Raw genomic sequence first — 71,810 nt, 5'->3', positions numbered from 1 at the left:
AAATTTCAATTTTTTTAGGTTTTGGGTGGATTTTTCAATTTTTTGGGGGTGGTCACGAATTAAAGTCCTTTTCGCTCTAGGACGCATATTTAAGGAGATATGGGCAAAAGAAGTTTTTCATATAAAAATTTCAATTTTTTTTAGGTTTTGGGTGGATTTTTCAATTTTTTGGGGGTGGTCACGAATTAATGTCCTTTTCGCTCTAGGACGCATATTTAAGGAGATATGGGCAAAAGAAGTTTTTCATATAAAAATTTCAATTTTTTAGGTTTTGGGTGGATTTTTCAATTTTTTGGGGGTGGTCACGAATTAAAGTCCTTTTCGCTCTAGGACGCATATTTAAGGAGATATGGGCAAAAGAAGTTTTTCGTATAAAAATTTCAATTTTTTTAGGTTTTGGGTGGATTTTTCAATTGTTTGAGGGTGGTCACGAATTAAAGTCCTTTTCGCTCTAGGACGCATATTTAAGGAGATATGGGCAAAAGAAGGTGTTCATATAAAAATTTCAATTTTTTTAGGTTTTGGGTGGATTTTTCAATTTTTTGGGGGTGGTCACGAATTAAAGTCCTTTTCGCTCTAGGACGCATATTTAAGGAGATATGGGCAAAAGAAGTTTTTCATATAAAAATTTCATTTTTTTTAGGTTTTGGGTGGATTTTTCAATTTTTTGGGGGTGGTCACGAATTAAAGTCCTTTTCGCTCTAGGACGCATATTTAAGGAGATATGGCCAAAGAAATTTTTCATATAAAAATTTCAATTTTTTAGGTTTTGGGTGGATTTTTCAATTTTTTGGGGGTGGTCACGAATTAAAGTCCTTTTCGCTCTAGGACGCATATTTAAGGAGATATGGGCAAAAGAAGTTTTTCATATAAAAATTTAAATTTTTTTAGGTTTTGGGTGGATTTTTCAATTGTTTGAGGGTGGTCACGAATTATAGTCCTTTCCGCTCTTTAAGGAGATATGGGCAAAAGAAGTTTTTCGTATAAAAATTTCAATTTTTTTAGGTTTTGGGTGGATTTTTCAATTTTTTGGGGTGGTCACGAATTAAAGTCCTTTCCGCTCTTTAAGGAGATATGGGCAAAAGAAGTTTTTCGTATAAAAATTTCATTTTTTTTAGGTTTTGGGTGGATTTTTCAATTTTTTGGGGGTGGTCACGAATTAAAGTCCTTTTCGCTCTAGGACGCATATTTAAGGAGATATGGGCAAAAGAAGTTTTTCATATAAAAATTTCAATTTTTTTAGGTTTTGGGTGGATTTTTCAATTGTTTGAGGGTGGTCACGAATTATAGTCCTTTCCGCTCTTTAAGGAGATATGGGCAAAAGAAGTTTTTCGTATAAAAATTTCAATTTTTTTAGGTTTTGGGTGGATTTTTCAATTTTTTGGGGTGGTCACGAATTAAAGTCCTTTCCGCTCTTTAAGGAGATATGGGCAAAAGAAGTTTTTCGTATAAAAATTTCATTTTTTTTAGGTTTTGGGTGGATTTTTCAATTTTTTGGGGGTGGTCACGAATTAAAGTCCTTTTCGCTCTAGGACGCATATTTAAGGAGATATGGGCAAAAGAAGTTTTTCATATAAAAATTTCAATTTTTTTAGGTTTTGGGTGGATTTTTCAATTTTTTGGGGGTGGTCACGAATTAAAGTCCTTTTCGCTCTAGGACGCATATTTAAGGAGATATGGGCAAAAGAAGTTTTTCATATAAAAATTTCAATTTTTTTAGGTTTTGGGTGGATTTTTCAATTTTTTGGGGGTGGTCACGAATTAAAGTCCTTTTCGCTCTAGGACGCATATTTAAGGAGATATGGGCAAAAGAAGTTTTTCATATAAAAATTTCAATTTTTTTAGGTTTTGTGTGGATTTTTCAATTTTTTGGGGTGGTCACGAATTAAAGTCCTTTTCGCTCTAGGACGCATATTTAAGGAGATATGGGCAAAAGAAGGTTCTCATATAAAAATTTCAATTTTTTTAGGTTTTGGGTGGATTTTTCAATTTTTTGGGGGTGGTCACGAATTAAAGTCCTTTTCGCTCTAGGACGCATATTTAAGGAGATATGGGCAAAAGAAGGTTCTCATATAAAAATTTCAATTTTTTTAGGTTTTGGGAGGATTTTTCAATTTTTTGGGGTGGTCACGAATTAAAGTCCTTTTCGCTCTAGGACGCTTAGTTTAGGAGATATGGGCAAAAGAAGTTTTTCATATAAAAATTTCAATTTTTTTAGGTTTTGGGTGGATTTTTCAATTTTTTGGGGGTGGTCACGACTTAAAGTCCTTTTCGCTCTAGGACGCATATTTAAGGAGATATGGGCAAAAGAAGTTTTTCGTATAAAAATTTCAATTTTTTTAGGTTTTGGGTGGATTTTTCAATTTTTTGGGGGTGGTCACGAATTAAAGTCCTTTTCGCTCTAGGACGCATATTTAAGGAGATATGGGCAAAAGAAGGTTCTCATATAAAAATTTCAATTTTTTTAGGTTTTGGGTGGATTTTTCAATTTTTTGGGGGTGGTCACGAATTAAAGTCCTTTTCGCTCTAGGACGCATATTTAAGGAGATATGGGCAAAAGAAGTTTTTCATATAAAAATTTCAATTTTTTTAGGTTTTGGGTGGATTTTTCAATTTTTTGGGGGTGGTCACGAATTAAAGTCCTTTTCGCTCTAGGACGCTTAGTTTAGGAGATATGGGCAAAAGAAGTTTTTCATATAAAAATTTCAATTTTTTTAGGTTTTGGGTGGATTTTTCAATTTTTTGGGGGTGGTCACGAATTAAAGTCCTTTTCGCTCTAGGACGCATATTTAAGGAGATATGGGCAAAAGAAGTTTTTCATATAAAAATTTAAATTTTTTTAGGTTTTGGGTGGATTTTTCAATTGTTTGAGGGTGGTCACGAATTAAAGTCCTTTTCGCTATAAGACGCATATTTAAGGAGATATGGGCAAAAGAAGTTTTTCATATAAAAATTTCAATTTTTTTAGGTTTTGGGTGGATTTTTCAATTTTTTGGGGTGGTCACGAATTATAGTCCTTTTCGCTCTAGGACGCTTAGTTTAGGAGATATGGGCAAAAGAAATTTTTCATATAAAAATTTCATTTTTTTAGGTTTTGGGTGGATTTTTCATTTTTTTGGGGGTGGTCACGAATTAAAGTCCTTTTCGCTCTAGGACGCATATTTAAGGAGATATGGGCAAAAGAAGTTTTTCATATAAAAATTTCAATTTTTTTAGGTTTTGGGTGGATTTTTCAATTTTTTGGGGGTGGTCACGAATTAAAGTCCTTTTCGCTCTAGGACGCATATTTAAGGAGATATGGGCAAAAGAAGTTTTTCATATAAAAGCTTCAATTTTTTTAGGTTTTGGGTGGATTTTTCAATTTTTTGGGGTGGTCACGAATTATAGTCCTTTTCGCTCTAGGACGCTTAGTTTAGGAGATATGGGCAAAAGAAGTTTTTCATATAAAAATTTCAATTTTTTTAGGTTTTGGGTGGATTTTTCAATTTTTTGGGGGTGGTCACGAATTAAAGTCCTTTTCGCTCTAGGACGCATATTTAAGGAGATATGGGCAAAAGAAGGTTTTCATATAAAAATTTAAATTTTTTTAGGTTTTGGGTGGATTTTTCAATTTTTTGGGGGTGGTCACGAATTAAAGTCCTTTTCGCTCTAGGACGCTTGGTTTAGGAGATATGGGCAAAAGAAGTTTTTCATATAAAAATTTCAATTTTTTTAGGTTTTGGGTGAATTTTTCAATTTTTTGGGGGTGGTCACGAATTAAAGTCCTTTTCGCTCTAGGACGCATATTTAAGGAGATATGGCCAAATAAATTTTTCATATAAAAATTTCAATTTTTTAGGTTTTGGGTGGATTTTTCAATTTTTTGGGGGTGGTCACGAATTAAAGTCCTTTTCGCTCTAGGACGCATATTTAAGGAGATATGGGCAAAAGAAGTTTTTCATATAAAAATTTAAATTTTTTTAGGTTTTGGGTGGATTTTTCAATTGTTTGAGGGTGGTCACGAATTATAGTCCTTTCCGCTCTTTAAGGAGATATGGGCAAAAGAAGTTTTTCGTATAAAAATTTCAATTTTTTTTAGGTTTTGGGTGGATTTTTCAATTTTTTGGGGTGGTCACGAATTAAAGTCCTTTCCGCTCTTTAAGGAGATATGGGCAAAAGAAGTTTTTCGTATAAAAATTTCAATTTTTTTAGGTTTTGGGTGGATTTTTCAATTGTTTGAGGGTGGTCACGAATTAAAGTCCTTTTCGCTCTAGGACGCATATTTAAGGAGATATGGGCAAAAGAAGTTTTTCATATAAAAATTTCAATTTTTTTAGGTTTTGGGTGGATTTTTCAATTTTTTGGGGTGGTCACGAATTAAAGTCCTTTCCGCTCTTTAAGGAGATATGGGCAAAAGAAGTTTTTCGTATAAAAATTTCAATTTTTTTAGGTTTTGGGTGGATTTTTCAATTGTTTGAGGGTGGTCACGAATTAAAGTCCTTTTCGCTCTAGGACGCATATTTAAGGAGATATGGGCAAAAGAAGTTTTTCATATAAAAATTTCAATTTTTTTAGGTTTTGGGTGGATTTTTCAATTTTTTGGGGGTGGTCACGAATTAAAGTCCTTTTCGCTCTAGGACGCATATTTAAGGAGATATGGGCAAAAGAAGTTTTTCATATAAAAATTTCAATTTTTTTAGGTTTTGGGTGGATTTTTCAATTTTTTGGGGGTGGTCACGAATTAAAGTCCTTTTCGCTCTAGGACGCATATTTAAGGAGATATGGGCAAAAGAAGTTTTTCATATAAAAATTTCAATTTTTTTAGGTTTTGTGTGGATTTTTCAATTTTTTGGGGTGGTCACGAATTAAAGTCCTTTTCGCTCTAGGACGCATATTTAAGGAGATATGGGCAAAAGAAGTTTTTCATATAAAAACTTAAATTTTTTTAGGTTTTGGGTGGATTTTTCAATTTTTTGGGGGTGGTCACGAATTAAAGTCCTTTTCGCTCTAGGACGCATATTTAAGGAGATATGGGCAAAAGAAGGTTCTCATATAAAAATTTCAATTTTTTTAGGTTTTGGGTGGATTTTTCAATTTTTTGGGGGTGGTCACGAATTAAAGTCCTTTTCGCTCTAGGACGCATATTTAAGGAGATATGGGCAAAAGAAGGTTCTCATATAAAAATTTCAATTTTTTTAGGTTTTGGGAGGATTTTTCAATTTTTTGGGGGTGGTCACGAATTAAAGTCCTTTTCGCTCTAGGACGCTTAGTTTAGGAGATATGGGCAAAAGAAGTTTTTCATATAAAAATTTCAATTTTTTTAGGTTTTGGGTGGATTTTTCAATTTTTTGGGGGTGGTCACGAATTAAAGTCCTTTTCGCTCTAGGACGCATATTTAAGGAGATATGGGCAAAAGAAGTTTTTCGTATAAAAATTTCAATTTTTTTAGGTTTTGGGTGGATTTTTCAATTTTTTGGGGGTGGTCACGAATTAAAGTCCTTTTCGCTCTAGGACGCATATTTAAGGAGATATGGGCAAAAGAAGGTTCTCATATAAAAATTTCAATTTTTTTAGGTTTTGGGTGGATTTTTCAATTTTTTGGGGGTGGTCACGAATTAAAGTCCTTTTCGCTCTAGGACGCATATTTAAGGAGATATGGGCAAAAGAAGTTTTTCATATAAAAATTTCAATTTTTTTAGGTTTTGGGTGGATTTTTCAATTTTTTGGGGGTGGTCACGAATTAAAGTCCTTTTCGCTCTAGGACGCTTAGTTTAGGAGATATGGGCAAAAGAAGTTTTTCATATAAAAATTTCAATTTTTTTAGGTTTTGGGTGGATTTTTCAATTTTTTGGGGGTGGTCACGAATTAAAGTCCTTTTCGCTCTAGGACGCATATTTAAGGAGATATGGGCAAAAGAAGTTTTTCATATAAAAATTTCAATTTTTTTAGGTTTTGGGTGGATTTTTCAATTTTTTGGGGGTGGTCACGAATTAAAGTCCTTTTCGCTATAAGACGCATATTTAAGGAGATATGGGCAAAAGAAGTTTTTCATATAAAAATTTCAATTTTTTTAGGTTTTGGGTGGATTTTTCAATTTTTTGGGGTGGTCACGAATTATAGTCCTTTTCGCTCTAGGACGCTTAGTTTAGGAGATATGGGCAAAAGAAATTTTTCATATAAAAATTTCAATTTTTTTAGGTTTTGGGTGGATTTTTCATTTTTTTGGGGGTGGTCACGAATTAAAGTCCTTTTCGCTCTAGGACGCATATTTAAGGAGATATGGGCAAAAGAAGTTTTTCATATAAAAATTTCAATTTTTTTTAGGTTTTGGGTGGATTTTTCAATTTTTTGGGGGTGGTCACGAATTAAAGTCCTTTTCGCTCTAGGACGCATATTTAAGGAGATATGGGCAAAAGAAGTTTTTCATATAAAAACTTCAATTTTTTTAGGTTTTGGGTGGATTTTTCAATTTTTTGGGGTGGTCACGAATTATAGTCCTTTTCGCTCTAGGACGCTTAGTTTAGGAGATATGGGCAAAAGAAGTTTTTCATATAAAAATTTCAATTTTTTTAGGTTTTGGGTGGATTTTTCAATTTTTTGGGGGTGGTCACGAATTAAAGTCCTTTTCGCTCTAGGACGCATATTTAAGGAGATATGGGCAAAAGAAGGTTTTCATATAAAAATTTAAATTTTTTTAGGTTTTGGGTGGATTTTTCAATTTTTTGGGGGTGGTCACGAATTAAAGTCCTTTTCGCTCTAGGACGCTTAGTTTAGGAGATATGGGCAAAAGAAGTTTTTCATATAAAAATTTAAATTTTTTTAGGTTTTGGGTGGATTTTTCAATTTTTTGGGGGTGGTCACGAATTAAAGTCCTTTTCGCTCTAGGACGCATATTTAAGGAGATATGGGCAAAAGAAGTTTTTCATATAAAAATTTCAATTTTTTTAGGTTTTGGGTGGATTTTTCAATTTTTTGGGGGTGGTCACGAATTAAAGTCCTTTTCGCTCTAGGACGCTTAGTTTAGGAGATATGGGCAAAAGAAGTTTTTCATATAAAAATTTCAATTTTTTTAGGTTTTGGGTGGATTTTTCAATTTTTTGGGGTGGTCACGAATTAAAGTCCTTTTCGCTCTAGGACGCATATTTAAGGAGATATGGGCAAAAGAAGTTTTTCATATAAAAATTTCAATTTTTTTAGGTTTTGGGTGGATTTTTCAATTTTTTGGGGGTGGTCACGAATTAAAGTCCTTTTCGCTCTAGGACGCATATTTAAGGAGATATGGGCAAAAGAAGTTTTTCATATAAAAATTTCAATTTTTTTAGGTTTTGGGTGGATTTTTCAATTTTTTGGGGGAGGTCACGAATTAAAGTCCTTTTCGCTCTAGGACGCATATTTAAGGAGATATGGGCAAAAGAAGTTTTTCATATAAAAATTTCAATTTTTTTAGGTTTTGGGTGGATTTTTCAATTTTTTGGGGGTGGTCACGAATTAAAATCCTTTTCGCTCTAGGACGCTTAGTTTAGGAGATATGGGCAAAAGAAGTTTTTCATATAAAAAATTCAATTTTTTTAGGTTTTGGGTGGATTTTTCAATTCTTTGGGGGTGGTCACGACTTAAAGTCCTTTTCGCTCTAGGACGCATATTTAAGGAGATATGGGCAAAAGAAGTTTTTTATATAAAAATTTCAATTTTTTTAGGTTTTGGGTGGATTTTTCAATTTTTGGGGGTGGTCACGAATTAAAGTCCTTTTTGCTCTAGGACGCTTAGTTTAGGAGATATGGGCTAAAGAAGTTTTTCATATAAAAATTTCAATTTTTTTAGGTTTTGGGTGGATTTTTCAATTTTTTGGGGGTGGTCACGAATTAAAGTCCTTTTCGCTCTAGGACGCATATTTAAGGAGATATGGGCAAAAGAAGTTTTTCATATAAAAATTTCAATTTTTTTAGGTTTTGGGAGGATTTTTCAATTTTTTGGGGTGGTCACGAATTAAAGTCCTTTTCGCTCTAGGACGCTTAGTTTTAGAGATATGGGCAAAAGAAGTTTTTCGTATAAAAATTTCAATTTTTTTAGGTTTTGGGTGGATTTTTCAATTTTTTGGGGGTGGTCACGAATTAAAGTCCTTTTCGCTCTAGGACGCATATTTAAGGAGATATGGGCAAAAGAAGTTTTTCATATAAAAATTTCAATTTTTTTAGGTTTTGGGTGGATTTTTCAATTTTTTGGGGTGGTCACGAATTAAAGTCCTTTTCGCTCTAGGACGCATATTTAAGGAGATATGGGCAAAAGAAGTTTTTCATATAAAAACTTCAATTTTTTTAGATTTTGGGTGGATTTTTCAATTTTTTGGGGTGGCCACGAATTATAGTCCTTTGCGCTCTAGGACGCTTAGTTTAGGAGATATGGGCAAAAGAAGTTTTTCATATAAAAATTTCAATTTTTTTAGGTTTTGGGTGGATTTTTCAATTTTTTGGGGTGGTCACGAATTAAAGTCCTTTTCGCTCTAGTACGCATATTTAAGGAGATATGGGCAAAAGAAGTTTTTCATATAAAAATTTCAATTTTCGCTCTAGGACGCATATTTAAGGAGATATGGGCAAAAGAAGTTTTTCATATAAAAATTTCAATTTTTTTAGGTTTTGGGTGGATTTTTCAATTTTTTGGGGTGGTCACGAATTAAAGTCCTTTTCGCTCTAGGACGCATATTTAAGGAGATATGGGCAAAAGAAGTTTTTTATATAAAAATTTCAATTTTTTTAGGTTTTGGGTGGATTTTTCAATTTTTTGGGGGTGGTCACGAATTAAAGTCCTTTTCGCTCTAGGACGCATATTTAAGGAGATATGGGCAAAAGAAGTTTTTCATATAAAAATTTAAATTTTTTTAGGTTTTGGGTGGATTTTTCAATTTTTTGGGGGTGGTCACGAATTAAAGTCCTTTTCGCTCTAGGACGCATATTTAAGGAGATGTGGGCAAAAGAAGTTTTTCATATAAAAATTTCAATTTTTTTAGGTTTTGGGTGGATTTTTCAATTTTTTGGGGTGGTCACGAATTAAAGTCCTTTTCGCTCTAGGACGCATATTTAAGGAGATATGGGCAAAAGAAGTTTTTTATATAAAAATTTCAATTTTTTAGGTTTTGGGTGGATTTTTCAATTTTTTGGGGGTGGTCACGAATTAAAGTCCTTTTCGCTCTAGGACGCTTAGTTTAGGAGATATGGGCAAAAGAAGTTTTTCATATAAAAATTTCAATTTTTTTTAGGTTTTGGGTGGATTTTTCAATTTTTTGGGGGTGGTCACGAATTAAAGTCCTTTTCGCTCTAGGACGCATATTTAAGGAGATATGGGCAAAAGAAGTTTTTCATATAAAAATTTCAATTTTTTTAGGTTTTGGGTGGATTTTTCAATTTTTTGGGGGTGGTCACGAATTAAAGTCCTTTTCGCTCTAGGACGCTTAGTTTTAGAGATATGGGCAAAAGAAGTTTTTCGTATAAAAATTTCAATTTTTTTAGGTTTTGGGTGGATTTTTAAATTTTTTGGGGGTGGTCACGAATTAAAGTCCTTTTCGCTCTAGGACGCATATTTAAGGAGATATGGGCAAAAGAAGTTTTTCATATAAAAACTTCAATTTTTTTAGATTTTGGGTGGATTTTTCAATTTTTTGGGGTGGTCACGAAATATAGTCCTTTTCGCTCTAGGACGCTTAGTTTAGGAGATATGGGCAAAAGAAGTTTTTCATATAAAAATTTCAATTTTTTTAGGTTTTGGGTGGATTTTTCAATTTTTTGGGGTGGTCACGAATTAAAGTCCTTTTCGCTCTAGGACGCATATTTAAGGAGATATGGGCAAAAGAAGTTTTTCATATAAAAATTTCAATTTTTTTAGGTTTTGGGTGGATTTTTCAATTCTTTGGGGTGGTCACGAATTATAGTCCTTTTCGCTCCAGGACGCTTAGTTGAGGAGATATGGGCAAAAGAAGTTTTTCATATAAAAATTTCAATTTTTTTAGGTTTTGGGTGGATTTTTCAATTTTTTGGGGTGGTCACGAATTAAAGTCCTTTTCGCTCTAGGACGCATATTTAAGGAGATATGGGCAAAAGAAGTTTTTCATATAAAAATTTCAATTTTTTTAGGTTTTGGGTGGATTTTTCAATTTTTTGGGGTGGTCACGAATTAAAGTCCTTTTCGCTCTAGGACGCATATTTAAGGAGATATGGGCAAAAGAAGTTTTTCATATAAAAATTTCAATTTTTTTAGGTTTTGGGTGGATTTTTCAATTTTTTGGGGGTGGTCACGAATTAAAGTCCTTTTCGCTCTAGGACGCATATTTAAGGAGATATGGGCAAAAGAAGTTTTTCATATAAAAACTTCAATTTTTTTAGGTTTTGGGTGGATTTTTCAATTTTTTGAGGGTGGTCACGAATTAAAGTCCTTTTCGCTCTAGGACGCATATTTAAGGAGATATGGGCAAAAGAAGGTTCTCATATAAAAATTTCAATTTTTTTAGGTTTTGGGTGGATTTTTCAATTTTTTGGGGGTGGTCACGAATTAAAGTCCTTTTCGCTCTAGGACGCATATTTAAGGAGATATGGGCAAAAGAAGTTTTTCATATAAAAATTTCAATTTTTTTAGGTTTTGGGTGGATTTTTAAATTTTTTGGGGTGGTCACGAATTAAAGTCCTTTTCGCTCTAGGACGCATATTTAAGGAGATATGTGCAAAAGAAGGTTCTCATATAAAAACTTCAATTTTTTTAGGTTTTGGGTGGATTTTTCAATTTTTTGGGGGTGGTCACGAATTAAAGTCCTTTTCGCTCTAGGACGCATATTTAAGGAGATATGGGCAAAAGAAGGTTCTCATATAAAAACTTCAATTTTTTTAGGTTTTGGGTGGATTTTTCAATTTTTTGGGGGTGGTCACGAATTAAAGTCCTTTTCGCTCTAAGACGCTTAGTTTAGGAGATATGGGCAAAAGAAGTTTTTCATATAAAAATTTCAATTTTTTTAGGTTTTGGGTGGATTTTTCAATTTTTTGGGGGTGGTCACGAATTAAAGTCCTTTTCGCTCTAGGACGCATATTTAAGGAGATATGGGCAAAAGAAGTTTTTCATATAAAAATTTCAATTTTTTTAGGTTTTGGGTGGATTTTTCAATTTTTTGGGGGTGGTCACGAATTAAAGTTCTTTTCGCTCTAGGACGCTTAGTTTAGGAGATATGGGCAAAAGAAGTTTTTCGTATAAAAATTTCAATTTTTTTAGGTTTTGGGTGGATTTTTCAATTTTTTGGGGGTGGTCACGAATTAAAGTCCTTTTCGCTCTAGGACGCATATTTAAGGAGATATGGGCAAAAGAAGTTTTTCATATAAAAATTTCAATTTTTTTAGGTTTTGGGTGGATTTTTCAATTTTTTGGGGTGGTCACGAATTAAAGTCCTTTTCGCTCTAGGACGCATATTTAAGGAGATATGGGCAAAAGAAGTTTTTCATATAAAAATTTCAATTTTTTTAGGTTTCGGGTGGATTTTTCAATTTTTTGGGGGTGGTCACGAATTAAAGTCCTTTTCGCTATAAGACGCATATTTAAGGAGATATGGACAAAAGAAGTTTTTCGTATAAAAATTTCAATTTTTTTAGGTTTTGGGTGGATTTTTCAATTTTTTGAGGGTGGTCACGAATTAAAGTCCTTTTCGCTCTAGGACGCATATTTAAGGAGATATGGGCAAAAGAAGGTTCTCATATAAAAATTTCAATTTTTTTAGGTTTTGGGTGGATTTTTCAATTTTTTGGGGGTGGTCACGAATTAAAGTCCTTTTCGCTCTAGGACGCATATTTAAGGAGATATGGGCAAAAGAAGTTTTTCATATAAAAATTTCAATTTTTTTAGGTTTTGGGTGGATTTTTAAATTTTTTGGGGTGGTCACGAATTAAAGTCCTTTTCGCTCTAGGACGCATATTTAAGGAGATATGGGCAAAAGAAGGTTCTCATATAAAAACTTCATTTTTTTTAGGTTTTGGGTGGATTTTTCAATTTTTTGGGGGTGGTCACGAATTAAAGTCCTTTTCGCTCTAAGACGCTTAGTTTAGGAGATATGGGCAAAAGAAGTTTTTCATATAAAAATTTCAATTTTTTTAGGTTTTGGGTGGATTTTTCAATTTTTTGGGGGTGGTCACGAATTAAAGTCCTTTTCGCTCTAGGACGCATATTTAAGGAGATATGGGCAAAAGAAGTTTTTCATATAAAAATTTCAATTTTTTTAGGTTTTGGGTGGATTTTTCAATTTTTTGGGGGTGGTCACGAATTAAAGTCCTTTTCGCTCTAGGACGCTTAGTTTAGGAGATATGGGCAAAAGAAGTTTTTCGTATAAAAATTTCAATTTTTTTAGGTTTTGGGTGGATTTTTCAATTTTTTGGGGGTGGTCACGAATTAAAGTCCTTTTCGCTCTAGGACGCATATTTAAGGAGATATGGGCAAAAGAAGTTTTTCATATAAAAATTTCAATTTTTTTAGGTTTTGGGTGGATTTTTCAATTTTTTGGGGTGGTCACGAATTAAAGTCCTTTTCGCTCTAGGACGCATATTTAAGGAGATATGGGCAAAAGAAGTTTTTCATATAAAAATTTCAATTTTTTTAGGTTTTGGGTGGATTTTTCAATTTTTTGGGGGTGGTCACGAATTAAAGTCCTTTTCGCTATAAGACGCATATTTAAGGAGATATGGGCAAAAGAAGTTTTTCGTATAAAAATTTCAATTTTTTTAGGTTTTGGGTGGATTTTTCAATTTTTTGGGGATGGTCACGACTTAAAGTCCTTTTCGCTCTAGGACGCATATTTAAGGAGATATGGGCAAAAGAAGTTTTTCATATAAAAATTTCAATTTTTTTAGGTTTTGGGTGGATTTTTCAATTTTTTGGGGTGGTCACGAATTAAAGTCCTTTTCGCTCTAGGACGCATATTTAAGGAGATATGGGCAAAAGAAGTTTTTCATATAAAAATTTAAATTTTTTGAGGTTTTGGGTGGATTTTTAAATTTTTTGGGGGTGGTCACGAATTAAAGTCCTTTTCGCTCTAGGACGCATATTTAAGGAGATATGGGCAAAAGAAGTTTTTCATATAAAAATTTCAATTTTTTTAGGTTTTGGGTGGATTTTTCAATTTTTTGGGGTGGTCACGAATTAAAGTCCTTTTCGCTCTAGGACGCATATTTAAGGAGATATGGGCAAAAGAAGTTTTTCATATAAAAACTTCAATTTTTTAGGTTTTGGGTGGATTTTTCAATTTTTTGGGGTGGTCACGAATTAAAGTCCTTTTCGCTCTAGGACGCATATTTAAGGAGATATGGGCAAAAGAAGTTTTTCATATAAAAATTTCAATTTTTTAGGTTTTGGGTGGATTTTTCAATTTTTTGGGGGTGGTCACGTATTAAAGTCCTTTTCGCTCTAGGACGCATATTTAAGGAGATATGGGCAAAAGAAGTTTTTCAAATAAAAATTTCAATTTTTTTAGGTTTTGGGTGGATTTTTCAATTTTTTGGGGGTGGTCACGAATTAAAGTCCTTTTCGCTCTAGGACGCATATTTAAGGAGATATGGGCAAAAGAAGTTTTTCATATAAAAATTTCAATTTTTTTAGGTTTTGGGTGGATTTTTCAATTTTTTGGGGTGGTCACGAATTAAAGTCCTTTTCGCTCTAGGACGCATATTTAAGGAGATATGGGCAAAAGAAGTTTTTCATATAAAAATGTCAATTTTTTTAGGTTTTGGGTGGATTTTTCAATTTTTTGGGGTGGTCACGAATTAAAGTCCTTTTCGCTCTAGGACGCATATTTAAGGAGATATGGGCAAAAGAAGTTTTTCATATAAAAATTTCAATTTTTTTAGGTTTTGGATGGATTTTTCAATTTTTTGGGGGAGGTCACGAATTAAAGTCCTTTTCGCTCTAGGGCGCATATTTAAGGAGATATGGGCAAAAGAAGTTTTTCATATAAAAATTTCAATTTTTTTTAGGTTTTGGGTGGATTTTTCAATTTTTTGGGGGTGGTCACGAATTATAGTCCTTTTCGCTCTAGGACGCTTAGTTTAGGAGATATGGGCAAAAGAAGTTTTTCATATAAAAATTTCAATTTTTTTAGGTTTTGGGTGGATTTTTCAATTTTTTGGGGGTGGTCACGAATTAAAGTCCTTTTCGCTCTAGGACGCATATTTAAAGAGATATGGGCAAAAGAAGGTTTTCATATAAAAACTTCAATTTTTTTAGGTTTTGGGTGGATTTTTCAATTTTTTGGGGGTGGTCACGAATTAAAGTCCTTTTCGCTCTAGGACGCATATTTAAGGAGATATGGGCAAAAGAAGGTTCTCATATAAAAATTTCAATTTTTTTAGGTTTTGGGTGGATTTTTCAATTTTTTGGGGGTGGTCACGAATTAAAGTCCTTTTCGCTCTAGGACGCATATTTAAGGAGATATTGGCAAAAGAAGTTTTTCATATAAAAATTTCAATTTTTTTAGGTTTTGGGTGGATTTTTCAATTTTTTGGGGGTGGTCACGAATTAAAGTCCTTTTCGCTCTAGGACGCATATTTAAGGAGATATGGGCAAAAGAAGTTTTTCATATAAAAATTTCAATTTTTTTAGGTTTTGGGTGGATTTTTCAATTTTTTGGGGGTGGTCACGAATTATAGTCCTTTTCGCTCTAGGACGCTTAGTTTAGGAGATATGGGCAAAAGAAGTTTTTCATATAAAAATTTCAATTTTTTTAGGTTTTGGGTGGATTTTTCAATTTTTTGGGGGTGGTCACGAATTAAAGTCCTTTTCGCTCTAGGACGCATATTTAAAGAGATATGGGCAAAAGAAGGTTTTCATATAAAAACTTCAATTTTTTTAGGTTTTGGGTGGATTTTTCAATTTTTTGGGGGTGGTCACGAATTAAAGTCCTTTTCGCTCTAGGACGCATATTTAAGGAGATATGGGCAAAAGAAGGTTCTCATATAAAAATTTCAATTTTTTTAGCTTTTGGGTGGATTTTTCAATTTTTTGGGGGTGGTCACGAATTAAAGTCCTTTTCGCTCTAGGACGCATATTTAAGGAGATATTGGCAAAAGAAGTTTTTCATATAAAAATTTCAATTTTTTTAGGTTTTGGGTGGATTTTTCAATTTTTTGGGGGTGGTCACGAATTAAAGTCCTTTTCGCTCTAGGACGCATATTTAAGGAGATATGGGCAAAAGAAGTTTTTCATATAAAAATTTCATTTTTTTAGGTTTTGGGTGGATTTTTTTTTGGGGGTGGTCACGAATTAAAGTCCTTTTCGCTCTAGGACGCATATTTAAGGAGATATGGGCAAAAGAAGTTTTTCATATAAAAATTTCAATTTTTTTAGGTTTTGGGTGGATTTTTCAATTTTTTGGGGGTGGTCACGAATTAAAGTCCTTTTCGCTCTAGGGCGCATATTTAAGGAGATATGGGCAAAATAAGTTTTTCATATAAAAATTTCAATTTTTTTAGGTTTTGGGTGGATTTTTCAATTTTTTGGGGGTGGTCACGAATTAAAGTCCTTTTCGCTATAAGACGCATATTTAAGGAGATATGGGCAAAAGAAGTTTTTCGTATAAAAATTTCAATTTTTTTAGGTTTTGGGTGGATTTTTCAATTTTTTGGGGGTGGTCACGAATTAAAGTCCTTTTCGCTCTAGGACGCATATTTAAGGAGATATGGGCAAAAGAAGTTTTTCATATAAAAATTTCAATTTTTTTAGGTTTTGGGTGGATTTTTCAATTTTTTGGGGGTGGTCACGAATTAAAGTCCTTTTCGCTCTAGGGCGCATATTTAAGGAGATATGGGCAAAAGAAGTTTTTCATATAAAAATTTCAATTTTTTTAGGTTTTGGGTGGATTTTTCAATTTTTTGGGGGTGGTCACGAATTAAAGTCCTTTTCGCTCTAGGACGCATATTTAAGGAGATATGGGCAAAAGAAGGTTTTCATATAAAAATTTCAATTTTTTTAGGTTTTGGGTGGATTTTTCAATTTTTTGGGGGTGGTCACGAATTAAAGTCCTTTTCGCTCTAGGACGCTTAGTTTAGGAGATATGGGCAAAAGAAGTTTTTCATATAAAAATTTAAATTTTTTTAGGTTTTGGGTGGATTTTTCAATTTTTTAGGGGTGGTCCCGATTTAAAGTCCTTTTCGCTCTAGGACGCATATTTAAGGAGATATGGGCAAAAGAAGGTTTTCATATAAAAATTTCAATTTTTTTAGGTTTTGGGTTGATTTTTCAATTTTTTGGGGGTGGTCACGAATTAAAGTCCTTTTCGCTCTAGGACGCATATTTAAGGAGATATGGGCAAAAGAAGTTTTTCATATAAAAATTTCAATTTTTTTAGGTTTTGGGTGGATTTTCAATTTTTTGGGGGTGGTCACGAATTAAAGTCCTTTTCGCTCTAGGACGCATATTTAAGGAGATATGGGCAAAAGAAGTTTTTCATATAAAAATTTCAATTTTTTTAGGTTTTGGGTGGATTTTTCAATTTTTTGGGGTGGTCACGAATTAAAGTCCTTTTCGCTCTAGGACGCATATTTAAGGAGATATGGGCAAAAGAAGTTTTTCATATAAAAATTTCAATTTTTTTAGGTTTTGGGTGGATTTTTCAATTTTTTGGGGGTGGTCACGAATTAAAGTCCTTTTCGCTCTAGGACGCATATTTAAGGAGATATGGGCAAAAGAAGTTTTTCATATAAAAATTTCAATTTTTTTAGGTTTTGGGTGGATTTTTAAATTTTTTGGGGGTGGTCACGAATTAAAGTCCTTTTCGCTCTAGGACGCATATTTAAGGAGATATGGGCAAAAGAAGGTTCTCATATAAAAATTTCAATTTTTTTAGGTTTTGGGTGGATTTTTCAATTTTTTGGGGGTGGTCACGAATTAAAGTCCTTTTCGCTCTAGGACGCATATTTAAGGAGATATGGGCAAAAGAAGTTTTTCATATAAAAATTTCAATTTTTTTAGGTTTTGGGTGGATTTTTCAATTTTTTGGGGGTGGTCACGAATTAAAGTCCTTTTCGCTCTAGGACGCATATTTAAGGAGATATGGGCAAAAGAAGTTTTTCATATAAAAATTTCAATTTTTTTAGGTTTTGGGTGGATTTTTCAATTTTTTGGGGGTGGTCACGAATTAAAGTCCTTTTCGCTCTAGGACGCATATTTAAGGAGATATGGGCAAAAGAAGTTTTTCATATAAAAATTTCAATTTTTTTAGGTTTTGGGTGGATTTTTCAATTTTTTGGGGGTGGTCACGAATTAAAGTCCTTTTCGCTATAAGACGCATATTTAAGGAGATATGGGCAAAAGAAGTTTTTCGTATAAAAATTTAAATTTTTTTAGGTTTTGGGTGGATTTTTCAATTTTTTGGGGGTGGTCACGAATTAAAGTCCTTTTCGCTCTAGGACGCATATTTAAGGAGATATGGGCAAAAGAAGTTTTTCATATAAAAATTTCAATTTTTTTAGGTTTTGGGTGGATTTTTCAATTTTTTGGGGGTGGTCACGAATTAAAGTCCTTTTCGCTCTAGGACGCATATTTAAGGAGATATGGGCAAAAGAAGTTTTTCATATAAAAATTTCAATTTTTTAGGTTTTGGGTGGATTTTTCAATTTTTTGGGGGTGGTCACGAATTAAAGTCCCTTTCGCTCTAGGACGCATATTTAAGGAGATATGGGCAAAAGAAGTTTTTCATATAAAAATTTCAATTTTTTTAGGTTTTGGGTGGATTTTTCAATTTTTTGGGGGTGGTCACGAATTAAAGTCCTTTTCGCTCTAGGGCGCATATTTAAGGAGATATGGGCAAAATAAGTTTTTCATATAAAAATTTCAATTTTTTTAGGTTTTGGGTGGATTTTTCAATTTTTTGGGGGTGGTCACGAATTAAAGTCCTTTTCGCTATAAGACGCATATTTAAGGAGATATGGGCAAAAGAAGTTTTTCGTATAAAAATTTCAATTTTTTTAGGTTTTGGGTGGATTTTTCAATTTTTTGGGGGTGGTCACGAATTAAAGTCCTTTTCGCTCTAGGACGCATATTTAAGGAGATATGGGCAAAAGAAGTTTTTCATATAAAAATTTCAATTTTTTTAGGTTTTGGGTGGATTTTTCAATTTTTTGGGGGTGGTCACGAATTAAAGTCCTTTTCGCTCTAGGGCGCATATTTAAGGAGATATGGGCAAAAGAAGTTTTTCATATAAAAATTTCAATTTTTTTAGGTTTTGGGTGGATTTTTCAATTTTTTGGGGGTGGTCACGAATTAAAGTCCTTTTCGCTCTAGGACGCATATTTAAGGAGATATGGGCAAAAGAAGGTTTTCATATAAAAATTTCAATTTTTGTAGGTTTTGGGTGGATTTTTCAATTTTTTGGGGGTGGTCACGAATTAAAGTCCTTTTCGCTCTAGGACGCTTAGTTTAGGAGATATGGGCAAAAGAAGTTTTTCATATAAAAATTTAAATTTTTTTAGGTTTTGGGTGGATTTTTCAATTTTTTGGGGGTGGTCACGATTTAAAGTCCTTTTCGCTCTAGGACGCATATTTAAGGAGATATGGGCAAAAGAAGGTTTTCATATAAAAATTTCAATTTTTTTAGGTTTTGGGTTGATTTTTCAATTTTTTGGGGGTGGTCACGAATTAAAGTCCTTTTTGCTCTAGGACGCATATTTAAGGAGATATGGGCAAAAGAAGTTTTTCATATAAAAATTTCAATTTTTTTAGGTTTTGGGTGGATTTTCAATTTTTTGGGGGTGGTCACGAATTAAAGTCCTTTTCGCTCTAGGACGCATATTTAAGGAGATATGGGCAAAAGAAGTTTTTCATATAAAAATTTCAATTTTTTTAGGTTTTGGGTGGATTTTTCAATTTTTTGGGGTGGTCACGAATTAAAGTCCTTTTCGCTCTAGGACGCATATTTAAGGAGATATGGGCAAAAGAAGTTTTTCATATAAAAATTTCAATTTTTTTTAGGTTTTGGGTGGATTTTTCAATTTTTTGGGGGTGGTCACGAATTATAGTCCTTTTCGCTCTAGGACGCTTAGTTTAGGAGATATGGGCAAAAGAAGTTTTTCATATAAAAATTTCAATTTTTTTAGGTTTTGGGTGGATTTTTCAATTTTTTGGGGGTGGTCACGAATTAAAGTCCTTTTCGCTCTAGGACGCATATTTAAAGAGATATGGGCAAAAGAAGGTTTTCATATAAAAACTTCAATTTTTTTAGGTTTTGGGTGGATTTTTCAATTTTTTGGGGGTGGTCACGAATTAAAGTCCTTTTCGCTCTAGGACGCATATTTAAGGAGATATGGGCAAAAGAAGGTTCTCATATAAAAATTTCAATTTTTTTAGGTTTTGGGTGGATTTTTCAATTTTTTGGGGGTGGTCACGAATTAAAGTCCTTTTCGCTCTAGGACGCATATTTAAGGAGATATTGGCAAAAGAAGTTTTTCATATAAAAATTTCAATTTTTTTAGGTTTTGGGTGGATTTTTCAATTTTTTGGGGGTGGTCACGAATTAAAGTCCTTTTCGCTCTAGGACGCATATTTAAGGAGATATGGGCAAAAGAAGTTTTTCATATAAAAATTTCAATTTTTTTAGGTTTTGGGTGGATTTTTCAATTTTTTGGGGGTGGTCACGAATTATAGTCCTTTTCGCTCTAGGACGCTTAGTTTAGGAGATATGGGCAAAAGAAGTTTTTCATATAAAAATTTCAATTTTTTTAGGTTTTGGGTGGATTTTTCAATTTTTTGGGGGTGGTCACGAATTAAAGTCCTTTTCGCTCTAGGACGCATATTTAAAGAGATATGGGCAAAAGAAGGTTTTCATATAAAAACTTCAATTTTTTTAGGTTTTGGGTGGATTTTTCAATTTTTTGGGGGTGGTCACGAATTAAAGTCCTTTTCGCTCTAGGACGCATATTTAAGGAGATATGGGCAAAAGAAGGTTCTCATATAAAAATTTCAATTTTTTTAGCTTTTGGGTGGATTTTTCAATTTTTTGGGGGTGGTCACGAATTAAAGTCCTTTTCGCTCTAGGACGCATATTTAAGGAGATATTGGAAAAAGAAGTTTTTCATATAAAAATTTCAATTTTTTTAGGTTTTGGGTGGATTTTTCAATTTTTTGGGGGTGGTCACGAATTAAAGTCCTTTTCGCTCTAGGACGCATATTTAAGGAGATATGGGCAAAAGAAGTTTTTCATATAAAAATTTCATTTTTTTAGGTTTTGGGTGGATTTTTTTTTGGGGGTGGTCACGAATTAAAGTCCTTTTCGCTCTAGGACGCATATTTAAGGAGATATGGGCAAAAGAAGTTTTTCATATAAAAATTTCAATTTTTTTAGGTTTTGGGTGGATTTTTCAATTTTTTGGGGGTGGTCACGAATTAAAGTCCTTTTTGCTCTAGGGCGCATATTTAAGGAGATATGGGCAAAATAAGTTTTTCATATAAAAATTTCAATTTTTTTAGGTTTTGGGTGGATTTTTCAATTTTTTGGGGGTGGTCACGAATTAAAGTCCTTTTCGCTATAAGACGCATATTTAAGGAGATATGGGCAAAAGAAGTTTTTCGTATAAAAATTTCAATTTTTTTAGGTTTTGGGTGGATTTTTCAATTTTTTGGGGGTGGTCACGAATTAAAGTCCTTTTCGCTCTAGGACGCATATTTAAGGAGATATGGGCAAAAGAAGTTTTTCATATAAAAATTTCAATTTTTTTAGGTTTTGGGTGGATTTTTCAATTTTTTGGGGGTGGTCACGAATTAAAGTCCTTTTCGCTCTAGGGCGCATATTTAAGGAGATATGGGCAAAAGAAGTTTTTCATATAAAAATTTCAATTTTTTTAGGTTTTGGGTGGATTTTTCAATTTTTTGGGGGTGGTCACGAATTAAAGTCCTTTTCGCTCTAGGACGCATATTTAAGGAGATATGGGCAAAAGAAGGTTTTCATATAAAAATTTCAATTTTTTTAGGTTTTGGGTGGATTTTTCAATTTTTTGGGGGTGGTCACGAATTAAAGTCCTTTTCGCTCTAGGACGCTTAGTTTAGGAGATATGGGCAAAAGAAGTTTTTCATATAAAAATTTAAATTTTTTTAGGTTTTGGGTGGATTTTTCAATTTTTTAGGGGTGGTCCCGATTTAAAGTCCTTTTCGCTCTAGGACGCATATTTAAGGAGATATGGGCAAAAGAAGGTTTTCATATAAAAATTTCAATTTTTTTAGGTTTTGGGTTGATTTTTCAATTTTTTGGGGGTGGTCACGAATTAAAGTCCTTTTCGCTCTAGGACGCATATTTAAGGAGATATGGGCAAAAGAAGTTTTTCATATAAAAATTTCAATTTTTTTAGGTTTTGGGTGGATTTTCAATTTTTTGGGGGTGGTCACGAATTAAAGTCCTTTTCGCTCTAGGACGCATATTTAAGGAGATATGGGCAAAAGAAGTTTTTCATATAAAAATTTCAATTTTTTTAGGTTTTGGGTGGATTTTTCAATTTTTTGGGGTGGTCACGAATTAAAGTCCTTTTCGCTCTAGGACGCATATTTAAGGAGATATGGGCAAAAGAAGTTTTTCATATAAAAATTTCAATTTTTTTAGGTTTTGGGTGGATTTTTCAATTTTTTGGGGGTGGTCACGAATTAAAGTCCTTTTCGCTCTAGGACGCATATTTAAGGAGATATGGGCAAAAGAAGTTTTTCATATAAAAATTTCAATTTTTTTAGGTTTTGGGTGGATTTTTAAATTTTTTGGGGGTGGTCACGAATTAAAGTCCTTTTCGCTCTAGGACGCATATTTAAGGAGATATGGGCAAAAGAAAGTTCTCATATAAAAATTTCAATTTTTTTAGGTTTTGGGTGGATTTTTCAATTTTTTGGGGGTGGTCACGAATTAAAGTCCTTTTCGCTCTAGGACGCATATTTAAGGAGATATGGGCAAAAGAAGTTTTTCATATAAAAATTTCAATTTTTTTAGGTTTTGGGTGGATTTTTCAATTTTTTGGGGGTGGTCACGAATTAAAGTCCTTTTCGCTCTAGGACGCATATTTAAGGAGATATGGGCAAAAGAAGTTTTTCATATAAAAATTTCAATTTTTTTAGGTTTTGGGTGGATTTTTCAATTTTTTGGGGGTGGTCACGAATTAAAGTCCTTTTCGCTCTAGGACGCATATTTAAGGAGATATGGGCAAAAGAAGTTTTTCATATAAAAATTTCAATTTTTTTAGGTTTTGGGTGGATTTTTCAATTTTTTGGGGGTGGTCACGAATTAAAGTCCTTTTCGCTCTAGGACGCATATTTAAGGAGATATGGGCAAAAGAAGTTTTTCATATAAAAATTTCAATTTTTTTAGGTTTTGGGTGGATTTTTCAATTTTTTGGGGGTGGTCACGAATTAAAGTCCTTTTCGCTATAAGACGCATATTTAAGGAGATATGGGCAAAAGAAGTTTTTCGTATAAAAATTTAAATTTTTTTAGGTTTTGGGTGGATTTTTCAATTTTTTGGGGGTGGTCACGAATTAAAGTCCTTTTCGCTCTAGGACGCATATTTAAGGAGATATGGGCAAAAGAAGTTTTTCATATAAAAATTTCAATTTTTTTAGGTTTTGGGTGGATTTTTCAATTTTTTGGGGGTGGTCACGAATTAAAGTCCTTTTCGCTCTAGGACGCATATTTAAGGAGATATGGGCAAAAGAAGTTTTTCATATAAAAATTTCAATTTTTTAGGTTTTGGGTGGATTTTTCAATTTTTTGGGGGTGGTCACGAATTAAAGTCCTTTTCGCTCTAGGACGCATATTTAAGGAGATATGGGCAAAAGAAGTTTTTCATATAAAAATTTCAATTTTTTTAGGTTTTGGGTGGATTTTTCAATTTTTTGGGGGTGGTCACGAATTAAAGTCCTTTTCGCTCTAGGGCGCATATTTAAGGAGATATGGGCAAAATAAGTTTTTCATATAAAAATTTCAATTTTTTTAGGTTTTGGGTGGATTTTTCAATTTTTTGGGGGTGGTCACGAATTAAAGTCCTTTTCGCTATAAGACGCATATTTAAGGAGATATGGGCAAAAGAAGTTTTTCGTATAAAAATTTCAATTTTTTTAGGTTTTGGGTGGATTTTTCAATTTTTTGGGGGTGGTCACGAATTAAAGTCCTTTTCGCTCTAGGACGCATATTTAAGGAGATATGGGCAAAAGAAGTTTTTCATATAAAAATTTCAATTTTTTTAGGTTTTGGGTGGATTTTTCAATTTTTTGGGGGTGGTCACGAATTAAAGTCCTTTTCGCTCTAGGGCGCATATTTAAGGAGATATGGGCAAAAGAAGTTTTTCATATAAAAATTTCAATTTTTTTAGGTTTTGGGTGGATTTTTCAATTTTTTGGGGGTGGTCACGAATTAAAGTCCTTTTCGCTCTAGGACGCATATTTAAGGAGATATGGGCAAAAGAAGGTTTTCATATAAAAATTTCAATTTTTGTAGGTTTTGGGTGGATTTTTCAATTTTTTGGGGGTGGTCACGAATTAAAGTCCTTTTCGCTCTAGGACGCTTAGTTTAGGAGATATGGGCAAAAGAAGTTTTTCATATAAAAATTTAAATTTTTTTAGGTTTTGGGTGGATTTTTCAATTTTTTGGGGGTGGTCACGATTTAAAGTCCTTTTCGCTCTAGGACGCATATTTAAGGAGATATGGGCAAAAGAAGGTTTTCATATAAAAATTTCAATTTTTTTAGGTTTTGGGTTGATTTTTCAATTTTTTGGGGGTGGTCACGAATTAAAGTCCTTTTTGCTCTAGGACGCATATTTAAGGAGATATGGGCAAAAGAAGTTTTTCATATAAAAATTTCAATTTTTTTAGGTTTTGGGTGGATTTTCAATTTTTTGGGGGTGGTCACGAATTAAAGTCCTTTTCGCTCTAGGACGCATATTTAAGGAGATATGGGCAAAAGAAGTTTTTCATATAAAAATTTCAATTTTTTTAGGTTTTGGGTGGATTTTTCAATTTTTTGGGGTGGTCACGAATTAAAGTCCTTTTCGCTCTAGGACGCATATTTAAGGAGATATGGGCAAAAGAAGTTTTTCATATAAAAATTTCAATTTTTTTAGGTTTTGGGTGGATTTTTCAATTTTTTGGGGGTGGTCACGAATTAAAGTCCTTTTCGCTCTAGGGCGCATATTTAAGGAGATATGGGCAAAAGAAGTTTTACATATAAAAATTTCAATTTTTTTAGGTTTTGGGTGGATTTTTAAATTTTTTGGGGGTGGTCACGAATTAAAGTCCTTTTCGCTCTAGGACGCATATTTAAGGAGATATGGGCAAAAGAAGTTTTTCATATAAAAATTTAAATTTTTTTAGGTTTTGGGTGGATTTTTCAATTTTTTGGGGGTGGTCACGAATTAAAGTCCTTTTCGCTCTAGGACGCATATTTAAGGAGATATGGGCAAAAGAAGTTTTTCATATAAAAATTTCAATTTTTTTAGGTTTTGGGTGGATTTTTAAATTTTTTGGGGGTGGTCACGAATTAAAGTCCTTTTCGCTCTAGGACGCATATTTAAGGAGATATGGGCAAAAGAAGTTTTTCATATAAAAATTTAAATTTTTTTAGGTTTTGGGTGGATTTTTCAATTTTTTGGGGGTGGTCACGATTTAAAGTCCTTTTCGCTCTAGGACGCATATTTAAGGAGATATGGGCAAAAGAAGGTTTTCATATAAAAATTTCAATTTTTTTAGGTTTTGGGTTGATTTTTCAATTTTTTGGGGGTGGTCACGAATTAAAGTCCTTTTCGCTCTAGGACGCATATTTAAGGAGATATGGGCAAAAGAAGTTTTTCATATAAAAATTTCAATTTTTTTAGGTTTTGGGTGGATTTTTCAATTTTTTGGGGGTGGTCACGATTTAAAGTCCTTTTCGCTCTAGGACGCATATTTAAGGAGATATGGGCAAAAGAAGGTTTTCATATAAAAATTTCAATTTTTTTAGGTTTTGGGTTGATTTTTCAATTTTTTGGGGGTGGTCACGAATTAAAGTCCTTTTCGCTCTAGGACGCATATTTAAGGAGATATGGGCAAAAGAAGTTTTTCATATAAAAATTTCAATTTTTTTAGGTTTTGGGTGGATTTTTCAATTTTTTGGGGGTGGTCACGAATTAAAGTCCTTTTCGCTCTAGGACGCATATTTAAGGAGATATGGGCAAAAGAAGTTTTTCATATAAAAATTTCAATTTTTTTAGGTTTTGGGTGGATTTTTCAATTTTTTGGGGGTGGTCACGAATTAAAGTCCTTTTCGCTCTAGGACGCATATTTAAGGAGATATGGGCAAAAGAAGTTTTTCATATAAAAATTTCAATTTTTTTAGGTTTTGGGTGGATTTTTCAATTTTTTGGGGGTGGTCACGAATTAAAGTCCTTTTCGCTCTAGGACGCATATTTAAGGAGACATGGGCAAAAGAAGTTTTTCATATAAAAATTTCAATTTTTTTAGGTTTTGGGTGGATTTTTCAATTTTTTGGGGGTGGTCACGAATTAAAGTCCTTTTCGCTCTAGGACGCTTAGTTTAGGAGATATGGGCAAAAGAAGTTTTTCATATAAAAATTTCAATTTTTTTAGGTTTTGGGTGGATTTTTCAATTTTTTGGGGGTGGTCACGAATTAAAGTCCTTTTCGCTCTAGGACGCATATTTAAGGAGATATGGGCAAAAGAAGTTTTTCATATAAAAATTTCAATTTTTTTTTAGGTTTTGGGTGGATTTTTCAATTTTTTGGGGGTGGTCACGAATTAATGTCCTTTTCGCTCTAGGACGCATATTTAAGGAGATATGGGCAAAAGAAGTTTTTCATATAAAAATTTCAATTTTTTAGGTTTTGGGTGGATTTTTCAATTTTTTGGGGGTGGTCACGAATTAAAGTCCTTTTCGCTCTAGGACGCATATTTAAGGAGATATGGGCAAAAGAAGTTTTTCGTATAAAAATTTCAATTTTTTTAGGTTTTGGGTGGATTTTTCAATTGTTTGAGGGTGGTCACGAATTAAAGTCCTTTTCGCTCTAGGACGCATATTTAAGGAGATATGGGCAAAAGAAGGTGTTCATATAAAAATTTCAATTTTTTTAGGTTTTGGGTGGATTTTTCAATTTTTTGGGGGTGGTCACGAATTAAAGTCCTTTTCGCTCTAGGACGCATATTTAAGGAGATATGGGCAAAAGAAGTTTTTCATATAAAAATTTCATTTTTTTTAGGTTTTGGGTGGATTTTTCAATTTTTTGGGGGTGGTCACGAATTAAAGTCCTTTTCGCTCTAGGACGCATATTTAAGGAGATATGGCCAAAGAAATTTTTCATATAAAAATTTCAATTTTTTAGGTTTTGGGTGGATTTTTCAATTTTTTGGGGGTGGTCACGAATTAAAGTCCTTTTCGCTCTAGGACGCATATTTAAGGAGATATGGGCAAAAGAAGTTTTTCATATAAAAATTTAAATTTTTTTAGGTTTTGGGTGGATTTTTCAATTGTTTGAGGGTGGTCACGAATTATAGTCCTTTCCGCTCTTTAAGGAGATATGGGCAAAAGAAGTTTTTCGTATAAAAATTTCAATTTTTTTAGGTTTTGGGTGGATTTTTCAATTTTTTGGGGTGGTCACGAATTAAAGTCCTTTCCGCTCTTTAAGGAGATATGGGCAAAAGAAGTTTTTCGTATAAAAATTTCATTTTTTTTAGGTTTTGGGTGGATTTTTCAATTTTTTGGGGGTGGTCACGAATTAAAGTCCTTTTCGCTCTAGGACGCATATTTAAGGAGATATGGGCAAAAGAAGTTTTTCATATAAAAATTTCAATTTTTTTAGGTTTTGGGTGGATTTTTCAATTGTTTGAGGGTGGTCACGAATTATAGTCCTTTCCGCTCTTTAAGGAGATATGGGCAAAAGAAGTTTTTCGTATAAAAATTTCAATTTTTTTAGGTTTTGGGTGGATTTTTCAATTTTTTGGGGTGGTCACGAATTAAAGTCCTTTCCGCTCTTTAAGGAGATATGGGCAAAAGAAGTTTTTCGTATAAAAATTTCATTTTTTTTAGGTTTTGGGTGGATTTTTCAATTTTTTGGGGGTGGTCACGAATTAAAGTCCTTTTCGCTCTAGGACGCATATTTAAGGAGATATGGGCAAAAGAAGTTTTTCATATAAAAATTTCAATTTTTTTAGGTTTTGGGTGGATTTTTCAATTTTTTGGGGGTGGTCACGAATTAAAGTCCTTTTCGCTCTAGGACGCATATTTAAGGAGATATGGGCAAAAGAAGTTTTTCATATAAAAATTTCAATTTTTTTAGGTTTTGGGTGGATTTTTCAATTTTTTGGGGGTGGTCACGAATTAAAGTCCTTTTCGCTCTAGGACGCATATTTAAGGAGATATGGGCAAAAGAAGTTTTTCATATAAAAATTTCAATTTTTTTAGGTTTTGTGTGGATTTTTCAATTTTTTGGGGTGGTCACGAATTAAAGTCCTTTTCGCTCTAGGACGCATATTTAAGGAGATATGGGCAAAAGAAGGTTCTCATATAAAAATTTCAATTTTTTTAGGTTTTGGGTGGATTTTTCAATTTTTTGGGGGTGGTCACGAATTAAAGTCCTTTTCGCTCTAGGACGCATATTTAAGGAGATATGGGCAAAAGAAGGTTCTCATATAAAAATTTCAATTTTTTTAGGTTTTGGGAGGATTTTTCAATTTTTTGGGGGTGGTCACGAATTAAAGTCCTTTTCGCTCTAGGACGCATATTTAAGGAGATATGGGCAAAAGAAGTTTTTCATATAAAAATTTCAATTTTTTTAGGTTTTGGGTGGATTTTTCAATTTTTTGGGGGTGGTCACGAATTATAGTCCTTTTCGCTCTAGGACGCTTAGTTTAGGAGATATGGGCAAAAGAAGTTTTTCATATAAAAATTTCAATTTTTTTAGGTTTTGGGTGGATTTTTCAATTTTTTGGGGGTGGTCACGAATTAAAGTCCTTTTCGCTCTAGGACGCATATTTAAAGAGATATGGGCAAAAGAAGGTTTTCATATAAAAACTTCAATTTTTTTAGGTTTTGGGTGGATTTTTCAATTTTTTGGGGGTGGTCACGAATTAAAGTCCTTTTCGCTCTAGGACGCATATTTAAGGAGATATGGGCAAAAGAAGGTTCTCATATAAAAATTTCAATTTTTTTAGCTTTTGGGTGGATTTTTCAATTTTTTGGGGGTGGTCACGAATTAAAGTCCTTTTCGCTCTAGGACGCATATTTAAGGAGATATTGGAAAAAGAAGTTTTTCATATAAAAATTTCAATTTTTTTAGGTTTTGGGTGGATTTTTCAATTTTTTGGGGGTGGTCACGAATTAAAGTCCTTTTCGCTCTAGGACGCATATTTAAGGAGATATGGGCAAAAGAAGTTTTTCATATAAAAATTTCATTTTTTTAGGTTTTGGGTGGATTTTTTTTTGGGGGTGGTCACGAATTAAAGTCCTTTTCGCTCTAGGACGCATATTTAAGGAGATATGGGCAAAAGAAGTTTTTCATATAAAAATTTCAATTTTTTTAGGTTTTGGGTGGATTTTTCAATTTTTTGGGGGTGGTCACGACTTAAAGTCCTTTTCGCTCTAGGACGCATATTTAAGGAGATATGGGCAAAAGAAGTTTTTCGTATAAAAATTTCAATTTTTTTAGGTTTTGGGTGGATTTATCAATTTTTTGGGGGTGGTCACGAATTAAAGTCCTTTTCGCTCTAGGACGCATATTTAAGGAGATATGGGCAAAAGAAGGTTCTCATATAAAAATTTCAATTTTTTTAGGTTTTGGGTGGATTTTTCAATTTTTTGGGGGTGGTCACGAATTAAAGTCCTTTTCGCTCTAGGACGCATATTTAAGGAGATATGGGCAAAAGAAGTTTTTCATATAAAAATTTCAATTTTTTTAGGTTTTGGGTGGATTTTTCAATTTTTTGGGGGTGGTCACGAATTAAAGTCCTTTTCGCTCTAGGACGCTTAGTTTAGGAGATATGGGCAAAAGAAGTTTTTCATATAAAAATTTCAATTTTTTTAGGTTTTGGGTGGATTTTTTCAATTTTTTGGGGGTGGTCACGAATTAAAGTCCTTTTCGCTCTAGGACGCATATTTAAGGAGATATGGGCAAAAGAAGTTTTTCATATAAAAATTTAAATTTTTTTAGGTTTTGGGTGGATTTTTCAATTGTTTGAGGGTGGTCACGAATTAAAGTCCTTTTCGCTATAAGACGCTTAGTTTAGGAGATATGGGCAAAAGAAGTTTTTCATATAAAAATTTCAATTTTTTTAGGTTTTGGGTGGATTTTTCAATTTTTTGGGGGTGGTCACGAATTAAAGTCCTTTTCGCTCTAGGACGCATATTTAAGGAGATATGGGCAAAAGAAGGTTTTCATATAAAAATTTAAATTTTTTTAGGTTTTGGGTGGATTTTTCAATTTTTTGGGGGTGGTCACGAATTAAAGTCCTTTTCGCTCTAGGACGCTTAGTTTAGGAGATATGGGCAAAAGAAGTTTTTCATATAAAAATTTCAATTTTTTTAGGTTTTGGGTGGATTTTTCAATTTTTTGGGGGTGGTCACGAATTAAAGTCCTTTTCGCTCTAGGACGCATATTTAAGGAGATATGGCCAAAGAAATTTTTCATATAAAAATTTCAATTTTTTAGGTTTTGGGTGGATTTTTCAATTTTTTGGGGGTGGTCACGAATTAAAGTCCTTTTCGCTCTAGGACGCATATTTAAGGAGATATGGGCAAAAGAAGTTTTTCATATAAAAATTTAAATTTTTTTAGGTTTTGGGTGGATTTTTCAATTGTTTGAGGGTTGTCACGAATTATAGTCCTTTCCGCTCTTTAAGGAGATATGGGCAAAAGAAGTTTTTCGTATAAAAATTTCAATTTTTTTTAGGTTTTGGGTGGATTTTTCAATTTTTTGGGGTGGTCACGAATTAAAGTCCTTTCCGCTCTTTAAGGAGATATGGGCAAAAGAAGTTTTTCGTATAAAAATTTCAATTTTTTTAGGTTTTGGGTGGATTTTTCAATTGTTTGAGGGTGGTCACGAATTAAAGTCCTTTTCGCTCTAGGACGCATATTTAAGGAGATATGGGCAAAAGAAGTTTTTCATATAAAAATTTCAATTTTTTTAGGTTTTGGGTGGATTTTTCAATTTTTTGGGGTGGTCACGAATTAAAGTCCTTTCCGCTCTTTAAGGAGATATGGGCAAAAGAAGTTTTTCGTATAAAAATTTCAATTTTTTTAGGTTTTGGGTGGATTTTTCAATTGTTTGAGGGTGGTCACGAATTAAAGTCCTTTTCGCTCTAGGACGCATATTTAAGGAGATATGGGCAAAAGAAGTTTTTCATATAAAAATTTCAATTTTTTTAGGTTTTGGGTGGATTTTTCAATTTTTTGGGGGTGGTCACGAATTAAAGTCCTTTTCGCTCTAGGACGCATATTTAAGGAGATATGGGCAAAAGAAGTTTTTCATATAAAAATTTCAATTTTTTTAGGTTTTGGGTGGATTTTTCAATTTTTTGGGGGTGGTCACGAATTAAAGTCCTTTTCGCTCTAGGACGCATATTTAAGGAGATATGGGCAAAAGAAGTTTTTCATATAAAAATTTCAATTTTTTTAGGTTTTGTGTGGATTTTTCAATTTTTTGGGGTGGTCACGAATTAAAGTCCTTTTCGCTCTAGGACGCATATTTAAGGAGATATGGGCAAAAGAAGTTTTTCATATAAAAACTTAAATTTTTTTAGGTTTTGGGTGGATTTTTCAATTTTTTGGGGGTGGTCACGAATTAAAGTCCTTTTCGCTCTAGGACGCATATTTAAGGAGATATGGGCAAAAGAAGGTTCTCATATAAAAATTTCAATTTTTTTAGGTTTTGGGTGGATTTTTCAATTTTTTGGGGGTGGTCACGAATTAAAGTCCTTTTCGCTCTAGGACGCATATTTAAGGAGATATGGGCAAAAGAAGGTTCTCATATAAAAATTTCAATTTTTTTAGGTTTTGGGAGGATTTTTTAATTTTTTGGGGGTGGTCACGAATTAAAGTCCTTTTCGCTCTAGGACGCTTAGTTTAGGAGATATGGGCAAAAGAAGTTTTTCATATAAAAATTTCAATTTTTTTAGGTTTTGGGTGGATTTTTCAATTTTTTGGGGGTGGTCACGACTTAAAGTCCTTTTCGCTCTAGGACGCATATTTAAGGAGATATGGGCAAAAGAAGTTTTTCGTATAAAAATTTCAATTTTTTTAGGTTTTGGGTGGATTTTTCAATTTTTTGGGGGTGGTCACGAATTAAAGTCCTTTTCGCTCTAGGACGCATATTTAAGGAGATATGGGCAAAAGAAGGTTCTCATATAAAAATTTCAATTTTTTTAGGTTTTGGGTGGATTTTTCAATTCAATTTTGGGGGTGGTCACGAATTAAAGTCCTTTTCGCTCTAGGACGCATATTTAAGGAGATATGGGCAAAAGAAGTTTTTCATATAAAAATTTCAATTTTTTTAGGTTTTGGGTGGATTTTTCAATTTTTTGGGGGTGGTCACGAATTAAAGTCCTTTTCGCTCTAGGACGCTTAGTTTAGGAGATATGGGCACAAGAAGTTTTTCATATAAAAATTTCAATTTTTTTAGGTTTTGGGTGGATTTTTCAATTTTTTGGGGGTGGTCACGAATTAAAGTCCTTTTCGCTCTAGGACGCATATTTAAGGAGATATGGGCAAAAGAAGTTTTTCATATAAAAATTTCAATTTTTTTAGGTTTTGGGTGGATTTTTCAATTTTTTGGGGGTGGTCACGAATTAAAGTCCTTTTCGCTATAAGACGCATATTTAAGGAGATATGGGCAAAAGAAGTTTTTCATATAAAAATTTCAATTTTTTTAGGTTTTGGGTGGATTTTTCAATTTTTTGGGGTGGTCACGAATTATAGTCCTTTTCGCTCTAGGACGCTTAGTTTAGGAGATATGGGCAAAAGAAATTTTTCATATAAAAATTTCAATTTTTTTAGGTTTTGGGTGGATTTTTCATTTTTTTGGGGGTGGTCACGAATTAAAGTCCTTTTCGCTCTAGGACGCATATTTAAGGAGATATGGGCAAAAGAAGTTTTTCATATAAAAATTTCAATTTTTTTAGGTTTTGGGTGGATTTTTCAATTTTTTGGGGGTGGTCACGAATTAAAGTCCTTTTCGCTCTAGGACGCATATTTAAGGAGATATGGGCAAAAGAAGTTTTTCATATAAAAACTTCAATTTTTTTAGGTTTTGGGTGGATTTTTCAATTTTTTGGGGTGGTCACGAATTATAGTCCTTTTCGCTCTAGGACGCTTAGTTTAGGAGATATGGGCAAAAGAAGTTTTTCATATAAAAATTTCAATTTTTTTAGGTTTTGGGTGGATTTTTCAATTTTTTGGGGGTGGTCACGAATTAAAGTCCTTTTCGCTCTAGGACGCATATTTAAGGAGATATGGGCAAAAGAAGGTTTTCATATAAAAATTTAAATTTTTTTAGGTTTTGGGTGGATTTTTCAATTTTTTGGGGGTGGTCACGAATTAAAGTCCTTTTCGCTCTAGGACGCTTAGTTTAGGAGATATGGGCAAAAGAAGTTTTTCATATAAAAATTTCAATTTTTTTAGGTTTTGGGTGGATTTTTCAATTTTTTGGGGGTGGTCACGAATTAAAGTCCTTTTCGCTCTAGGACGCATATTTAAGGAGATATGGGCAAAAGAAGTTTTTCATATAAAAATTTCAATTTTTTTAGGTTTTGGGTGGATTTTTCAATTTTTTGGGGGTGGTCACGAATTAAAGTCCTTTTCGCTCTAGGACGCTTAGTTTAGGAGATATGGGCAAAAGAAGTTTTTCATATAAAAATTTCAATTTTTTTAGGTTTTGGGTGGATTTTTCAATTTTTTGGGGTGGTCACGAATTAAAGTCCTTTTCGCTCTAGGACGCATATTTAAGGAGATATGGGCAAAAGAAGTTTTTCATATAAAAATTTCAATTTTTTTAGGTTTTGGGTGGATTTTTCAATTTTTTGGGGGTGGTCACGAATTAAAGTCCTTTTCGCTCTAGGACGCATATTTAAGGAGATATGGGCAAAAGAAGTTTTTCATATAAAAATTTCAATTTTTTTAGGTTTTGGGTGGATTTTTCAATTTTTTGGGGGAGGTCACGAATTAAAGTCCTTTTCGCTCTAGGACGCATATTTAAGGAGATATGGGCAAAAGAAGTTTTTCATATAAAAATTTCAATTTTTTTAGGTTTTGGGTGGATTTTTCAATTTTTTGGGGGTGGTCACGAATTAAAATCCTTTTCGCTCTAGGACGCTTAGTTTAGGAGATATGGGCAAAAGAAGTTTTTCATATAAAAAATTCAATTTTTTTAGGTTTTGGGTGGATTTTTCAATTCTTTGGGGGTGGTCACGACTTAAAGTCCTTTTCGCTCTAGGACGCATATTTAAGGAGATATGGGCAAAAGAAGTTTTTTATATAAAAATTTCAATTTTTTTAGGTTTTGGGTGGATTTTTCAATTTTTTGGGGGTGGTCACGAATTAAAGTCCTTTTTGCTCTAGGACGCTTAGTTTAGGAGATATGGGCTAAAGAAGTTTTTCATATAAAAATTTCAATTTTTTTAGGTTTTGGGTGGATTTTTCAATTTTTTGGGGGTGGTCACGAATTAAAGTCCTTTTCGCTCTAGGACGCATATTTAAGGAGATATGGGCAAAAGAAGTTTTTCATATAAAAATTTCAATTTTTTTAGGTTTTGGGAGGATTTTTCAATTTTTTGGGGTGGTCACGAATTAAAGTCCTTTTCGCTCTAGGACGCTTAGTTTTAGAGATATGGGCAAAAGAAGTTTTTCGTATAAAAATTTCAATTTTTTTAGGTTTTGGGTGGATTTTTCAATTTTTTGGGGGTGGTCACGAATTAAAGTCCTTTTCGCTCTAGGACGCATATTTAAGGAGATATGGGCAAAAGAAGTTTTTCATATAAAAATTTCAATTTTTTTAGGTTTTGGGTGGATTTTTCAATTTTTTGGGGTGGTCACGAATTAAAGTCCTTTTCGCTCTAGGACGCATATTTAAGGAGATATGGGCAAAAGAAGTTTTTCATATAAAAACTTCAATTTTTTTAGATTTTGGGTGGATTTTTCAATTTTTTGGGGTGGCCACGAATTATAGTCCTTTGCGCTCTAGGACGCTTAGTTTAGGAGATATGGGCAAAAGAAGTTTTTCATATAAAAATTTCAATTTTTTTAGGTTTTGGGTGGATTTTTCAATTTTTTGGGGTGGTCACGAATTAAAGTCCTTTTCGCTCTAGTACGCATATTTAAGGAGATATGGGCAAAAGAAGTTTTTCATATAAAAATTTCAATTTTCGCTCTAGGACGCATATTTAAGGAGATATGGGCAAAAGAAGTTTTTCATATAAAAATTTCAATTTTTTTAGGTTTTGGGTGGATTTTTCAATTTTTTTGGGGTGGTCACGAATTAAAGTCCTTTTCGCTCTAGGACGCATATTTAAGGATTTTAGGTTTAGGTTTTGGGTGGATTTTTCAATTTTTTGGGGGTGGTCACGAATTAAAGTCCTTTTCGCTCTAGGACGCTTAGTTTAGGAGATATGGGCAAAAGAAGTTTTTCATATAAAAATTTCAATTTTTTTTAGGTTTTGGGTGGATTTTTCAATTTTTTGGGGGTGGTCACGAATTAAAGTCCTTTTCGCTTTTGGACGCATATTTAAGGAGATATGGGCAAAAGAAGTTTTTCATATAAAAATTTCAATTTTTTTAGGTTTTGGGTGGATTTTTCAATTTTTTGGGGGTGGTCACGAATTAAAGTCCTTTTCGCTCTAGGACGCTTAGTTTTAGAGATATGGGCAAAAGAAGTTTTTCGTATAAAAATTTCAATTTTTTTAGGTTTTGGGTGGATTTTTAAATTTTTTGGGGGTGGTCACGAATTAAAGTCCTTTTCGCTCTAGGACGCATATTTAAGGAGATATGGGCAAAAGAAGTTTTTCATATAAAAATTTCAATTTTTTTAGGTTTTGGGTGGATTTTTCAATTTTTTGGGGTGGCCACGAATTAAAGTCCTTTTCGCTCTAGGACGCATAGTTAAGGAGATATGGGCAAAAGAAGTTTTTCATATAAAAACTTCAATTTTTTTAGATTTTGGGTGGATTTTTCAATTTTTTGGGGTGGTCACGAAATATAGTCCTTTTCGCTCTAGGACGCTTAGTTTAGGAGATATGGGCAAAAGAAGTTTTTCATATAAAAATTTCAATTTTTTTAGGTTTTGGGTGGATTTTTCAATTTTTTGGGGTGGTCACGAATTAAAGTCCTTTTCGCTCTAGGACGCATATTTAAGGAGATATGGGCAAAAGAAGTTTTTCATATAAAAATTTCAATTTTTTTAGGTTTTGGGTGGATTTTTCAATTTTTTGGGGTGGTCACGAATTATAGTCCTTTTCGCTCCAGGACGCTTAGTTGAGGAGATATGGGCAAAAGAAGTTTTTCATATAAAAATTTCAATTTTTTTAGGTTTTGGGTGGATTTTTCAATTTTTTGGGGTGGTCACGAATTAAAGTCCTTTTCGCTCTAGGACGCATATTTAAGGAGATATGGGCAAAAGAAGTTTTTCATATAAAAATTTCAATTTTTTTAGGTTTTGGGTGGATTTTTCAATTTTTTGGGGTGGTCACGAATTAAAGTCCTTTTCGCTCTAGGACGCATATTTAAGGAGATATGGGCAAAAGAAGTTTTTCATATAAAAATTTCAATTTTTTTAGGTTTTGGGTGGATTTTTCAATTTTTTGGGGGTGGTCACGAATTAAAGTCCTTTTCGCTCTAGGACGCATATTTAAGGAGATATGGGCAAAAGAAGTTTTTCATATAAAAACTTCAATTTTTTTAGGTTTTGGGTGGATTTTTCAATTTTTTGAGGGTGGTCACGAATTAAAGTCCTTTTCGCTCTAGGACGCATATTTAAGGAGATATGGGCAACAGAAGGTTCTCATATAAAAATTTCAATTTTTTTAGGTTTTGGGTGGATTTTTCAATTTTTTGGGGGTGGTCACGAATTAAAGTCCTTTTCGCTCTAGGACGCATATTTAAGGAGATATGGGCAAAAGAAGTTTTTCATATAAAAATTTCAATTTTTTTAGGTTTTGGGTGGATTTTTAAATTTTTTGGGGTGGTCACGAATTAAAGTCCTTTTCGCTCTAGGACGCATATTTAAGGAGATATGTGCAAAAGAAGGTTCTCATATAAAAACTTCAATTTTTTTAGGTTTTGGGTGGATTTTTCAATTTTTTGGGGGTGGTCACGAATTAAAGTCCTTTTCGCTCTAGGACGCATATTTAAGGAGATATGGGCAAAAGAAGGTTCTCATATAAAAACTTCAATTTTTTTAGGTTTTGGGTGGATTTTTCAATTTTTTGGGGGTGGTCACGAATTAAAGTCCTTTTCGCTCTAAGACGCTTAGTTTAGGAGATATGGGCAAAAGAAGTTTTTCATATAAAAATTTCAATTTTTTTAGGTTTTGGGTGGATTTTTCAATTTTTTGGGGGTGGTCACGAATTAAAGTCCTTTTCGCTCTAGGACGCATATTTAAGGAGATATGGGCAAAAGAAGTTTTTCATATAAAAATTTCAATTTTTTTAGGTTTTGGGTGGATTTTTCAATTTTTTGGGGGTGGTCACGAATTTAAGTTCTTTTCGCTCTAGGACGCTTACTTTAGGAGATATGGGCAAAAGAAGTTTTTCGTATAAAAATTTCAATTTTTTTAGGTTTTGGGTGGATTTTTCAATTTTTTGGGGGTGGTCACGAATTAAAGTCCTTTTCGCTCTAGGACGCATATTTAAGGAGATATGGGCAAAAGAAGTTTTTCATATAAAAATTTCAATTTTTTTAGGTTTTGGGTGGATTTTTCAATTTTTTGGGGTGGTCACGAATTAAAGTCCTTTTCGCTCTAGGACGCATATTTAAGGAGATATGGGCAAAAGAAGTTTTTCATATAAAAATTTCAATTTTTTTAGGTTTTGGGTGGATTTTTCAATTTTTTGGGGGTGGTCACGAATTAAAGTCCTTTTCGCTATAAGACGCATATTTAAGGAGATATGGACAAAAGAAGTTTTTCGTATAAAAATTTCAATTTTTTTAGGTTTTGGGTGGATTTTTCAATTTTTTGAGGGTGGTCACGAATTAAAGTCCTTTTCGCTCTAGGACGCATATTTAAGGAGATATGGGCAAAAGAAGGTTCTCATATAAAAATTTCAATTTTTTTAGGTTTTGGGTGGATTTTTCAATTTTTTGGGGGTGGTCACGAATTAAAGTCCTTTTCGCTCTAGGACGCATATTTAAGGAGATATGGGCAAAAGAAGTTTTTCATATAAAAATTTCAATTTTTTTAGGTTTTGGGTGGATTTTTAAATTTTTTGGGGTGGTCACGAATTAAAGTCCTTTTCGCTCTAGGACGCATATTTAAGGAGATATGGGCAAAAGAAGGTTCTCATATAAAAACTTCATTTTTTTTAGGTTTTGGGTGGATTTTTCAATTTTTTGGGGGTGGTCACGAATTAAAGTCCTTTTCGCTCTAAGACGCTTAGTTTAGGAGATATGGGCAAAAGAAGTTTTTCATATAAAAATTTCAATTTTTTTAGGTTTTGGGTGGATTTTTCAATTTTTTGGGGGTGGTCACGAATTAAAGTCCTTTTCGCTCTAGGACGCATATTTAAGGAGATATGGGCAAAAGAAGTTTTTCATATAAAAATTTCAATTTTTTTAGGTTTTGGGTGGATTTTTCAATTTTTTGGGGGTGGTCACGAATTAAAGTCCTTTTCGCTCTAGGACGCTTAGTTTAGGAGATATGGGCAAAAGAAGTTTTTCGTATAAAAATTTCAATTTTTTTAGGTTTTGGGTGGATTTTTCAATTTTTTGGGGGTGGTCACGAATTAAAGTCCTTTTCGCTCTAGGACGCATATTTAAGGAGATATGGGCAAAAGAAGTTTTTCATATAAAAATTTCAATTTTTTTAGGTTTTGGGTGGATTTTTCAATTTTTTTGGGGTGGTCACGAATTAAAGTCCTTTTCGCTCTAGGACGCATATTTAAGGAGATATGGGCAAAAGAAGTTTTTCATATAAAAATTTCAATTTTTTTAGGTTTTGGGTGGATTTTTCAATTTTTTGGGGGTGGTCACGAATTAAAGTCCTTTTCGCTATAAGACGCATATTTAAGGAGATATGGGCAAAAGAAGTTTTTCGTATAAAAATTTCAATTTTTTTAGGTTTTGGGTGGATTTTTCAATTTTTTGGGGATGGTCACGACTTAAAGTCCTTTTCGCTCTAGGACGCATATTTAAGGAGATATGGGCAAAACAAGTTTTTCATATAAAAATTTCAATTTTTTTAGGTTTTGGGTGGATTTTTCAATTCTTTGGGGTGGTCACGAATTAAAGTCCTTTTCGCTCTAGGACGCATATTTAAGGAGATATGGGCAAAAGAAGTTTTTCATATAAAAATTTAAATTTTTTTAGGTTTTGGGTGGATTTTTAAATTTTTTGGGGGTGGTCACGAATTAAAGTCCTTTTCGCTCTAGGACGCATATTTAAGGAGATATGGGCAAAAGAAGTTTTTCATATAAAAATTTCAATTTTTTTAGGTTTTGGGTGGATTTTTCAATTTTTTGGGGTGGTCACGAATTAAAGTCCTTTTCGCTCTAGGACGCATATTTAAGGAGATATGGGCAAAAGAAGTTTTTCATATAAAAACTTCAATTTTTTAGGTTTTGGGTGGATTTTTCAATTTTTTGGGGTGGTCACGAATTAAAGTCCTTTTCGCTCTAGGACGCATATTTAAGGAGATATGAGCAAAAGAAGTTTTTCATATAAAAATTTCAATTTTTTAGGTTTTGGGTGGATTTTTCAATTTTTTGGGGGTGGTCACGAATTAAAGTCCTTTTCGCTCTAGGACGCATATTTAAGGAGATATGGGCAAAAGAAGTTTTTCAAATAAAAATTTCAATTTTTTTAGGTTTTGGGTGGATTTTTCAATTTTTTGGGGGTGGTCACGAATTAAAGTCCTTTTCGCTCTAGGACGCATATTTAAGGAGATATGGGCAAAAGAAGTTTTTCATATAAAAATTTCAATTTTTTTAGGTTTTGGGTGGATTTTTCAATTTTTTGGGGTGGTCACGAATTAAAGTCCTTTTCGCTCTAGGACGCATATTTAAGGAGATATGGGCAAAAGAAGTTTTTCATATAAAAATGTCAATTTTTTTAGGTTTTGGGTGGATTTTTCAATTTTTTGGGGTGGTCACGAATTAAAGTCCTTTTCGCTCTAGGACGCATATTTAAGGAGATATGGGCAAAAGAAGTTTTTCATATAAAAATTTCAATTTTTTTAGGTTTTGGGTGGATTTTTCAATTTTTTGGGGGAGGTCACGAATTAAAGTCCTTTTCGCTCTAGGGCGCATATTTAAGGAGATATGGGCAAAAGAAGTTTTTCATATAAAAATTTCAATTTTTTTTAGGTTTTGGGTGGATTTTTCAATTTTTTGGGGGTGGTCACGAATTATAGTCCTTTTCGCTCTAGGACGCTTAGTTTAGGAGATATGGGCAAAAGAAGTTTTTCATATAAAAATTTCAATTTTTTTAGGTTTTGGGTGGATTTTTCAATTTTTTGGGGGTGGTCACGAATTAAAGTCCTTTTCGCTCTAGGACGCATATTTAAAGAGATATGGGCAAAAGAAGGTTTTCATATAAAAACTTCAATTTTTTTAGGTTTTGGGTGGATTTTTCAATTTTTTGGGGGTGGTCACGAATTAAAGTCCTTTTCGCTCTAGGACGCATATTTAAGGAGATATGGGCAAAAGAAGGTTCTCATATAAAAATTTCAATTTTTTTAGGTTTTGGGTGGATTTTTCAATTTTTTGGGGGTGGTCACGAATTAAAGTCCTTTTCGCTCTAGGACGCATATTTAAGGAGATATTGGCAAAAGAAGTTTTTCATATAAAAATTTCAATTTTTTTAGGTTTTGGGTGGATTTTTCAATTTTTTGGGGGTGGTCACGAATTAAAGTCCTTTTCGCTCTAGGACGCATATTTAAGGAGATATGGGCAAAAGAAGTTTTTCATATAAAAAATTCAATTTTTTTAGGTTTTGGGTGGATTTTTCAATTTTTTGGGGGTGGTCACGAATTATAGTCCTTTTCGCTCTAGGACGCTTAGTTTAGGAGATATGGGCAAAAGAAGTTTTTCATATAAAAATTTCAATTTTTTTAGGTTTTGGGTGGATTTTTCAATTTTTTGGGGGTGGTCACGAATTAAAGTCCTTTTCGCTCTAGGACGCATATTTAAAGAGATATGGGCAAAAGAAGGTTTTCATATAAAAACTTCAATTTTTTTAGGTTTTGGGTGGATTTTTCAATTTTTTGGGGGTGGTCACGAATTAAAGTCCTTTTCGCTCTAGGACGCATATTTAAGGAGATATGGGCAAAAGAAGGTTCTCATATAAAAATTTCAATTTTTTTAGGTTTTGGGTGGATTTTTCAATTTTTTGGGGGTGGTCACGAATTAAAGTCCTTTTCGCTCTAGGACGCATATTTAAGGAGATATTGGCAAAAGAAGTTTTTCATATAAAAATTTCAATTTTTTTAGGTTTTGGGTGGATTTTTTTTCAATTTTTTGGGGGTGGTCACGAATTAAAGTCCTTTTCGCTCTAGGACGCATATTTAAGGAGATATGGGCAAAAGAAGTTTTTCATATAAAAATTTCAATTTTTTTAGGTTTTGGGTGGATTTTTCAATTTTTTGGGGGTGGTCACGAATTAAAGTCCTTTTCGCTCTAGGGCGCATATTTAAGGAGATATGGGCAAAATAAGTTTTTCATATAAAAATTTCAATTTTTTTAGGTTTTGGGTGGATTTTTCAATTTTTTGGGGGTGGTCACGAATTAAAGTCCTTTTCGCTATAAGACGCATATTTAAGGAGATATGGGCAAAAGAAGTTTTTCATATAAAAATTTCAATTTTTTTAGGTTTTGGGTGGATTTTTCAATTTTTTGGGGGTGGTCACGAATTAAAGTCCTTTTCGCTCTAGGACGCATATTTAAGGAGATATGGGCAAAAGAAGTTTTTCATATAAAAATTTCAATTTTTTTAGGTTTTGGGTGGATTTTTCAATTTTTTGGGGGTGGTCACGAATTAAAGTCCTTTTCGCTCTAGGGCGCATATTTAAGGAGATATGGGCAAAAGAAGTTTTTCATATAAAAATTTCAATTTTTTTAGGTTTTGGGTGGATTTTTCAATTTTTTGGGGGTGGTCACGAATTAAAGTCCTTTTCGCTCTAGGACGCATATTTAAGGAGATATGGGCAAAAGAAGGTTTTCATATAAAAATTTCAATTTTTTTAGGTTTTGGGTGGATTTTTCAATTTTTTGGGGGTGGTCACGAATTAAAGTCCTTTTCGCTCTAGGACGCTTAGTTTAGGAGATATGGGCAAAAGAAGTTTTTCATATAAAAATTTAAATTTTTTTAGGTTTTGGGTGGATTTTTCAATTTTTTAGGGGTGGTCCCGATTTAAAGTCCTTTTCGCTCTAGGACGCATATTTAAGGAGATATGGGCAAAAGAAGGTTTTCATATAAAAATTTCAATTTTTTTAGGTTTTGGGTTGATTTTTCAATTTTTTGGGGGTGGTCACGAATTAAAGTCCTTTTCGCTCTAGGACGCATATTTAAGGAGATATGGGCAAAAGAAGTTTTTCATATAAAAATTTCAATTTTTTTAGGTTTTGGGTGGATTTTCAATTTTTTGGGGGTGGTCACGAATTAAAGTCCTTTTCGCTCTAGGACGCATATTTAAGGAGATATGGGCAAAAGAAGTTTTTCATATAAAAATTTCAATTTTTTTAGGTTTTGGGTGGATTTTTCAATTTTTTGGGGGTGGTCACGAATTAAAGTCCTTTTCGCTCTAGGACGCATATTTAAGGAGATATGGGCAAAAGAAGTTTTTCATATAAAAATTTCAATTTTTTTAGGTTTTGGGTGGATTTTTAAATTTTTTGGGGGTGGTCACGAATTAAAGTCCTTTTCGCTCTAGGACGCATATTTAAGGAGATATGGGCAAAAGAAGGTTCTCATATAAAAATTTCAATTTTTTTAGGTTTTGGGTGGATTTTTCAATTTTTTGGGGGTGGTCACGAATTAAAGTCCTTTTCGCTCTAGGACGCATATTTAAGGAGATATGGGCAAAAGAAGTTTTTCATATAAAAATTTCAATTTTTTTAGGTTTTGGGTGGATTTTTCAATTTTTTGGGGGTGGTCACGAATTAAAGTCCTTTTCGCTCTAGGACGCATATTTAAGGAGATATGGGCAAAAGAAGTTTTTCATATAAAAATTTCAATTTTTTTAGGTTTTGGGTGGATTTTTCAATTTTTTGGGGGTGGTCACGAATTAAAGTCCTTTTCGCTCTAGGACGCATATTTAAGGAGATATGGGCAAAAGAAGTTTTTCATATAAAAATTTAAATTTTTTTAGGTTTTGGGTGGATTTTTCAATTTTTTGGGGGTGGTCACGAATTAAAGTCCTTTTCGCTCTAGGACGCATATTTAAGGAGATATGGGCAAAAGAAGTTTTTCATATAAAAATTTCAATTTTTTTAGGTTTTGGGTGGATTTTTCAATTTTTTGGGGGTGGTCACGAATTAAAGTCCTTTTCGCTATAAGACGCATATTTAAGGAGATATGGGCAAAAGAAGTTTTTCGTATAAAAATTTAAATTTTTTTAGGTTTTGGGTGGATTTTTCAATTTTTTGGGGGTGGTCACGAATTAAAGTCCTTTTCGCTCTAGGACGCATATTTAAGGAGATATGGGCAAAAGAAGTTTTTCATATAAAAATTTCAATTTTTTTAGGTTTTGGGTGGATTTTTCAATTTTTTGGGGGTGGTCACGAATTAAAGTCCTTTTCGCTCTAGGACGCATATTTAAGGAGATATGGGCAAAAGAAGTTTTTCATATAAAAATTTCAATTTTTTAGGTTTTGGGTGGATTTTTCAATTTTTTGGGGGTGGTCACGAATTAAAGTCCTTTTCGCTCTAGGACGCATATTTAAGGAGATATGGGCAAAAGAAGTTTTTCATATAAAAATTTCAATTTTTTTAGGTTTTGGGTGGATTTTTAAATTTTTTGGGGGTGGTCACGAATTAAAGTCCTTTTCGCTCTAGGGCGCATATTTAAGGAGATATGGGCAAAAGAAGTTTTTCGTATAAAAATTTCAATTTTTTTAGGTTTTGGGTGGATTTTTCAATTTTTTGGGGGTGGTCACGAATTAAAGTCCTTTTCGCTCTAGGACGCATATTTAAGGAGATATGGGCAAAAGAAGTTTTTCATATAAAAATTTCAATTTTTTTAGGTTTTGGGTGGATTTTTCAATTTTTTGGGGGTGGTCACGAATTAAAGTCCTTTTCGCTCTAGGGCGCATATTTAAGGAGATATGGGCAAAAGAAGTTTTTCATATAAAAATTTCAATTTTTTTAGGTTTTGGGTGGATTTTTCAATTTTTTGGGGGTGGTCACGAATTAAAGTCCTTTTCGCTCTAGGACGCATATTTAAGGAGATATGGGCAAAAGAAGGTTTTCATATAAAAATTTCAATTTTTTTAGGTTTTGGGTGGATTTTTCAATTTTTTGGGGGTGGTCACGAATTAAAGTCCTTTTCGCTCTAGGACGCTTAGTTTAGGAGATATGGGCAAAAGAAGTTTTTCATATAAAAATTTAAATTTTTTTAGGTTTTGGGTGGATTTTTCAATTTTTTGGGGGTGGTCACGATTTAAAGTCCTTTTCGCTCTAGGACGCATATTTAAGGAGATATGGGCAAAAGAAGGTTTTCATATAAAAATTTCAATTTTTTTAGGTTTTGGGTTGATTTTTCAATTTTTTGGGGGTGGTCACGAATTAAAGTCCTTTTTGCTCTAGGACGCATATTTAAGGAGATATGGGCAAAAGAAGTTTTTCATATAAAAATTTCAATTTTTTTAGGTTTTGGGTGGATTTTCAATTTTTTGGGGGTGGTCACGAATTAAAGTCCTTTTCGCTCTAGGACGCATATTTAAGGAGATATGGGCAAAAGAAGTTTTTCATATAAAAATTTCAATTTTTTTAGGTTTTGGGTGGATTTTTCAATTTTTTGGGGTGGTCACGAATTAAAGTCCTTTTCGCTCTAGGACGCATATTTAAGGAGATATGGGCAAAAGAAGTTTTTCATATAAAAATTTCAATTTTTTTAGGTTTTGGGTGGATTTTTCAATTTTTTGGGGGTGGTCACGAATTAAAGTCCTTTTCGCTCTAGGACGCTTAGTTTAGGAGATATGGGTAAAAGAAGTTTTTCATATAAAAATTTCATTTTTTTTTAGGTTTTGGGTGGATTTTTCAATTTTTTGGGGGTGGTCACGAATTAAAGTCCTTTTCGCTCTAGGACGCATATTTAAGGAGATATGGGCAAAAGAAGTTTTTCATATAAAAATTTAAATTTTTTTAGGTTTTGGGTGGATTTTTCAATTTTTTGGGGGTGGTCACGAATTAAAGTCCTTTTCGCTCTAGGACGCATATTTAAGGAGATATGGGCAAAAGAAGTTTTTCATATAAAAATTTCAATTTTTTTAGGTTTTGGGTGGATTTTTAAATTTTTTGGGGGTGGTCACGAATTAAAGTCCTTTTCGCTCTAGGACGCATATTTAAGGAGATATGGGCAAAAGAAGTTTTTCATATAAAAATTTAAATTTTTTTAGGTTTTGGGTGGATTTTTCAATTTTTTGGGGGTGGTCACGATTTAAAGTCCTTTTCGCTCTAGGACGCATATTTAAGGAGATATGGGCAAAAGAAGGTTTTCATATAAAAATTTCAATTTTTTTAGGTTTTGGGTTGATTTTTCAATTTTTTGGGGGTGGTCACGAATTAAAGTCCTTTTCGCTCTAGGACGCATATTTAAGGAGATATGGGCAAAAGAAGTTTTTCATATAAAAATTTCAATTTTTTTAGGTTTTGGCTGGATTTTTCAATTTTTTGGGGGTGGTCACGAATTAAAGTCCTTTTCGCTCTAGGACGCATATTTAAGGAGATATGGGCAAAAGAAGTTTTTCATATAAAAATTTCAATTTTTTTAGGTTTTGGGTGGATTTTTCAATTTTTTGGGGTGGTCACGAATTAATGTCCTTTTCGCTCTAGGACGCATATTTAAGGAGATATGGGCAAAAGAAGTTTTTCATATAAAAATTTCAATTTTTTTAGGTTTTGGGTGGATTTTTCAATTTTTTGGGGGTGGTCACGAATTAAAGTCCTTTTCGCTCTAGGACGCATATTTAAGGAGATATGGGCAAAAGAAGTTTTTCATATAAAAATTTCAATTTTTTTAGGTTTTGGGTGGATTTTTAAATTTTTTGGGGGTGGTCACGAATTAAAGTCCTTTTCGCTCTAGGACGCATATTTAAGGAGATATGGGCAAAAGAAGTTTTTCATATAAAAATTTCAATTTTTTTAGGTTTTGGGTGGATTTTTCAATTTTTTGGGGGTGGTCACGAATTAAAGTCCTTTTCGCTCTAGGACGCATATTTAAGGAGATATGGGCAAAAGAAGTTTTTCATATAAAAACTTAAATTTTTTTAGGTTTTGGGTGGATTTTTCAATTGTTTGAGGGTGGTCACGAATTAAAGACCTTTTCGCTCTAGGACGCATATTTAAGGAGATATGGGCAAAAGAAGTTTTTCATATAAAAATTTCAATTTTTTTAGGTTTTGGGTGGATTTTTAAATTTTTTGGGGGTGGTCACGAATTAAAGTCCTTTTCGCTCTAGGACGCATATTTAAGGAGATATGGGCAAAAGAAGTTTTTCATATAAAAACTTCAATTTTTTTAGGTTTTGGGTGGATTTTTCAATTTTTTGCGGGTGGTCACGAATTAAAGTCCTTTTCGCTCTAGGACGCATATTTAAGGAGATATGGGCAAAAGAAGGTTCTCATATAAAAATTTCAATTTTTTTAGGTTTTGGGTGGATTTTTCAATTTTTTGGGGGTGGTCACGAATTAAAGTCCTTTTCGCTCTAGGACGCATATTTAAGGAGATATGGGCAAAAGAAGTTTTTCATATAAAAACTTAAATTTTTTTAGGTTTTGGGTGGATTTTTCAATTTTTTGGGGGTGGTCACGAATTAAAGTCCTTTTCGCTCTAGGACGCATATTTAAGGAGATATGGGCAAAAGAAGTTTTTCATATAAAAATTTCAATTTTTTTAGGTTTTGGGTGGATTTTTCAATTTTTTGGGGGTGGTCACGAATTAAAGTCCTTTTCGCTCTAGGACGCATATTTAAGGAGATATGGGCAAAAGAAGTTTTTCATATAAAAATTTCAATTTTTTTAGGTTTTGGGTGGATTTTTCAATTTTTTGGGGGTGGTCACGAATTAAAGTCCTTTTCGCTCTAGGACGCATATTTAAGGAGATATGGGCAAAAGAAGTTTTTCATATAAAAATTTCAATTTTTTTAGGTTTTGGGTGGATTTTTCAATTTTTTGGGGGTGGTCACGAATTAAAGTCCTTTTCGCTATAAGACGCATATTTAAGGAGATATGGGCAAAAGAAGTTTTTCGTATAAAAATTTCAATTTTTTTAGGTTTTGGGTGGATTTTTCAATTTTTTGGGGGTGGTCACGAATTAAAGTCCTTTTCGCTCTAGGACGCATATTTAAGGAGATATGGGCAAAAGAAGTTTTTCATATAAAAATTTCAATTTTTTTAGGTTTTGGGTGGATTTTTCAATTCAATTTTGGGGGTGGTCACGAATTAAAGTCCTTTTCGCTCTAGGGCGCATATTTAAGGAGATATGGGCAAAAGAAGTTTTTCATATAAAAATTTCAATTTTTTTAGGTTTTGGGTGGATTTTTCAATTTTTTGGGGGTGGTCACGAATTAAAGTCCTTTTCGCTCTAGGACGCATATTTAAGGAGATATGGGCAAAAGAAGTTTTTCATATAAAAATTTCAATTTTTTTAGGTTTTGGGTGGATTTTTCAATTTTTTGGGGGTGGTCACGAATTAAGGTCCTTTTCGCTCTAGGACGCTTAGTTTAGGAGATATGGGCAAAATAAGTTTTTCATATAAAAATTTAAATTTTTTTAGGTTTTGGGTGGATTTTTCAATTTTTTGGGGGTGGTCACGATTTAAAGTCCTTTTCGCTCTAGGACGCATATTTAAGGAGATATGGGCAAAAGAAGGTTTTCATATAAAAATTTCAATTTTTTTAGGTTTTGGGTTGATTTTTCAATTTTTTGGGGGTGGTCACGAATTAAAGTCCTTTTCGCTCTAGGACGCATATTTAAGGAGATATGGGCAAAAGAAGTTTTTCATATAAAAATTTCAATTTTTTTAGGTTTTGGGTGGATTTTTCAATTTTTTGGGGGTGGTCACGAATTAAAGTCCTTTTCGCTCTAGGACGCATATTTAAGGAGATATGGGCAAAAGAAGTTTTTCATATAAAAATTTCAATTTTTTTAGGTTTTGGGTGGATTTTTCAATTTTTTGGGGTGGTCACGAATTAAAGTCCTTTTCGCTCTAGGACGCATATTTAAGGAGATATGGGCAAAAGAAGTTTTTAATATAAAAATTTCAATTTTTTTAGGTTTTGGGTGGATTTTTCAATTTTTTGGGGGTGGTCACGAATTAAAGTTCTTTTCGCTCTAGGACGCATATTTAAGGAGATATGGGCAAAATAAGTTTTTCATATAAAAATTTCAATTTTTTTAGGTTTTGGGTGGATTTTTAAATTTTTTGGGGGTGGTCACGAATTAAAGTCCTTTTCGCTCTAGGACGCATATTTAAGGAGATATGGGCAAAAGAAGTTTTTCATATAAAAATTTCAATTTTTTTAGGTTTTGGGTGGATTTTTAAATTTTTTGGGGGTGGTCACGAATTAAAGTCCTTTTCGCTCTAGGACGCATATTTAAGGAGATATGGGCAAAAGAAGTTTTTCATATAAAAATTTCAATTTTTTTAGGTTTTGGGTGGATTTTTCAATTTTTTGGGGGTGGTCACGAATTAAAGTCCTTTTCGCTCTAGGACGCTTAGTTTAGGAGATATGGGCAAAAGAAGTTTTTCATATAAAAATTTAAATTTTTTTAGGTTTTGGGTGGATTTTTCAATTTTTTGGGGGTTGTCACGACTTAAAGTCCTTTTCGCTCTAGGACGCTTAGTTTAGGAGATATGGGCAAAAGAAGTTTTTCATATAAAAATTTCAATTTTTTTAGGTTTTGGGTGGATTTTTCAATTTTGTGGGGTGGTCACGAATTAAAGTCCTTTTCGCTCTAGGACGCATATTTAAGGAGATATGGGCAAAAGAAGTTTTTCATATAAAAATTTCAATTTTTTTAGGTTTTGGGTGGATTTTTCAATTTTTTGGGGGTGGTCACGAATTAAAGTCCTTTTCGCTCTAGGACGCATATTTAAGGAGATATGGGCAAAAGAAGTTTTTCATATAAAAATTTCAATTTTTTTAGGTTTTGGGTGGATTTTTCAATTTTTTGGGGGTGGTCACGAATTAAAGTCCTTTTCGCTCTAGGACGCATATTTAAGGAGATAGGGGCAAAAGAAGGTTCTCATATAAAAATTTCAATTTTTTTAGGTTTTGGGTGGATTTTTCAATTTTTTGGGGGTGGTCACGAATTAAAGTCCTTTTCGCTCTAGGACGCATATTTAAGGAGATATGGGCAAAAGAAGGTTTTCATATAAAAATTTCAATTTTTTTAGGTTTGGGTGGATTTTTCAATTTTTTGGGAGTGGTCACGAATTATAGTCCTTTTCGCTCTAGGACGCTTAGTTTAGGAGATATGGGCAAAAGAAGTTTTTCATATAAAAATTTAAATTTTTTTAGGTTTTGGGTGGATTTTTCAATTTTTTGGGTGTGGTCACGAATTAAAGTCCTTTTCGCTCTAGGACGCATATTTAAGGAGATATGGGCAAAAGAAGTTTTTCATATAAAAATTTCAATTTTTTTAGGTTTTGGGTGGATTTTTCAATTTTTTGGGGGTGGTCACGAATTAAAGTCCTTTTCGCTCTAGGACGCTTAGTTTAGGAGATATGGGCAAAAGAAGTTTTTCATATAAAAATTTAAATTTTTTTAGGTTTTGGGTGGATTTTTCAATTTTTTGGGGGTTGTCACGACTTAAAGTCCTTTTCGCTCTAGGACGCTTAGTTTAGGAGATATGGGCAAAAGAAGTTTTTCATATAAAAATTTCAATTTTTTTAGGTTTTGGGTGGATTTTTCAATTTTGTGGGGTGGTCACGAATTAAAGTCCTTTTCGCTCTAGGACGCATATTTAAGGAGATATGGGCAAAAGAAGTTTTTCATATAAAAATTTCAATTTTTTTAGGTTTTGGGTGGATTTTTCAATTTTTTGGGGGTGGTCACGAATTAAAGTCCTTTTCGCTCTAGGACGCATATTTAAGGAGATATGGGCAAAAGAAGTTTTTCATATAAAAATTTCAATTTTTTTAGGTTTTGGGTGGATTTTTCAATTTTTTGGGGGTGGTCACGAATTAAAGTCCTTTTCGCTCTAGGACGCTTAGTTTAGGAGATATGGGCAAAAGAAGTTTTTCATATAAAAATTTCAATTTTTTTAGGTTTTGGGTGGATTTTTCAATTTTTTGGGGGTGGTCACGAATTAAAATCCTTTTCGCTCTAGGAGGCTTAGTTTAGGAGATATGGGCAAAAGAAGTTTTTCATATAAAAATTTCAATTTTTTTAGGTTTTGGGTGGATTTTTCAATTTTTTGGGGGTGGTCATGACTTAAAGTCCTTTTCGCTCTAGGACGCATATTTAAGGAGATATGGGCAAAAGAAGTTTTTCATACAAAAACTTCAATTTTTTTAGGTTTTGGGTGGATTTTTCAATTTTTTGGGGGTGGTCACGAATTAAAGTCCTTTTCGCTATAAGACGCATATTTAAGGAGATATGGGCAAAAGAAGTTTTTCATATAAAAACTTCAATTTTTTTAGGTTTTGGGTGGATTTTTCAATTTTTTGGGGGTGGTCACGAATTAAAGTCCTTTTCGCTCTAGGACGCATATTTAAGGAGATATGGGCAAAAGAAGTTTTTCATATAAAAACTTCAATTTTTTTAGGTTTTGGGTGGATTTTTCAATTTTTTGGGGGTGGTCACGAATTAAAGTCCTTTTCGCTCTAGGACGCATATTTAAGGAGATATGGGCAAAAGAAGGTTTTCATATAAAAATTTCAATTTTTTTAGGTTTTGGGTGGATTTTTCAATTTTTTGGGGGTGGTCACGAATTATAGTCCTTTTCGCTCTAGGACGCATATTTAAGGAGATATGGGCAAAAGAAGTTTTTCATATAAAAATTTCAATTTTTTTAGGTTTTGGGTGGATTTTTCAATTTTTTGGGGGTGGTCACGAATTAAAGTCCTTTTCGCTCTAGGACGCATATTTAAGGAGATATGGGCAAAAGAAGTTTTTCATATAGAAATTTCAATTTTTTTTAGGTTTTGGGTGGATTTTTCAATTTTTTGGGGGTGGTCACGAATTAATGTCCTTTTCGCTCTAGGACGCATATTTAAGGAGATATGGGCAAAAGAAGTTTTTCATATAAAAATTTCAATTTTTTTTAGGTTTTGGGTGGATTTTTCAATTGTTTGAGGGTGGTCACGAATTATAGTCCTTTTCGCTCTAGGACGCTTAGTTTAGGAGATATGGGCAAAAGAAGTTTTTCATATAAAAATTTCAATTTTTTTAGGTTTTGGGTGGATTTTTCAATTTTTTGGGGGTGGTCACGAATTAAAGTCCTTTTCGCTCTAGGACGCATATTTAAGGAGATATGGGCAAAAGAAGTTTTTCATATAAAAATTTCAATTTTTTTAGGTTTTGGGTGGAGTTTTAAATTTTTTGGGGTGGTCACGAATTAAAGTCCTTTTCGCTCTAGGACGCATATTTAAGGAGATATGGGCAAAAGAAGTTTTTCGTATAAAAATTTCAATTTTTTTAGGTTTTGGGTGGATTTTTCAATTGTTTGAGGGTGGTCACGAATTAAAGTCCTTTTCGCTCTAGGACGCATATTTAAGGAGATATGGGCAAAAGAAGGTGTTCATATAAAAATTTCAATTTTTTTAGGTTTTGGGTGGATTTTTCAATTTTTTGGGGGTGGTCACGAATTAAAGTCCTTTTCGCTCTAGGACGCATATTTAAGGAGATATGGGCAAAAGAAGTTTTTCGTATAAAAATTTCAATTTTTTTAGGTTTTGGGTGGATTTTTCAATTGTTTGAGGGTGGTCACGAATTAAAGTCCTTTTCGCTCTAGGACGCATATTTAAGGAGATATGGGCAAAAGAAGGTGTTCATATAAAAATTTCAATTTTTTTAGGTTTTGGGTGGATTTTTCAATTTTTTGGGGGTGGTCACGAATTAAAGTCCTTTTCGCTCTAGGACGCATATTTAAGGAGATATGGGCAAAAAAAGTTTTTCATATAAAAATTTCAATTTTTTAGGTTTTGGGTGGATTTTTCAATTTTTTGGGGGTGGTCACGAATTAAAGTCCTTTTCGCTCTAGGACGCATATTTAAGGAGATATGGGCAAAAGAAGTTTTTCATATAAAAATTTCAATTTTTTTAGGTTTTGGGTGGATTTTTCAATTGTTTGAGGGTGGTCACGAATTATAGTCCTTTTCGCTCTAGGACGCTTAGTTTAGGAGATATGGGCAAAAGAAGTTTTTCATATAAAAATTTCAATTTTTTTAGGTTTTGGATGGATTTTTCAATTTTTTGGGGGTGGTCACGAATTAAAGTCCTTTTCGCTCTAGGACGCTTAGTTTAGGAAATATGGGCAAAAGAAGTTTTTCATATAAAAATTTCAATTTTTTTAGGTTTTGGGTGGATTTTTCAATTTTTTGGGGGTGGTCACGAATTAAAGTCCTTTTCGCTCTAGGACGCATATTTAAGGAGATATGGGCAAAAGAAGTTTTTCATATAAAAATTTCAATTTTTTTAGGTTTTGGGTGGATTTTTCAATTTTTTGGAGGTGGTCACGAATTAAAGTCCTTTTCGCTCTAGGACGCATATTTAAGGAGATATGGGCAAAAGAAGTTTTTCATATAAAAACTTCAATTTTTTTAGGTTTTGGGTAGATTTTTCAATTTTTTGGGGGTGGTCACGAATTAAAGTCCTTTTCGCTCTAGGACGCATATTTAAGGAGATATGGGCAAAAGAAGGTTCTCATATAAAAATTTCAATTTTTTTAGGTTTTGGGTGGATTTTTCAATTTTTTGGGGGTGGTCACGAATTAAAGTCCTTTTCGCTCTAGGACGCATATTTAAGGAGATATGGGCAAAAGAAGTTTTTCATATAAAAACTTAAATTTTTTTAGGTTTTGGGTGGATTTTTCAATTTTTTGGGGGTGGTCACGAATTAAAGTCCTTTTCGCTCTAGGACGCATATTTAAGGAGATATGGGCAAAAGAAGTTTTTCATATAAAAATTTCAATTTTTTTAGGTTTTGGGTGGATTTTTCAATTGTTTGAGGGTGGTCACGAATTAAAGACCTTTTCGCTCTAGGACGCATATTTAAGGAGATATGGGCAAAAGAAGTTTTTCATATAAAAATTTCAATTTTTTTAGGTTTTGGGTGGATTTTTAAATTTTTTGGGGGTGGTCACGAATTAAAGTCCTTTTCGCTCTAGGACGCATATTTAAGGAGATATGGGCAAAAGAAGTTTTTCATATAAAAACTTCAATTTTTTTAGGTTTTGGGTGGATTTTTCAATTTTTTGGGGGTGGTCACGAATTAAAGTCCTTTTCGCTCTAGGACGCATATTTAAGGAGATATGGGCAAAAGAAGTTTTTCATATAAAAATTTCAATTTTTTTAGGTTTTGGGTGGATTTTTCAATTGTTTGAGGGTGGTCACGAATTAAAGACCTTTTCGCTCTAGGACGCATATTTAAGGAGATATGGGCAAAAGAAGTTTTTCATATAAAAATTTCAATTTTTTTAGGTTTTGGGTGGATTTTTCAATTTTTTGGGGGTGGTCACGAATTAAAGTCCTTTTCGCTCTAGGACGCATATTTAAGGAGATATGGGCAAAAGAAGTTTTTCATATAAAAACTTCAATTTTTTTAGGTTTTGGGTGGATTTTTCAATTTTTTGGGGGTGGTCACGAATTAAAGTCCTTTTCGCTCTAGGACGCATATTTAAGGAGATATGGGCAAAAGAAGGTTCTCATATAAAAATTTCAATTTTTTTAGGTTTTGGGTGGATTTTTCAATTTTTTGGGGGTGGTCACGAATTAAAGTCCTTTTCGCTCTAGGACGCATATTTAAGGAGATATGGGCAAAAGAAGTTTTTCATATAAAAACTTAAATTTTTTTAGGTTTTGGGTGGATTTTTCAATTTTTTGGGGGTGGTCACGAATTAAAGTCCTTTTCGCTCTAGGACGCTTAGTTTAGGAGATATGGGCAAAAGAAGTTTTTCATATAAAAATTTAAATTTTTTTAGGTTTTGGGTGGATTTTTCAATTTTTTGGGGGTGGTCACGATTTAAAGTCCTTTTCGCTCTAGGACGCATATTTAAGGAGATATGGGCAAAAGAAGGTTTTCATATAAAAATTTCAATTTTTTTAGGTTTTGGGTTGATTTTTCAATTTTTTGGGGGTGGTCACGAATTAAAGTCCTTTTCGCTCTAGGACGCATATTTAAGGAGATATGGGCAAAAGAAGTTTTTCATATAAAAATTTCAATTTTTTTAGGTTTTGGGTGGATTTTTCAATTTTTTGGGGTGGTCACGAATTAAAGTCCTTTTCGCTCTAGGACGCATATTTAAGGAGATATGGGCAAAAGAAGTTTTTCATATAAAAATTTCAATTTTTTTAGGTTTTGGTTGGATTTTTCAATTTTTTGGGGGTGGTCACGAATTAAAGTTCTTTTCGCTCTAGGACGCATATTTAAGGAGATATGGGCAAAATAAGTTTTTCATATAAAAATTTCAATTTTTTTAGGTTTTGGGTGGATTTTTCAATTTTTTGGGGTGGTCACGAATTAAAGTCCTTTTCGCTCTAGGACGCATATTTAAGGAGATATGGGCAAAAGAAGTTTTTCATATAAAAATTTCAATTTTTTTAGGTTTTGGGTGGATTTTTAAATTTTTTGGGGGTGGTCACGAATTAAAGTCCTTTTCGCTCTAGGACGCATATTTAAGGAGATATGGGCAAAAGAAGTTTTTCATATAAAAATTTAAATTTTTTTAGGTTTTGGGTGGATTTTTCAATTTTTTGGGGGTGGTCACGAATTAAAGTCCTTTTCGCTCTAGGACGCATATTTAAGGAGATATGGGCAAAAGAAGTTTTTCATATAAAAATTTCAATTTTTTTAGGTTTTGGGTGGATTTTTCAATTGTTTGAGGGTGGTCACGAATTAAAGACCTTTTCGCTCTAGGACGCATATTTAAGGAGATATGGGCAAAAGAAGTTTTTCATATAAAAATTTCAATTTTTTTAGGTTTTGGGTGGATTTTTCAATTTTTTGGGGGTGGTCACGAATTAAAGTCCTTTTCGCTCTAGGACGCATATTTAAGGAGATATTGGCAAAAGAAGTTTTTCATATAAAAACTTCAATTTTTTTAGGTTTTGGGTGGATTTTTCAATTTTTTGGGGGTGGTCACGAATTAAAGTCCTTTTCGCTCTAGGACGCATATTTAAGGAGATATGGGCAAAAGAAGGTTCTCATATAAAAATTTCAATTTTTTTAGGTTTTGGGTGGATTTTTCAATTTTTTGGGGGTGGTCACGAATTAAAGTCCTTTTCGCTCTAGGACGCATATTTAAGGAGATATGGGCAAAAGAAGTTTTTCATATAAAAACTTAAATTTTTTTAGGTTTTGGGTGGATTTTTCAATTTTTTGGGGGTGGTCACGAATTAAAGTCCTTTTCGCTCTAGGACGCATATTTAAGGAGATATGGGCAAAAGAAGTTTTTCATATAAAAATTTCAATTTTTTTAGGTTTTGGGTGGATTTTTCAATTGTTTGAGGGTGGTCACGAATAAAAAACCTTTTCGCTCTAGGACGCATATTTAAGGAGATATGGGCAAAAGAAGTTTTTCATATAAAAATTTCAATTTTTTTTAGGTTTTGGGTGGATTTTTCAATTTTTTGGGGGTGGTCACGAATTAAAGTCCTTTTCGCTCTAGGACGCATATTTAAGGAGATATGGGCAAAAGAAGTTTTTCATATAAAAACTTCAATTTTTTTAGGTTTTGGGTGGATTTTTCAATTTTTTGGGGGTGGTCACGAATTAAAGTCCTTTTCGCTCTAGGACGCATATTTAAGGAGATATGGGCAAAAGAAGGTTCTCATATAAAAATTTCAATTTTTTTAGGTTTTGGGTGGATTTTTCAATTTTTTGGGGGTGGTCACGAATTAAAGTCCTTTTCGCTCTAGGACGCATATTTAAGGAGATATGGGCAAAAGAAGTTTTTCATATAAAAACTTAAATTTTTTTAGGTTTTGGGTGGATTTTTCAATTTTTTGGGGGTGGTCACGAATTAAAGTCCTTTTCGCTCTAGGACGCTTAGTTTAGGAGATATGGGCAAAAGAAGTTTTTCATATAAAAATTTAAATTTTTTTAGGTTTTGGGTGGATTTTTCAATTTTTTGGGGGTGGTCACGATTTAAAGTCCTTTTCGCTCTAGGACGCATATTTAAGGAGATATGGGCAAAAGAAGGTTTTCATATAAAAATTTAAATTTTTTTAGGTTTTGGGTTGATTTTTCAATTTTTTGGGGGTGGTCACGAATTAAAGTCCTTTTCGCTCTAGGACGCATATTTAAGGAGATATGGGCAAAAGAAGTTTTTCATATAAAAACTTCAATTTTTTTAGGTTTTGGGTGGATTTTTCAATTTTTTGGGGGTGGTCACGAATTAAAGTCCTTTTCGCTCTAGGACGCATATTTAAGGAGATATGGGCAAAAGAAGGTTCTCATATAAAAACTTCAATTTTTTTTAGGTTTTTGGTGGATTTTTCAATTTTTTGGGGGTGGTCACGAATTAAAGTCCTTTTCGCTCTAGGACGCATATTTAAGGAGATATGGGCAAAAGAAGGTTCTCATATAAATATTTCAATTTTTTTAGGTTTTGGGTGGATTTTTCAATTTTTTGGGGGTGGTCACGAATTAAAGTCCTTTTCGCTCTAGGACGCATATTTAAGGAGATATGGGCAAACGAAGGTTCTCATATAAAAATTTCAATTTTTCTAGGTTTTGGGTGGATTTTTCAATTTTTTGGGGGTGGTCACGAATTAAAGTCCTTTTCGCTATAAGACGCATATTTAAGGAGATATGGGCAAAAGAAGTTTTTCGTATAAAAATTTCAATTTTTTTAGGTTTTGGGTGGATTTTTCAATTTTTTGGGGGTGGTCACGAATTAAAGTCCTTTTCGCTATAAGACGCATATTTAAGGAGATATGGGCAAAAGAAGTTTTTCGTATAAAAATTTCAATTTTTTTAGGTTTTGGGTGGATTTTTCAATTTTTTGGGGGTGGTCACGAATTAAAGTCCTTTTCGCTCTAGGACGCTTAGTTTAGGAGATATGGGCAAAAGAAGTTTTTCATATAAAAATTTCAATTTTTTTAGGTTTTAGGTGGATTTTTCAATTTTTTGGGGGTGGTCACGAATTAAAGTCCTTTTCGCTCTAGGACGCTTAGTTTAGGAGATATGGGCAAAAGAAGTTTTTCATATAAAAATTTCAATTTTTTTAGGTTTTGGGTGGATTTTTCAATTTTTTGGGGTGGTCACGAATTAAAGTCCTTTTCGCTCTAGGACGCATATTTAAGGAGATATGGGCAAAAGAAGTTTTTCATATAAAAACTTAAATTGTTTTAGGTTTTGGGTGGATTTTTCAATTTTTTGCGGGTGGTCACGAATTAAAGTCCTTTTCGCTCTAGGACGCATATTTAAGGAGATATGGGCAAAAGAAGGTTTTCATATAAAAATTTCAATTTTTTTAGGTTTTGGGTGGATTTTTCAATTTTTTGGGGTGGTCACGAATTAAAGTCCTTTTCGCTATAAGACGCATATTTAAGGAGATATGGGCAAAAGAAGGTTTTCATATAAAAATTTCAATTTTTTTAGGTTTTGGGTGGATTTTTCAATTTTTTGGGGGTGGTCACGAATTAAAGTTCTTTTCGCTCTAGGACGCATATTTAAGGAGATATGGGCAAAAGAAGTTTTTCATATAAAAATTTCAATTTTTTTAGGTTTTGGGTGGATTTTTTAATTTTTTGGGGGTGGTCACGAATTAAAGTCCTTTTCGCATAAGACGCATATTTAAGGAGATATGGGCAAAAGAAGGTTTTCATATAAAAATTTAATTTTTTTTAGGTTTTGGGTGGATTTTTCAATTTTTTGGGGGTGGTCCCGAATTAAAGTCCTTTTCGCTATAAGACGCATATTTAAGGAGATATGGGCAAAAGAAGTTTTTCATATAAAAATTTCAATTTTTTTAGGTTTTGGGTGGATTTTTCAATTTTTTGGGGTGGTCACGAATTAAAGTCCTTTTCGCTCTAGGACGCATATTTAAGGAGATATGGGCAAAAGAAGTTTTTCATATAAAAATTTCATTTTTTTTAGGTTTTGGTTGGATTTTTCAATTTTTTGGGGGTGGTCACGAATTATAGTCCTTTTCGCTCTAGGACGCTTAGTTTAGGAGATATGGGCAAAAGAAGGTTTTCATATAAAAATTTCAATTTTTTAGGTTTTGGGTGGATTTTTCAATTTTTTGGGGGTGGTCACGAATTAAAGTCCTTTTCGCTATAAGACGCATATTTAAGGAGATATGGGCAAAAGAAGTTTTTCATATAAAAATTTCAATTTTTTTTTAGGTTTTGGGTGGATTTTTCAATATTTTTTTGGGGTGGTCACGAATTAAAGTCCTTTTCGCTCTAGGAGGCATATTTAAGGAGATATGGGCAAAAGAAGGTTTTCATATAAAAATTTCAATTTTTTTAGGTTTTGGGTGGATTTTTCAATTTTTTGGGGGTGGTCACGAATTAAAGTCCTTTTCGCTATAAGACGCATATTTAAGGAGATATGGGCAAAAGAAGTTTTTCATATAAAAATTTCAATTTTTTTTAGGTTTTGGGTGGATTTTTCAATTTTTTGGGGTGGTCACGAATTAAAGTCCTTTTCGCTCTAGGACGCATATTTAAGGAGATATGGGCAAAAGAAGTTTTTCATATAAAAATTTCAATTTTTTTAGGTTTTGGGTGGATTTTTCAATTTTTTGGGGGTGGTCACGAATTAAAGTCCTTTTCGCTCTAGGACGCATATTTAAGGAGATATGGGCAAAAGAAGTTTTTCATATAAAAATTTCAATTTTTTTAGGTTTTGGGTGGATTTTTCAATTTTTTGGGGTGGTCACGAATTAAAGTCCTTTTCGCTCTAGGACGCATATTTAAGGAGAAAAATGGGCAAAAGAAGTTTTTCATATAAAAACTTAAATTTTTTTAGGTTTTGGGTGGATTTTTAAATTTTTTGGGGGTGGTCACGAATTAAAGTCCTTTTCGCTCTAGGACGCTTAGTTTAGGAGATATGGGCAAAAGAAGTTTTTCATATAAAAATTTAAATTTTTTTAGGTTTTGGGTGGATTTTTCAATTTTTTGGGGGTGGTCACGATTTAAAGTCCTTTTCGCTCTAGGACGCATATTTAAGGAGATATGGGCAAAAGAAGGTTTTCATATAAAAATTTCAATTTTTTTAGGTTTTGGGTTGATTTTTCAATTTTTTGGGGGTGGTCACGAATTAAAGTCCTTTTCGCTCTAGGACGCATATTTAAGGAGATATGGGCAAAAGAAGTTTTTCATATAAAAATTTCAATTTTTTTAGGTTTTGGGTGGATTTTTCAATTTTTTGGGGGTGGTCACGAATTAAAGTCCTTTTCGCTCTAGGACGCATATTTAAGGAGATATGGGCAAAAGAAGTTTTTCATATAAAAATTTCAATTTTTTTAGGTTTTGGGTGGATTTTTCAATTTTTTGGGGGTGGTCACGAATTAAAGTTCTTTTCGCTCTAGGACGCATATTTAAGGAGATATGGGCAAAATAAGTTTTTCATATAAAAATTTCAATTTTTTTAGGTTTTGGGTGGATTTTTCAATTTTTTAGGGGTGGTCACGAATTAAAGTCCTTTTCGCTCTAGGACGCATATTTAAGGAGATATGGGCAAAAGAAGTTTTTCATATAAAAATTTCAATTTTTTTAGGTTTTGGGTGGATTTTTAAATTTTTTGGGGGTGGTCACGAATTAAAGTCCTTTTCGCTCTAGGACGCATATTTAAGGAGATATGGGCAAAAGAAGTTTTTCATATAAAAATTTAAATTTTTTTAGGTTTTGGGTGGATTTTTCAATTTTTTGGGGGTGGTCACGAATTAAAGTCCTTTTCGCTCTAGGACGCATATTTAAGGAGATATGGACAAAAGAAGTTTTTCATATAAAAATTTCAATTTTTTTACGTTTTGGGTGGATTTTTCAATTGTTTGAGGGTGGTCACGAATTAAAGACCTTTTCGCTCTAGGACGCATATTTAAGGAGATATGGGCAAAAGAAGTTTTTCATATAAAAACTTCAATTTTTTTAGGTTTTGGGTGGATTTTTCAATTTTTTGGGGGTGGTCACGAATTAAAGTCCTTTTCGCTCTAGGACGCATATTTAAGGAGATATGGGCAAAAGAAGTTTTTCATATAAAAACTTAAATTTTTTTAGGTTTTGGGTGGATTTTTCAATTTTTTGGGGGTGGTCACGAATTAAAGTCCTTTTCGCTCTAGGACGCTTAGTTTAGGTGATATGGGCAAAAGAAGTTTTTCATATAAAAATTTCAATTTTTTTAGGTTTTGGGTGGATTTTTCAATTTTTTGGGGGTGGTCACGAATTATAGTCCTTTTCGCTCTAGGACGCTTAGTTTAGGAGATATGGGCAAAAGAAGGTTTTCATATAAAAATTTCAATTTTTTAGGTTTTGGGTGGATTTTTTAATTTTTTGGGGGTGGTCACGAATTAAAGTCCTTTTCGCTCTAGGACGCATATTTAAGGAGATATGGGCAAAAGAAGTTTTTCATATAAAAATTTCAATTTTTTTAGGTTTTGGGTGGATTTTTCAATTTTTTGGGGGTGGTCACGAATTAAAGTCCTTTTCGCTCTAGGACGCTTAGTTTAGGAGATATGGGCAAAAGAAGTTTTTCATATAAAAATTTCAATTTTTTTAGGTTTTGGGTGGATTTTTCAATTTTTTGGGGGTGGTCACGATTTAAAGTCCTTTTCGCTCTAGGACGCATATTTAAGGAGATATGGGCAAAAGAAGGTTTTCATATAAAAATTTAAATTTTTTTAGGTTTTGGGTTGATTTTTCAATTTTTTGGGGGTGGTCACGAATTAAAGTCCTTTTCGCTCTAGGACGCATATTTAAGGAGATATGGGCAAAAGAAGTTTTTCATATAAAAACTTAAATTTTTTTAGGTTTTGGGTGGATTTTTCAATTTTTTGGGGGTGGTCACGAATTAAAGTCCTTTTCGCTCTAGGACGCATATTTAAGGAGATATGGGCAAAAGAAGGTTCTCATATAAAAACTTCAATTTTTTTAGGTTTTTGGTGGATTTTTCAATTTTTTGGGGGTGGTCACGAATTAAAGTCCTTTTCGCTCTAGGACGCATATTTAAGGAGATATGGGCAAAAGAAGGTTCTCATATAAATATTTCAATTTTTTTAGGTTTTGGGTGGATTTTTCAATTTTTTGGGGGTGGTCACGAATTAAAGTCCTTTTCGCTCTAGGACGCATATTTAAGGAGATATGGGCAAAAGAAGTTTTTCATATAAAAACTTAAATTTTTTTAGGTTTTGGGTGGATGTTTCAATTTTTTGGGGGTGGTCACGAATTAAAGTCCTTTTCGCTCTAGGACGCATATTTAAGGAGATATGGGCAAAAGAAGGTTCTCATATAAAAATTTCAATTTTTCTAGGTTTTGGGTGGATTTTTCAATTTTTTGGGGGTGGTCACGAATTAAAGTCCTTTTCGCTATAAGACGCATATTTAAGGAGATATGGGCAAAAGAAGTTTTTCGTATAAAAATTTCAATTTTTTTAGGTTTTGGGTGGATTTTTCAATTTTTTGGGGGTGGTCACGAATTAAAGTCCTTTTCGCTATAAGACGCATATTTAAGGAGATATGGGCAAAAGAAGTTTTTCATATAAAAATTTCAATTTTTTTTTAGGTTTTGGGTGGATTTTTCAATATTTTTTTGGGGTGGTCACGAATTAAAGTCCTTTTCGCTCTAGGAGGCATATTTAAGGAGATATGGGCAAAAGAAGGTTTTCATATAAAAATTTCAATTTTTTTAGGTTTTGGGTGGATTTTTCAATTTTTTGGGGGTGGTCACGAATTAAAGTCCTTTTCGCTATAAGACGCATATTTAAGGAGATATGGGCAAAAGAAGTTTTTCATATAAAAATTTCAATTTTTTTTAGGTTTTGGGTGGATTTTTCAATTTTTTGGGGTGGTCACGAATTAAAGTCCTTTTCGCTCTAGGACGCATATTTAAGGAGATATGGGCAAAAGAAGTTTTTCATATAAAAATTTCAATTTTTTTAGGTTTTGGGTGGATTTTTCAATTTTTTGGGGGTGGTCACGAATTAAAGTCCTTTTCGCTCTAGGACGCATATTTAAGGAGATATGGGCAAAAGAAGTTTTTCATATAAAAATTTCAATTTTTTTAGGTTTTGGGTGGATTTTTCAATTTTTTGGGGTGGTCACGAATTAAAGTCCTTTTCGCTCTAGGACGCATATTTAAGGAGAAAAATGGGCAAAAGAAGTTTTTCATATAAAAACTTAAATTTTTTTAGGTTTTGGGTGGATTTTTAAATTTTTTGGGGGTGGTCACGAATTAAAGTCCTTTTCGCTCTAGGACGCTTAGTTTAGGAGATATGGGCAAAAGAAGTTTTTCATATAAAAATTTAAATTTTTTTAGGTTTTGGGTGGATTTTTCAATTTTTTGGGGGTGGTCACGATTTAAAGTCCTTTTCGCTCTAGGACGCATATTTAAGGAGATATGGGCAAAAGAAGGTTTTCATATAAAAATTTCAATTTTTTTAGGTTTTGGGTTGATTTTTCAATTTTTTGGGGGTGGTCACGAATTAAAGTCCTTTTCGCTCTAGGACGCATATTTAAGGAGATATGGGCAAAAGAAGTTTTTCATATAAAAATTTCAATTTTTTTAGGTTTTGGGTGGATTTTTCAATTTTTTGGGGGTGGTCACGAATTAAAGTCCTTTTCGCTCTAGGACGCATATTTAAGGAGATATGGGCAAAAGAAGTTTTTCATATAAAAATTTCAATTTTTTTAGGTTTTGGGTGGATTTTTCAATTTTTTGGGGGTGGTCACGAATTAAAGTTCTTTTCGCTCTAGGACGCATATTTAAGGAGATATGGGCAAAATAAGTTTTTCATATAAAAATTTCAATTTTTTTAGGTTTTGGGTGGATTTTTCAATTTTTTAGGGGTGGTCACGAATTAAAGTCCTTTTCGCTCTAGGACGCATATTTAAGGAGATATGGGCAAAAGAAGTTTTTCATATAAAAATTTCAATTTTTTTAGGTTTTGGGTGGATTTTTAAATTTTTTGGGGGTGGTCACGAATTAAAGTCCTTTTCGCTCTAGGACGCATATTTAAGGAGATATGGGCAAAAGAAGTTTTTCATATAAAAATTTAAATTTTTTTAGGTTTTGGGTGGATTTTTCAATTTTTTGGGGGTGGTCACGAATTAAAGTCCTTTTCGCTCTAGGACGCATATTTAAGGAGATATGGACAAAAGAAGTTTTTCATATAAAAATTTCAATTTTTTTACGTTTTGGGTGGATTTTTCAATTGTTTGAGGGTGGTCACGAATTAAAGACCTTTTCGCTCTAGGACGCATATTTAAGGAGATATGGGCAAAAGAAGTTTTTCATATAAAAACTTCAATTTTTTTAGGTTTTGGGTGGATTTTTCAATTTTTTGGGGGTGGTCACGAATTAAAGTCCTTTTCGCTCTAGGACGCATATTTAAGGAGATATGGGCAAAAGAAGTTTTTCATATAAAAACTTAAATTTTTTTAGGTTTTGGGTGGATTTTTCAATTTTTTGGGGGTGGTCACGAATTAAAGTCCTTTTCGCTCTAGGACGCTTAGTTTAGGAGATATGGGCAAAAGAAGTTTTTCATATAAAAATTTCAATTTTTTTAGGTTTTGGGTGGATTTTTCAATTTTTTGGGGGTGGTCACGAATTATAGTCCTTTTCGCTCTAGGACGCTTAGTTTAGGAGATATGGGCAAAAGAAGGTTTTCATATAAAAATTTCAATTTTTTAGGTTTTGGGTGGATTTTTTAATTTTTTGGGGGTGGTCACGAATTAAAGTCCTTTTCGCTCTAGGACGCATATTTAAGGAGATATGGGCAAAAGAAGTTTTTCATATAAAAATTTCAATTTTTTTAGGTTTTGGGTGGATTTTTCAATTTTTTGGGGGTGGTCACGAATTAAAGTCCTTTTCGCTCTAGGACGCTTAGTTTAGGAGATATGGGCAAAAGAAGTTTTTCATATAAAAATTTCAATTTTTTTAGGTTTTGGGTGGATTTTTCAATTTTTTGGGGGTGGTCACGATTTAAAGTCCTTTTCGCTCTAGGACGCATATTTAAGGAGATATGGGCAAAAGAAGGTTTTCATATAAAAATTTAAATTTTTTTAGGTTTTGGGTTGATTTTTCAATTTTTTGGGGGTGGTCACGAATTAAAGTCCTTTTCGCTCTAGGACGCATATTTAAGGAGATATGGGCAAAAGAAGGTTCTCATATAAAAACTTCAATTTTTTTAGGTTTTTGGTGGATTTTTCAATTTTTTGGGGGTGGTCACGAATTAAAGTCCTTTTCGCTCTAGGACGCATATTTAAGGAGATATGGGCAAAAGAAGGTTCTCATATAAATATTTCAATTTTTTTAGGTTTTGGGTGGATTTTTCAATTTTTTGGGGGTGGTCACGAATTAAAGTCCTTTTCGCTCTAGGACGCATATTTAAGGAGATATGGGCAAAAGAAGTTTTTCATATAAAAACTTAAATTTTTTTAGGTTTTGGGTGGATGTTTCAATTTTTTGGGGGTGGTCACGAATTAAAGTCCTTTTCGCTCTAGGACGCATATTTAAGGAGATATGGGCAAAAGAAGGTTCTCATATAAAAATTTCAATTTTTCTAGGTTTTGGGTGGATTTTTCAATTTTTTGGGGGTGGTCACGAATTAAAGTCCTTTTCGCTCTAGGACGCTTAGTTTAGGAGATATGGGCAAAAGAAGTTTTTCATATAAAAATTTCAATTTTTTTAGGTTTTGGGTGGATTTTTCAATTTTTTGGGGGTGGTCACGAATTATAGTCCTTTTCGCTCTAGGACGCTTAGTTTAGGAGATATGGGCAAAAGAAGGTTTTCATATAAAAATTTCAATTTTTTAGGTTTTGGGTGGATTTTTTAATTTTTTGGGGGTGGTCACGAATTAAAGTCCTTTTCGCTCTAGGACGCATATTTAAGGAGATATGGGCAAAAGAAGTTTTTCATATAAAAATTTCAATTTTTTTAGGTTTTGGGTGGATTTTTCAATTTTTTGGGGGTGGTCACGAATTAAAGTCCTTTTCGCTCTAGGACGCTTAGTTTAGGAGATATGGGCAAAAGAAGTTTTTCATATAAAAATTTCAATTTTTTTAGGTTTTGGGTGGATTTTTCAATTTTTTGGGGGTGGTCACGATTTAAAGTCCTTTTCGCTCTAGGACGCATATTTAAGGAGATATGGGCAAAAGAAGGTTTTCATATAAAAATTTAAATTTTTTTAGGTTTTGGGTTGATTTTTCAATTTTTTGGGGGTGGTCACGAATTAAAGTCCTTTTCGCTCTAGGACGCATATTTAAGGAGATATGGGCAAAAGAAGTTTTTCATATAAAAACTTAAATTTTTTTAGGTTTTGGGTGGATTTTTCAATTTTTTGGGGGTGGTCACGAATTAAAGTCCTTTTCGCTCTAGGACGCATATTTAAGGAGATATGGGCAAAAGAAGGTTCTCATATAAAAACTTCAATTTTTTTAGGTTTTTGGTGGATTTTTCAATTTTTTGGGGGTGGTCACGAATTAAAGTCCTTTTCGCTCTAGGACGCATATTTAAGGAGATATGGGCAAAAGAAGGTTCTCATATAAATATTTCAATTTTTTTAGGTTTTGGGTGGATTTTTCAATTTTTTGGGGGTGGTCACGAATTAAAGTCCTTTTCGCTCTAGGACGCATATTTAAGGAGATATGGGCAAAAGAAGTTTTTCATATAAAAACTTAAATTTTTTTAGGTTTTGGGTGGATGTTTCAATTTTTTGGGGGTGGTCACGAATTAAAGTCCTTTTCGCTCTAGGACGCATATTTAAGGAGATATGGGCAAAAGAAGGTTCTCATATAAAAATTTCAATTTTTCTAGGTTTTGGGTGGATTTTTCAATTTTTTGGGGGTGGTCACGAATTAAAGTCCTTTTCGCTATAAGACGCATATTTAAGGAGATATGGGCAAAAGAAGTTTTTCGTATAAAAATTTCAATTTTTTTAGGTTTTGGGTGGATTTTTCAATTTTTTGGGGGTGGTCACGAATTAAAGTCCTTTTCGCTATAAGACGCATATTTAAGGAGATATGGGCAAAAGAAGTTTTTCGTATAAAAATTTCAATTTTTTTAGGTTTTGGGTGGATTTTTCAATTTTTTGGGGGTGGTCACGAATTAAAGTCCTTTTCGCTCTAGGACGCTTAGTTTAGGAGATATGGGCAAAAGAAGTTTTTCATATAAAAATTTCCATTTTTTTAGGTTTTAGGTGGATTTTTCAATTTTTTGGGGGTGGTCACGAATTAAAGTCCTTTTCGCTCTAGGACGCTTAGTTTAGGAGATATGGGCAAAAGAAGTTTTTCATATAAAAATTTCAATTTTTTTAGGTTTTGGGTGGATTTTTCAATTTTTTGGGGGTGGTCACGAATTAAAGTCCTTTTCGCTCTAGGACGCTTAGTTTAGGAGATATGGGCAAAAGAAGTTTTTCATATAAAAATTTCAATTTTTTTAGGTTTTGGGTGGATTTTTCAATTTTTTGGGGGTGGTCACGAATTAAAGTCCTTTTCGCTCTAGGACGCATATTTAAGGAGATATGGGCAAAAGAAGTTTTTCATATAAAAATTTCAATTTTTTTAGGTTTTGGGTGGATTTTTCAATTTTTTGGGGGTGGACACGAATTAAAGTCATTTTCGCTCTAGGACGCATATTTAAGGAGATATGGGCAAAAGAAGTTTTTCATATAAAAATTTCAATTTTTTTAGGTTTTGGGTGGATTTTTCAATTTTTTGGGGTTGGTCACGAATTAAAGTCCTTTTCGCTCTAGGACGCATATTTAAGGAGATATGGGCAAAAGAAGTTTTTCATATAAAAATTTCAATTTTTTTAGGTTTTGGGTGGATTTTTCAATTTTTTGGGGGTGGTCACGAATTAAAGTCCTTTTCGCTCTAGGACGCATATTTAAGGAGATATGGGCAAAAGAAGTTTTTCATATAAAAATTTCAATTTTTTTAGGTTTTGGGTGGATTTTTCAATTTTTTGGGGTTGGTCACGAATTAAAGTCCTTTTCGCTCTAGGACGCATATTTAAGGAGATATGGGCAAAAGAAGTTTTTCATATAAAAATTTCAATTTTTTTAGGTTTTGGGTGGATTTTTCAATTTTTTGGGGGTGGTCACGAATTAAAGTCCTTTTCGCTCTAGGACGCTTAGTTTAGGAGATATGGGTAAAAGAAGTTTTTCATATAAAAATTTCATTTTTTTTTAGGTTTTGGGTGGATTTTTCAATTTTTTGGGGGTGGTCACGAATTAAAGTCCTTTTCGCTCTAGGACGCATATTTAAGGAGATATGGGCAAAAGAAGTTTTTCATATAAAAATTTAAATTTTTTTAGGTTTTGGTTGGATTTTTCAATTTTTTGGGGGTGGTCACGAATTATAGTCCTTTTCGCTCTAGGACGCTTAGTTTAGGAGATATGGGCAAAAGAAGGTTTCATATAAAAATTTCAATTTTTTAGGTTTTGGGTGGATTTTTCAATTTTTTGGGGGTGGTCACGAATTAAAGTCCTTTTCGCTATAAGACGCATATTTAAGGAGATATGGGCAAAAGAAGTTTTTCATATAAAAATTTCAATTTTTTTTTAGGTTTTGGGTGGATTTTTCAATATTTTTTTGGGGTGGTCACGAATTAAAGTCCTTTTCGCTCTAGGACGCATATTTAAGGAGATATGGGCAAAAGAAGGTTTTCATATAAAAATTTCAATTTTTTTAGGTTTTGGGTGGATTTTTCAATTTTTTGGGGGTGGTCACGAATTAAAGTCCTTTTCGCTATAAGACGCATATTTAAGGAGATATGGGCAAAAGAAGTTTTTCATATAAAAATTTCAATTTTTTTAGGTTTTGGGTGGATTTTTCAATTTTTTGGGGTGGTCACGAATTAAAGTCTTTTTCGCTCTAGGACGCATATTTAAGGAGATATGGGCAAAAGAAGTTTTTCATATAAAAATTTCAATTTTTTTAGGTTTTGGGTGGATTTTTCAATTTTTTGGGGGTGGTCACGAATTAAAGTCCTTTTCGCTCTAGGACGAATATTTAAGGAGATATGGGCAAAAGAAGTTTTTCATATAAAAATTTCAATTTTTTTAGGTTTTGGGTGGATTTTTCAATTTTTTGGGGTGGTCACGAATTAAAGTCCTTTTCGCTCTAGGACGCATATTTAAGGAGAAAAATGGGCAAAAGAAGTTTTTCATATAAAAACTTCAATTTTTTTAGGTTTTGGGTGGATTTTTAAATTTTTTGGGGGTGGTCACGAATTATAGTCCTTTTCGCTCTAGGACGCTTAGTTTAGGAGATATGGGCAAAAGAAGTTTTTCATATAAAAATTTCAATTTTTTTAGGTTTTGGGTGGATTTTTCAATTTTTTGGGGGTGGTCACGAATTAAAGTCCATTTTGCTCGAGGACGCATATTTAAGGAGATATGGGCAAAAGAAGATATTCATATAAAAATTTAATTTTTTTAGGTTTTGGGTGGATTTTTCAATTTTTTGGGGGTGGTCACGAATTAAAGTCCTTTTCGCTCTAGGACGCATATTTAAGGAGATATGGGCAAAAGAAGTTTTTCATATAAAAATTTAAATTTTTTTAGGTTTTGGTTGGATTTTTCAATTTTTTGGGGGTGGTCACGAATTATAGTCCTTTTCGCTCTAGGACGCTTAGTTTAGGAGATATGGGCAAAAGAAGGTTTCATATAAAAATTTCAATTTTTTAGGTTTTGGGTGGATTTTTCAATTTTTTGGGGGTGGTCACGAATTAAAGTCCTTTTCGCTATAAGACGCATATTTAAGGAGATATGGGCAAAAGAAGTTTTTCATATAAAAATTTCAATTTTTTTTTAGGTTTTGGGTGGATTTTTCAATATTTTTTTGGGGTGGTCACGAATTAAAGTCCTTTTCGCTCTAGGACGCATATTTAAGGAGATATGGGCAAAAGAAGGTTTTCATATAAAAATTTCAATTTTTTTAGGTTTTGGGTGGATTTTTCAATTTTTTGGGGGTGGTCACGAATTAAAGTCCTTTTCGCTATAAGACGCATATTTAAGGAGATATGGGCAAAAGAAGTTTTTCATATAAAAATTTCAATTTTTTTAGGTTTTGGGTGGATTTTTCAATTTTTTGGGGTGGTCACGAATTAAAGTCTTTTTCGCTCTAGGACGCATATTTAAGGAGATATGGGCAAAAGAAGTTTTTCATATAAAAATTTCAATTTTTTTAGGTTTTGGGTGGATTTTTCAATTTTTTGGGGGTGGTCACGAATTAAAGTCCTTTTCGCTCTAGGACGAATATTTAAGGAGATATGGGCAAAAGAAGTTTTTCATATAAAAATTTCAATTTTTTTAGGTTTTGGGTGGATTTTTCAATTTTTTGGGGTGGTCACGAATTAAAGTCCTTTTCGCTCTAGGACGCATATTTAAGGAGAAAAATGGGCAAAAGAAGTTTTTCATATAAAAACTTCAATTTTTTTAGGTTTTGGGTGGATTTTTAAATTTTTTGGGGGTGGTCACGAATTATAGTCCTTTTCGCTCTAGGACGCTTAGTTTAGGAGATATGGGCAAAAGAAGTTTTTCATATAAAAATTTCAATTTTTTTAGGTTTTGGGTGGATTTTTCAATTTTTTGGGGGTGGTCACGAATTAAAGTCCATTTTGCTCGAGGACGCATATTTAAGGAGATATGGGCAAAAGAAGATATTCATATAAAAATTTAATTTTTTTAGGTTTTGGGTGGATTTTTCAATTTTTTGGGGGTGGTCACGAATTAAAGTCCTTTTCGCTCTAGGACGCATATTTAAGGAGATATGGGCAAAAGAAGTTTTTCATATAAAAATTTCAATTTTTTTAGGTTTTGGGTGGATTTTTAAATTTTTTGGGGGTGGTCACGAATTAAAGTCCTTTTTGCTCTAGGACGCATATTTAAGGAGATATGGGCAAAAGAAGTTTTTCATATAAAAATTTCAATTTTTTTTAGGTTTTGGGTGGATTTTTCAATATTTAGGGGTGGTCACGAATTAAAGTCCTTTTCGCTCTAGGACGCATATTTAAGGAGATATGGGCAAAAGAAGTTTTTCATATAAAAATTTCAATTTTTTTAGGTTTTGGGTGGATTTTTCAATTTTTTGGGGGTGGTCACGAATTAAAGTCCTTTTCGCTCTAGGACGCATATTTAAGGAGATATGGGCAAAAGAAGGTTTTCATATAAAAATTTCAATTTTTTTAGGTTCTGGGTGGATTTTTCAATTTTTTGGGGTGGTCACGAATTTAAGTCCTTTTCGCTCTAGGACGCATATTTAAGGAGATATGGGCAAAAGAAGTTTTTCATATAAAAATTTCAATTTTTTTAGGTTTTGGGTGGATTTTTCAATTTTTTGGGGTGGTCACGAATTAAAGTCCTTTTCGCTCTAGGACGCATATTTAAGGAGATATGGGCAAAAGAAGTTTTTCATATAAAAATTTCAATTTTTTTAGGTTTTGGGTGGATTTTTCAATTTTTTGGGGGTGGTCACGAATTAAAGTCCTTTTCGCTCTAGGACGCTTAGTTTAGGAGATTTGGGCAAAAGAAGTTTTTCATATAAAAATTTCAATTTTTTTTAGGTTTTGGGTGGATTTTTCAATTTTTTGGGGTGGTCACGAATTTAAGTCCTTTTCGCTCTAGGACGCATATTTAAGGAGATATGGGCAAAAGAAGTTTTTCATATAAAAAATTCAATTTTTTTAGGTTTTGGGTGGATTTTTCAATTTTTTGGGGTGGTCACGAATTAAAGTCCTTTTCGCTCTAGGACGCATATTTAAGGAGATATGGGCAAAAGAAGTTTTTCATATAAAAATTTCAATTTTTTTAGGTTTTGGGTGGATTTTTCAATTTTTTGGGGTGGTCACGAATTAAAGTCCTTTTCGCTCTAGGACGCATATTTAAGGAGATATGGGCAAAAGAAGTTTTTCATATAAAAACTTCAATTTTTTTAGGTTTTGGGTGGATTTTTCAATTTTTTGGGGTGGTCACGAATTAAAGTCCTTTTCGCTCTAGGACGCATATTTAAGGAGATATGGGCAAAAGAAGATTTTCATATAAAAACTTCAATTTTTTTAGGTTTTGGGTGGATTTTTCAATTTTTTGGGGTGGTCACGAATTATAGTCCTTTTCGCTCTAGGACGCTTAGTTTAGGGGATATGGGCAAAAGAAGTTTTTCATATAAAAATTTCAATTTTTTTAGGTTTTGGGTGGATTTTTCAATTTTTTGGGGGTGGTCACGAATTAAAGTCCTTTTCGCTCTAGGACGCATATTTAAGGAGATATGGGCAAAAGAAGTTTTTCATATAAAAATTTCAATTTTTTTAGGTTTTGGGTGGATTTTTCAATTTTTTGGGGGTGGTCACGAATGTTAGTCCTTTTCGCTCTAGGATGCTTAGTTTAGGAGATATGGGCAAAAGAAGTTTTTCATATAAAAATTTCAATTTTTTTAGGTTTTGGGTGGATTTTTCAATTTTTTGGGGTGGTCACGAATTAAAGTCCTTTTCGCTCTAGGACGCATATTTAAGGAGATATGGGCAAAAGAAGTTTTTCATATAAAAATTTCAATTTTTTTAGGTTTTGGGTGGATTTTTCAATTTTTTGGGGGTGGTCACGAATTAAAGTCCTTTTCGCTCTAGGACGCTTAGTTTAGGAGATTTGGGCAAAAGAAGTTTTTCATATAAAAATTTCAATTTTTTTAGGTTTTGGGTGGATTTTTCAATTTTTTTGGGGGTGGTCACGAATTAAAGTCCTTTTCGCTCTAGGACGCATATTTAAGGAGATATGGGCAAAAGAAGTTTTTCATATAAAAATTTCAATTTTTTTAGGTTTTGGGTGGATTTTTCAATTTTTTGGGGTGGTCACGAATTATAGTCCTTTTCGCTCTAGGACGCATATTTAAGGAGATATGGGCAAAAGAAGTTTTTCATATAAAAACTTCAATTTTTTTAGGTTTTGGGTGGATTTTTCAATTTTTTGGGGTGGTCACGAATTATAGTCCTTTTCGCTCTAGGACGCTTAGTTTAGGAGATATGGGCAAAAGAAGTTTTTCATATAAAAATTTCAATTTTTTTTTAGGTTTTGGGTGGATTTTTAAATTTTTTGGGGGTGGTCACGAATTAAAGTCCTTTTCGCTCTAGGATG

Source organism: Haematobia irritans, chromosome 3 (assembly GCF_050003625.1).
Source record: "Haematobia irritans isolate KBUSLIRL chromosome 3, ASM5000362v1, whole genome shotgun sequence".
NCBI lineage: Eukaryota > Metazoa > Arthropoda > Insecta > Diptera > Muscidae > Haematobia > Haematobia irritans.
This window is presented reverse-complemented; position numbering follows the sequence as displayed.